The 72,089-nt window shown below is 32.4% G+C and overlaps 3 protein-coding genes across 9 annotated transcripts; 1 reads left to right on the forward strand and 2 right to left on the reverse strand.

Moving 5' to 3' along the window:
* Positions 1 to 2,575: 2,575 nt before the first annotated feature.
* On the reverse strand, positions 2,576 to 7,533 carry LOC109153336 (inositol-tetrakisphosphate 1-kinase 3-like). 2 transcript variants are annotated; one of them, XM_019301239.1, is made up of 10 exons: positions 6,935 to 7,533; positions 5,835 to 5,916; positions 5,371 to 5,403; positions 4,689 to 4,809; positions 4,467 to 4,559; positions 4,236 to 4,343; positions 3,691 to 3,867; positions 3,461 to 3,516; positions 3,272 to 3,356; positions 2,576 to 3,143 (listed from the first exon to the last, which is right to left on the reverse strand). In XM_019301239.1, the coding sequence occupies exons 1-10, from the start codon at positions 7,165 to 7,167 to the stop codon at positions 3,091 to 3,093; spliced, it is 1,041 nt and encodes a 346-aa protein (XP_019156784.1). In that variant the 5' UTR covers positions 7,168 to 7,533; the 3' UTR covers positions 2,576 to 3,090. The 2 variants fall into 2 exon arrangements, with proteins under 2 accessions (XP_019156784.1, XP_019156783.1); XM_019301238.1 differs by having other exon boundaries at positions 2,576 to 3,161.
* A 16,734-nt stretch (positions 7,534 to 24,267) lies between these two features.
* On the forward strand, positions 24,268 to 30,313 carry LOC109153174 (KH domain-containing protein HEN4-like). Of its 6 annotated transcripts, none has more exons than XR_002049467.1 (10): positions 24,268 to 24,383; positions 24,706 to 25,412; positions 26,048 to 26,470; positions 26,804 to 27,058; positions 27,277 to 27,630; positions 27,896 to 27,975; positions 28,098 to 28,206; positions 28,431 to 28,588; positions 29,495 to 29,567; positions 30,226 to 30,313. XR_002049467.1 is itself a non-coding variant. In XM_019300994.1 (9 exons), exons 2-8 carry the CDS (start codon positions 24,708 to 24,710, stop codon positions 28,572 to 28,574), a joined length of 2,070 nt encoding a protein of 689 aa, XP_019156539.1. In that variant the 5' UTR covers positions 24,268 to 24,383; positions 24,706 to 24,707; the 3' UTR covers positions 28,575 to 28,588; positions 28,720 to 29,161. The 6 variants fall into 6 exon arrangements, 2 of the variants coding, with proteins under 2 accessions (XP_019156539.1, XP_019156540.1); XR_002049466.1 differs by having other exon boundaries at positions 30,205 to 30,289; XR_002049464.1 differs by lacking the exons at positions 29,495 to 29,567; positions 30,226 to 30,313 and adding exons at positions 28,720 to 29,084; positions 30,045 to 30,099.
* On the reverse strand, positions 30,051 to 36,221 carry LOC109153175 (amino acid permease 6-like). The gene is made up of 7 exons (XM_019300996.1): positions 35,883 to 36,221; positions 35,550 to 35,783; positions 34,513 to 34,606; positions 33,368 to 33,582; positions 32,785 to 32,930; positions 30,694 to 30,921; positions 30,051 to 30,610 (listed from the first exon to the last, which is right to left on the reverse strand). The coding sequence occupies exons 1-7, from the start codon at positions 35,977 to 35,979 to the stop codon at positions 30,188 to 30,190; spliced, it is 1,437 nt and encodes a 478-aa protein (XP_019156541.1). The 5' UTR covers positions 35,980 to 36,221; the 3' UTR covers positions 30,051 to 30,187.
* Positions 36,222 to 72,089: the final 35,868 nt, after the last annotated feature.

The following is a 72,089-nucleotide window of genomic DNA, read 5'->3' on the forward strand; positions in this document are numbered from 1 at the left end:
GAGTTTAGTTTTAATTAGTAATATCGTTCAAAAAAATTATTCTTTAATTTACTTTTGATGTCAATAATATGTATCATCATATATTTCTAGCCGGAGGGCGAAAGGTATTAAAAAAAATTAAATAAATAAAAAACTAAATATTTTTTGAGTACTATTGACTCTGACCTACTGAAGATATCAACGAGTCAATATTGACTTTACTAAGACTCAAACTTATGACCTCGCTTAAGAGAATCACTCCATATCGCTTGATTATAAGGTCTTTAGCTAGATTTTATGATTACAACTAAAATATACTCTATTCTTTATTTCTAAAATCCCACAAACCGACACTTATGCTCCGATTAATGCGCAGGAATTTAATTCTTTTTAATGTTTATTGAATTACAAACTACATCATAGTTGGTTTATTTAGGGTTTTTTTTTTCAAAAAATAAAAATAAAAAATTAAATAAATCAACTATGATGTAGTGTGATAGGTTGATGGTATCCTATTTACCATTTCAAATGAGTGACTATATGTTGGAATTCCGGTTAAAAATATTTGAAAAAACATCTTATAAAGAATCATAAGTATTTTAAAAAATAATTAATTAATTTTCCAATTAATTATCATTCAATATCAAATAAGAAACAAATATTAGCCCAATCCAAAAAAATAGGCCCTATTTTGGGCTTTTCTTGAAACTATCTTAGCCCAATCCAAAAAAATAAAAAATAAAAAACACTTTTAGAAATTTAATCCCTCTTTTGGGTCAATCGTTATACCCTACACCGCGGCGCACATAGCACTGTGCGCCGTGCGCCTCCCAAAACGACGTCGTTTTGGGAGGCGCGGTAGGAAGTTGCTGGGATTATGTGTATTTGTTCACACAGTTATATGTATTTGTTCATACAGTTATGTGTATTGGTTCATACAGTTATGTACATTTTTTATACAATTATGTACATTCTTTTTATACAATTATGTACATCCGAATCAGAAAATTTGTGTGTATTATGTTAATAGTTGATGTGTATTATGTTAAAAGTTTATGTTTATTATGTATTATGTTAGATTATGTGTATTATCTTTTAAAAAGAGTACGTATATTTTGTTATATAATTATGTACATTCATGTATACAATTATGTGTATTCTAGTATAACATTATGTACATTCTTGAACAGCGGTTTTTTTTTTAAGAAAAAACTACTGCCATTCACTGGGACGGGAAATTTCAAAAAAAAAATAAATTAAAACGACGTCGTTTTGCATCTAGGCGCATATTGCAACGCGCGCAGTGGTGTAGGATATAAATTGCCCTTTTGGGTCCAAAACAAAAACCGACATCATGATCAATCGTTATACTCTGGACCCTCATCATATATGATGTCATTTTAAACTTTAATTTTAACGGAGATTATTTATATTTCAGTCTGCATTACATAGTATGTTTTTACAGTAAAGCATATTTCTATACATCGTGTTATATGTTTCTATGCATTATGTTACGAAATTTTGTACCATTAAGCGTAAAGGCTCTGTTCCTGAAATTGATTAGTAGTTATATAACATAAAACATATTATGTGTCTTATTTTACAAATTTATGTCTTGTATTATAAAATTATGTACTTATAGGATATAAATTATTTACATAAATTAGATCTGAAAATAAGTAAAATAAAAAACATGTGTATGTATCTCGTGTTAAGAGTTTCTGTACATCATGTTATGTAATTCTGTACATTAAGCGTAAAGATTCTGTATATAGAATAAATTAAATTTGTGTTGAAACATGAAAAGTGGAAGCTACGAGATTCTGTTAAAACTTAAATATCAAACGATGTCATTTGGATCTACCATCCACAATGCTATTTAGATCCTGGTCCACTTATTGCAAACTATTGTGTGAAGACTGTGAACTGTGATCCACATAGTGCTATGTGGACCAAAACAAAAATTACATTTTGAATACACTAAAAATACCTTATTCATGTACTAAATAACGTATTTCGGTACTCAAATAATGTTTTTTCACATTTTTTTTTAATGCTACTGGCTCTATTACAATGTAATATCTGTTCATATACTTTCTCAACCTACTGAAACACAAAGAACCAATAACACCTCCACTGAGGCTCAAACTCATAATCTTCCAAATGGAAATCCAATCAGAGTACCATTAGACCATATAGTCTTGGTGTTTTTTCACATAATACAATGTACATTTTTTATATACTAAAAACACATTATAAGTATACTGAATGTACATTATTTGATAATATGATCCACATAGCTATGTGAACCATAGCCTACACAATAAATATAGAAGTAAATTATATTATAAATCATGATTCACATTACATAATAAATTACTAATAAAAGATCATTTTTTTGGGCAATACGGAGTATATTAAAGGGAAAATTACACTTGTCCCTAAGTCAAATTTGAACTTATATGAAAGTTGTAATTTTTGAACCTAAAAATAAAACTTAGAACCTATTCATAGTTCAAAATTAAAATAAACTATAAACTCACTAGAATGAAATTTAAATAAACTTAAACTAATTTGCAGATTTAACTAGAGAATGTGACATGAAATAAAGAATGTATACTCATTTATTCCACCATGAAAAGGGAATTTGCAGGGTGCTTTAAACCACTTGTACTTTCAGTACAGATGTAAAAGTGAACTTTACATGGCCATCCACCTTCATGAATCCATCTACCAAAACAGCATCCATGAAGACAATAAAAACACCCAACACCCACCCTTCCCAAACCCTGGGAAAAGAATGAATATACTCCAAAACATAAAAAACAAAACCAAAAAAAAAAAAAAAAAAAAAAAAAAAAAAAAGATTTATTGTTCTTTAGAATCGAATTCGAGCGAGGGACCTGCTTCTGTAGGCGCATCCCCTTGGCCAGCAGTACAAGAACGCGATTGCTTGGCAAATTTTCCCAGACCAACTTCTGGAATTTGCGGCAATGTGGATGGTCACTTGTGAAGGCCGTTTAGTGAGATGTGGCGTGGCGTGGCGTTGTTCCATGTTTTTCAAAACTTGAGCTGCCCCCGACTACATGTCGTGGCAGGAATCTCTCGTTTCTACTTGTGCTTCACCAAGCTGAGGAGAAAATCGGTGAATATGTGCTCGTATTCTGGGATTTTCCCATACCCTGCAATTTGCAGGACATGCTTCAAGAACACGGTAAATGTAAAAGAAAGCACTTAAAACGAGAGGTAAGAAGTTATTTGTTTAAACTAAGGTTAAAGAAGCTCTGATTACCTGGAAAATAATTGATATCTATGACATAGTACCGGTCCTTTGTTCCATTTTCTCGAATCATATCCAGGTTGAAGAGCCGAAGACCCTAGAACAAAACGTAAAGAATTCCAGCAAATAAGAGCCCAAAGAAAAGTTTTCCCCATTTATCGAATACTTTGAAAAAAACAACGAAATATGCAGAGCAAATACCAGTCGTCGACGCAGCTCCCTTGCAAGTCTCTCGAGCAAGGGCCGTGGGGGAAGTTCTGTGAAGACAAAATTAACAAACGACTAAAACATGTTATTGCCAGTGATAGATTATAAATTAAAGAGCTCAACTGTAGATTTTAGTTCATTACATTCTCCCGAGAAATTCTAGAACTAAACCAAAAACGTAGATGAAGTGGGACCATCTTCACAGGAAAAGAAGATAAACGCACCAGCAACACACGGGTCTAGATCTGCTTCATCTGCAGAAGCAGCTGCACAAGAAACCCTTGGAAAACGAAAAACACCGTCGTTTTTTGACAGCTCACGTCTACCTACATCGGGTAGCGAGAATCTCCTGACCACCGTAATTGCTTCTCCGACAATATAAACCTTAAACATGACACCACCTACAGATAACAAATTGAAAAACGATAAAATAAAAACTGGGATTCAGTTCGATACTCTACAAGGAAAGCACAAGTTTGAGCAGGTAATAAACTATAACTGCAAACCAGCTTGGTTGGCGTGAGTGGCCGTGCACCCTTGTCCCTTAAGAGAGCTTGGGAGTTCGAACCCTCTCTTGTATGGAAAAACGAATCTGGCCAGCACTTTGCCCCTTAATTGGGCCGGCCCGGTGCAAACGGGGATTAGTCTGAGTATGGTACGGGCTTAAAGGTGCCTCCTACAGTTAGGGTCTACTCAGGACACCTCGTGGTCTAACCCAAAAAAAAAAAAAAAAAAAAAAAAAAAAAAAAAAAAAACTATAACTGCATACCATGGTTGATAAACTCTTGCAGAACAAGCGGTGGTTCAAGTTTCTGAAGGGATAGCTTATCATAGGCTAGCGATAACTCATGTGATTTTGCAACTAACGGCTTCGCGACTGAAAGGCGGAAATCATAGAAAGACAATATGGAATTACAATTTTGCTGCAGAACAACAAAGATAACGCAATGAACAGAAACATAATCAGATTTCGCAAAAAATAACTGACAAATACACTCACCGAGAGGTAATCTCAGCCCCGCTTTGGTCACTGCATCTGGAATGGAGGAAGGATCATACTCAATAACCAACTGCCTAGGAACATCAACTTTACCTGCACAGATGGAAGAACAGATTCAAAAAGTCAACTATACATTCACAATCTTCCAAACTAACGTCTCTAATGGAAAGAGAAGTTGCACATAAGCAATAAACAGAAAAATAGAGAATTTAAAAGGATTACCATATCCATCTGAGAAATTCAAGTCTACAACATCTTGAAGCATGTATTGGCGATCATATACATTCTGTATCGCATCTGGAGGATCTAGGACTGTAACATCTGGATGGGTCTGCCTATATTCCTTCAAAAAAGAAAATAAAAGTTTAGAAGTAAGAACTATTAAAAGTAATCAATAAGCAACAATGACAAGTAATAAAAGGTCCTCGACCACAAAACAAGATTTAAAAAAGGACAGGGTGTTAGGAACCAAAGTTAGCTCTCTCCTCTTAAGCAGATATGTGGGTAGTGATCATAGAAAACATCAGTTAAAGAATCCCAATAAAAAGAGCAAAACAGGAATCCTTTGAAAAATACATTTAAGAAAACCTGTAAATGAGCTAACACATCCATGATGAAGAAAGATCCTCACTTGTGGGAATCATGAGGCTTTGACCTCAATTATCAAGTTATGATTCATGACCAGGAGAGAGCAAGCAGTCCGCAAGTTATGTCAGATGGATAAGTTTCTAAGCAACAACGCATCTACTTGCCCACCAGTCACATCCAATGCAAGTCTAATTCGCATCATACTGTATCCTACATAACTTGTATTCTTTAACCTAACGACCCATAAACTGTCAATTACTATAGACAGGGTACTGCAACAAATATATACAAAAATAAAATTATTTCTGGAACCAACCTCTAGTATACGCTGCCACTTGTTTCCTGTTAACTGCATCAACACATAGATAAATCATTAGGTACATTCACAACTCTTTTCACTTAACATAGCATACAAGAATACCAGAGCAGCCCGCATGGGCAACTCAGTTGGTCACAGGGGTGAAGTTTGGGAACAATGACCCGGGATCGAGTCTCACAGATGCTTATGCAGATCCTTGTGCGCAGTAAGCAAAGGTCTAGCCTCTGTGTTCAGCTGAATTACCATGATTTACATCCTCCCAGATGCTCTATCGGGCCGGAGCGTGTGGGGCCCTTGGGGTTGGGGATTCAACCTTTTGGAAACAACAACGAATACCAGAGCAATATTTCAAGGAATGTACAATAACCGGCTTTTAAATCAGATCCTAAAGAGATGCAACCCAAATAGGCAAATATTCACTAGTAAAGACTAAAAGAGTATAAAATCTTAAATCAACTCACCTTGTGGAGTACAATATCAAAAGGACCCTGATCTGAAAGGGGTCTGCTTTCATCAATAGCAACAAAAAGTATTCCCTTGTTCCTGCATTGTGTTTTAGCACAGTTATTCACTTGATTGTGGAAGAAACACACAAACTTTAGTGTATCAAATCATAATCTCATACAGGCACACGCATTACATTGATAGTGATCTACTACTTGAAAAATGAGTTTCAAAAAATTTAGCCAAAATAACGAAAGTGACAGGTAACGTTCTATATCTTCATATACCAACTATAAATAAATATCTTCATGATTATTGTAATTCCAGCTAACAAATGTCCCTCACATATGCCAGCTGCAGATGTAGTGTCAAATTTGTAAAACATTCAATCTCTCATCCGAAATCTTTTAAAAGTAATCTTCTTAACTCACTTTCAAAAAAAAAAAAAAAAATCTTCTTAACTCTATCAAGAAAACCACTCTCATATTAGAAAGATTTATTACTCGCAACATTAGAAAGATTTATCAGCACAATGATCTATTATTTTCTGTGCCAATCACAAAATAGATTATAACCCCCTAGAATATTCAAAAAAAAAAAAAAATGAAAAGTTGAAGATATATGATGACTCAGCAAAAGCCATACATTAATTTACTATTCATTTTACCTCTTGGTAAAAAACCAATCTCAACTCAAAATGTATTTTGTGCAAAAAACAAGCATCCCTTTCCTCTACAAATAGTAATCAGTAGACTATTGACATAGTAGTAGCAGCAAAAGTTTCAAGAAAATCAAGTACCCTCCAGAATCTGTAAGCCCCACTTATGGTATTTAAGCATTAAAATATAGCCCCCCAAAAAAAGTACAGAAAATTAGTTCTGAAAGAAAGAAAAGCAATTTCTTGGCATTCAAACAAATTCCAGAGTAAAGGAAACATATACTCTAGAGCCTTCACGAAGAAAATTTAAAATCCATAAATTTAAATTTCCACATTAACAAGAAAAAATCCATGCTTAGGCACTTAATACTGGCAATGTTCATACATCATAGACAACTTCAAACTTTAACCAAAAAAAAAAAAAAAAAAAAAAAAAAAAAACAGGAAAAAGAAAAATACCTAGCTAAACTTTCAAGCTTGGGCTGCAAAAAGCTCTTAACTTTCTTAGAAGTAAGAGCATACCCCACCACCACCACCTTCCCCGGCTGCGCCTGCGGAAACCCTCCGCCCACCACCGCATACTTCTTCTGCGCCGCCGCAATCTCCCCCATTTCTTCCCTTCTCTCCCGCTCCTCTTCCACCACCGCCATGGCCACCTCCTCAAACCCAACAATCCCACCTCCCATCTTCATTTCCAAGAAAAAAAAACACCTCACTAGGCAGCCCTTTATATATACACACACGCTACCAAAAATAAAATCCCTAATTCAAATTTTTATTTTAAAAAAGAAGAAAAATCAAATCAATAACTAATTATTTTCGCTCGTATTGTATTCCTCCCGTTCGGAAAAATTTATTTAACCGATTTGAATTCGGATTATCCGGAGATTATTTCCGTCCGCAGAATCTAAGAGAACCCCAAAGTGATCACATACAAATGCGTACCTATATAAACACACATATATATAGAGAGAGAAAGAGAAAGAGTTGTTAATATGAAAGAGAAGAAGAAGAAAGACGAAGAAGAAGAGTGCGAACAAAATGCGTACAGTAAAATTGTTGCTGAAATACAGCGGCTCAATATGGACGGTTACATTGGTTTTATAGTACCCGCGGGTGCATGAATTCATCCTCCAAACCCGACCCGACACCATGTGACGTGGAATATTATCGGATTTCATCACTACAATGCTTCTCAATTTATTTATTAGTCAAAAAAGAAAGAATTTCTTCAAAAGATAAGTAACTTTACATTACTTTTCAATAATAATTAAATCTAAATCATCAATGTGAAAATAAATAATTTAATCTATATTAACACTAGTACTAGTATATGTTTCCAACAAAAAAATAAAACACTAAGTATATAATATATAACATAAGCATTGTCAATTGTTACATTACGTTTCTTATTTTACGGTATGTTGTGAGATATGTACACATACTTTGATATGTATAGGAAAGTTAAAGTATGGTGTCAATAGAAGGAAAGATGATAATCAGAAAAGTAGAGAAAATTTAAAAATAAAAAATAAAAAAAAGTCTAAATATCTTTAAAATTGTCATATCTGCATAATTATAAATGGTAAATTTATGTTTTTATTCGGTTAAAAATATACATGATGGGAAGTCAAAGATTCTTTTCCCCAACATTTCACTTGTATAAAAATTATATGGAAAATTTTCCATCCCTAAGTTATAAAGTAACAGGGCGTTTGGTTGGAGGGGGGAATTATGTGGGAAAGGAATTGTAATTCCATGGGAGTTGAATTACTGGGAATAAAGTGGGAATTTAAATTTCAGTGTTTGGTTGATAGGAATAGAATTACTGGAAATTTCAATTCCAATGTTTGGTATACATGGAAATTGAAAGGGAATAAGTAGTATAAAGTCAAAAATATCCATTATTGTTGTTAAACATTAATTTTAGGTTAAAAAGGGAATAGGTAATTTTGACTCATCACTATCTTTTTTTCCCAGGAATTAAAATACCAGGGGGACATGGGATTTTAATTCCATGAAAATGGAGGAATTGCAATTCCAAATTCCCTCCAACTAAACTACGGAATTTAATGGCCTTTGGAATTAGGTGGGAATTAAGTGGGAAGGGAATTTAAAATCCCTCCAACCAAACGCCCTGTAATTGTTAGATTTGTTCTTACTTATTAGTCGTGCTTACTTTTCATTCTTAAATTATAATTAGTGTTGTAAATTTCGTCATTTTTTCTAATAAAACATTAGGGACGAAATTTACAACGTCAACTATAGCTTATGGACAAGAAGTGAGCATGACCTGTTAGAAAAAATGATAACATTTGAACGATTAATAAGAATCTTATGAATAAGAAGTAAGCACAACTAATAAGTAATAAGAGTCTATTTGGCATAACTTATTTTAAGCTACTAATAAGTTATAAGTTCTGTTTGCTTATGTTCTCAAAATAAGCTCGTAGTTTAAAATAAGAGCTTATTTTGGAACGCTACTTTGGCTATGTTTGACAAACCTAGCTGGAAAGGTAGCTGGAACCTGAAAAACTATAAGCTATGAGCTAAAAACTGGAGAGTTGTTATGCTTGAAAGTGTTTGGTAAATTTAACTTTTTGATAAGCTGATAAATGTAAAAAGAAAAAAAAAGGACATCTTCACTCAAACCCAACATTCACTTGAAATTATCAATGTGAAAAGCTTATTTTGTTATACTTGAAATTTTTTTACAAAATGGCCAATTTGTCCTCTAATAATTTGAAAAATCAAATAAATTTTTAATTGTAACAAAATTTATAAGTAATGGATTGAATCAACCACTTTCAACATAATTAAAGGAAAAAATTGTATAGAGCAACAATTTATGGACTGGGTCTATAATTTATGCATAATTAATGGATTAAAATCGTCATTTTCCCTCAAATTTAAAATCAAAATAATACCCCTCCTAGAGGGGGCTAGAGCTAGGGATATCAATCGGACTAGCTCGCTCGGTTTCAGGCTAGCCTTGTCGGGCTGTTTGACTTATCACTTCAAGTTAGTTATTTTATTATTTTATTTTCGGGTTCAGGTTGGCCCTAATCTTAAACCTCGGGTTGTTGGGCTTATCATGCGAGCAAAATCATATGAACTAAAATTAAAAACTGAGAGTGAGTACTCACATTTAGAGCTGTAAAAACGAACCCAATTCACCGAGTTGAGCCAGTTTAGCTCCTTGATGAGTTATATATTTCTTCGACCCGGTCCAACTAGGCCGTCTCGTTTAACCTCTAAAAGATACCAATTTTAAATATTGTAATTGAAATAGTTCATTTTCTATATATCTTTTCTATATTTAAAATGACTTTATATACTTATAGATTTAGTTTAAAAAATAAATTAATATAGGTATCATTTAAAAGATATAAATTAGATCCTTTTTATGTATAAAATTAATGAATAGTGCCTGTTTAATTTCCTTATTCTTTCTTTCAAAAGGTTGAACCCAACCCTAAAGGCCATTAATTTCCTTATTCTTCTTCCAAAAGGTTGAACCCCAACCCTAAGGGCCCCCCACACCCCAGCCCGACAGAGCATTTGGGAGGATGTAAATCATGGTGACTCAACTGAACATGAACCATAGAGGCTAGACCGGTGCTCACTGCGCACAAGGAGCCCCACTCACTTTGAGAGGTTACTCCCACACTGTCGCTGGTGAGACTCGATCCCTGGTCATTCTTCCAAAGTTTCACCTCTATTCTTATTTGAGCAACATATGCCTACAATACTTGTTTGGAATAGATACAATGGAGTCACATGGAAGATATTAGTTTCCCAAGGAAAGATTTTGTAGGATTCTTATAACCTAGTTGTCCAAGTATGTTACGGCATATAAATTAGAGAATTCCTTTCTGGTTAAGGGTAAGACATGGATGGTTATTGGTTTAGAAATGGGGAGCCATTTTCATTATAATTGATTACAATAATCTTGTGATTATTCCTAATAATCAAAGATGCCATGGTACTCAATTCCCCTGCTTAAGCACACGTTTTCGTGGTACTCACTTCATAGATTTAATCGACTAGATTTATTTACCCAAATAATTTTATTAATGTAGGGAAAATAAATTAGGGAACGTCATAGGATCGAACTCAGTGATTGGGTGTTGACTTTTTAGATTGCAATAGTTAAAGAAAGTATAGAACATATATTGTTTTGTAATAGACTCAATATCATTCGAAAAAAAAAAAAATTATGGGTGTATAGCATTATTCTTTTCAAAATATTAAAAACTATTTTTATATAGGTGTTTAATACTTTCTTTTTTATTTTGGGTGAAAAGAAAAATTCGTAACCACTCTTTGAGGGTTTGCATTGGTCAAACTCCACTCTTATGTAATACGATGAAAATCACATATAAGAGATAAATTGCATTAGAAAAATCTTGTGACATGAGTTTGACCGAAAAGGGGTTAGAAAAAATAGTCTATTTGAAAAAATAGCATAAAATGACATTGTAATTGTCTGTTTTGTTCACTGTTTCAAAAATCCCGACTAGTTCGCCTAATCAACCGATTAGCTATTTTTCTTTCTTTTTTTAAATGGGTTATTTCACTCAAAACGACGTCATTTTGAGCGATATAACCCTAAATTGTTCAAAATCTAGATGTTTTTAGGTTAATATTTAATATTTTAATATAACTATTAAAGTATTAAATAGTTTATAATTATCAAGTTTTAATAAAAAATAAAATACACAAGCCCCTAGGCGCTAGGCGCCCCTGAGCGCCCGAGGAGCGCCTAGCAATTTTTTCAACCATGATTTTGTGGTACAAATATATGTGGTGTCCACCTCTGATTTGCGTCGGGTTAAAGTGGATGCGAGTTCTTCATATTGAGACGAAGAGATCAATGTATTGTACGCTCAAAACGGATAGGGTGAGTGAGAAATTGATTTTCAAAGTAGACTCATTTGAGTTGGAAAATGAAGGTGGAAAGACTTGAAAAAAGCATTTAATTTGTCCCACATTGGAAAAAGATGTGGATTTGCACCACTAAACATACAAGTCCCTTTTAGAGGGAAGTTAAATTATATAGCATAGATGCTCTCTCTCACGTTAGGAGGAGGGTGTGCAAATCAAATCTCAAAATGAGCTCGTAAAGGTTTAACGAAGTAATTTTAATTTTTAAAATTAATTTCTAGAATAAATATTTGTCTGTTGTGAAGGTTACAGGTTTTTTAAACCAATGTTAATGTCATGATTAAATGTTATTGAATTTTAATTTTTAAAATTAATTTTCAGAACAAACATTTGTCTGTTACGAAGGTTACAAGTTTTTAAATCAATGTTAATGTCATGATTAAATGCTATTGAATTCGACCTCTATATACCTTGGATGTGTCAAGAGATTTTACAACACTTCAAATCTATAGCGTTCTTTCTCGAAACCTGCCCATCTTCCTCCTCAAATATATGTATTTATACCAGTGTTCTAGTTCACCAAGCTCATTTGTTTGAGTGCTCAAACATTGAGTCATAGTTCGTTTTATCATGGAGAACATATGCTACAACACTCCTAGCACTAAAGGGAAGTAGCAAATAAAGTTATAAGGAAAGTGTGTTTCACACAACTCGAACTAACCCTTTTCCCTTTCGTTCTTGTGCTTGTTATTTTCCAGGAATAATATTTTCATAGTATTATATCTCAACAGTCTAGTAGATGAGAAGGCTCACATAAGATTTGCTTCCAATTACATTAAGGGTTCAATCCATGCCACGAACATTGGAGTTTGAGTTTGGGATGGACTCCTTGTGTGCAGAAGTAGATAGTTTAGTGTTGAGTTTTAAACCTAAATTTGCTCAATTTACCTGTTCATGAGCTTGAAATCCAATGTATAATGTGAAACTGTGAAATCTAAGTTTTTCCAAAAAAAATAAATAAATAAATGAATAATAAAACTCGTGAGCATTGAGCACTAAGACTTTAATACTTTATTGTCTTTATGTTGCAATGATTTTCAATTTGATGTAATTGAAAACCATCTTGATAATTACTTTGTACTTAATTTCTAATCATCGTGTTAACCTTTTTATATTACTTTTTCCTTAATTACTTAATGAGCTTTCCCTTTAGTTTGATATTTTTATTAGACCAACAAAAAAAAAATAAAATGTTAATGTTTCAATTGTATAAGCACAACTTGAGGGATAAATATTCAATGAGAGTGATATAATTGAAGTCAAATCTTATAGCCTCCTAACAACTACAATACAATTTCAGCATGTATATTAAACATTGAAATTAAAATTTATAGTAATTCTACTCCTACAAACTAAATACTAAAATTTAAATTACCCCTTAGAGCTTTCAAAACTGGCTCAACCTGTCGGGTTGGGCCCCTTTAACCCCTTTTTTGAACGGGTTGACCAGTGTAATTTTCGGCCTGACACGTAACGGATTAACCCATATGAACCTAGCTGGCCCATTTTGACAATTCTATTATCACTTTTTTCTCACATTATTCATATCAAATAGAATTGCAATTCCTTTTTCACTTAATTTTCTCCTCCAACCAAATGCACTATAAAAGGACATGTGAAATTCTTATTGGTTCTCTTATCCCCATTGAAATTCTTATCCCCAACAAAGTCAATGCCATTGCATAAATCTCACCTAAGATGAGCCACTCAATTACTCTTTAATAAAAGTTCTAACGCATCATGCAAATTAAGGGAATTGACTAATACACTTATACCCACTAAATAAAGATCCTATGCATCATGGAATATTGAAATTTTGTCAAAATTTCTACTTAATCTTGATTCACATTTTAATGTTTACCAAAAATAAATCATTATCTCTACATTATTCTTACAAAAATAAATAATCTTTAAAATTATTTATTTTTGTAAGAATAAATAATCTTTAAAAGTATTCGCCAAGCACATTGTGCTTAGATGACATGTAGTGGCTCTCTCATATAGGAGGTCATGAGATCGAGCCTCAGTGGAGGTGGTGTTGACTCTTTGTGCTTAACAGATTGAGAAAAGTATAGATGAACAGATACTACAATGTAATAGAGTTAGTAGTCAAAGAAAACCCATAACACCATTATTTAAAGGTGTGCACCGAGTAAAGTTCGTTTTTCTGTAATAATAGCCCACAAACTACACATCAACACCATAATTTCTTAATTTGTATAGTGGTTGTCATTGTAATCACCGAAGTGTGCAAAGTTTGACTTCATACTAAATAAATATGTACAATACAATTATAGAATCATAAAAGCAACATACTTTTTTGTGTAAAGTAGAATAATGGCTACAATTGATATTCAACCCCCCAAAATCACCGAAAGCTAATAACGCCATGACAATAATGTGATTTTCACGTACGTATCATAAGAACACATTGATGGGTTATTACTTAAAGTTCATTAAGTCTAACCCAATAAAATTAGTGCACAAGTCTAAGAAATCGATCAGCAGTGAAGAATAAAGATTAGTTAAGACCAATATATTATATATGCTGTAGAATAACCCTTACAGTGGTTTTTTTTTTTTTTTTAATTCTTTTTTTAATTTTTTGGGTTTTTGGGTGGTTTTTGTGAAGTGGAAGAGAGATAGCGGAGAAAAAATGTGTGGGTATGTCCTGCAAGTGAAGGTTTTTTGTAAGGTTCGGAAATGAGGAAAAAAGGAGAAACTATGTTAGTCGTGCCCGCTAGGTACCTAAATAGTAACTTTCAAAGTTTTTTTTTTCTCTCCCGGCTCTCCCCTACTTGGCAACAAAATTGAGATTGCTCTTAGGACTTGATTATCTAATTGGGTCATTGCCTTAAATCCCTTAATAGTATTTATCTCATTCTTAGTGTTTGATGGAATTAATTAATGCGGGTGGTCCGAATTAACAAAAACCGATTATTAAGGAATGGATAAATAAAGACAAAATATTGAGCTAGGAAGACCAGATTTGTGTTAATTAATGACTTACGTAATGCGATTACAAGATAGGTTGTGATGTCTTGACAAGACAAATAGGAGAATTTTATATTAATTGGACCCCGTAACCGCTACCGAGAAAAGTGTGGGCGGTTACGCCACTTCTAACCACGTCTATGCGCCCCACCTGGCCTCATGGCCGGGTCTTGACTAGTCCGATCGAGGCCAAGCGCGCTGGGCTCAATCCCGGGGCCTTAGGACCGGTCATGTTCACCTTTTTATGCCTCATCAGGTTGGTTTGCTCTGGACCTGTGTATATGTGTGTGTGTGTGTGAAATTCATATAGTTTGAGGTTTCTTTTTTTTTTTTTTTTTATGAATTGAAAAATCTAGTTCCATCAATATAATATCATGGTCAACCTTCAAACGCATGCAGTGAAACAAATAATTTTTTTTAGCATAAGATGATAGAGACCATAGTTTACTTGTGTTTCGTAGTGGATATATGCTAGCTTAGCTCCAATTCCTTAGCCTATTTGGGCATTCGTCACTTTATTCGGAGCTTGTGGTTTCTGCAAATGATAAAGAATCCCTTTGTTTATTATCCTCAAGAATGTTGTTCCCTCCAGGATTGAATTGAATATTGCTTTTCCTTTTTATTTTATTCAATTCATGTTTTCAATAAGAAAATTATATTGTTCGTTATGTGGGCTTCAAAAAGTCCAAAGAATATTATTTAAGTGTTATTTTTATCGCATTTAGTGGATTATATTATCAACAAAGAGGGAATAAAACAATTCAATTGGACAAAATCCAAGAACAAATACATGAGTTTGATTCCTGCTATCTATCCTTGGATGTTGGATGCATGCAGGCCCTAGATTTCTTCAATGATATGATGCATCAACATCCCACTTTCTAGTATGATGCAATGTGTCTTTAGCAATGGGAAATGGATGTGTAACACTAATGTGCAAATGGGTTGATTTTGGTTATTGCATGTGGTACCAAATACCATTATGATCCTATGGTGACAACTCATCATAATGCACCCTTTGATTGATAGTTGCTTCTTTGAGCTTATGGTAGCTTTCACATTTTTTTTTTTTTTTTATAAATGCTCTTAATTTCTCTTTTAATTATTTGTTGGAGATTGATAAGTATTTTTTAATATATATACCACTACAAGAAAATTCGCGAATCGCAACTGTTGCTTTTAGGGTTTTTGGACCCAGGGAGGTCCAACACAACCGTGGTTACGTTGGTTGATTTACCTTTCAAACAAAAGCTGCTAACAAGGACTATGAACTCGAAGAATGTAGCTATGACTTTCTCTATATTTTGGTGTACTCTTGGAGCGATTTCCACTTGGTCCCCCCTTTTACATCCTCAAAGGGCCCCTTTTAAGTGGGTTACCTTTTGCTAATCCTAAATGCCTACATTGAAGTGTCATAATGTGGCCTTATTACACTTAAAGGCTGTTGGACGGTCGTTACTGAGCCTTCCAACGGCTCGTTTGACCGAGCCTTATTGAGGCTCTTTAAATGCTAACGGCTATTTCGCTGAGCCGACTCCCTGCTCGCGCCGGCCTCCTAGACTCGTCTATAGCTATCTCTGGGCTTCTCTGTTGGGGCCACTCTCTCGTGGGCCCAATCTTCATCCCTTCCTATCTTCTTTTTTCTTCAGGCCCCAGACCCATTGGGTCCGTACCCCATCAGCGACGAAAAGTAAATCTGTCGTCTTTTTCGTCGCTAAATGGACAATAAATTAAATTCGTCGCAAATTTCATCGTGAATAGTTTTGCTACCAAGATTTCGCGAGTTTTATTTTCTCTTTGCTCCAAGAATCACGACGAGAATTCTATCATGAATTTGCAACGAAAACTATTTCGTTGTAATATCCTTCGGTAGATTGCTACAATGGTTATATATAGGGTGGGGGTACGGTGGAGTGAGTGGAGGTAGCTGTCTCCATGCTAGGTGCGTCCCTGACTACATGCCATCTGAGCACAAGGTGCTTGGCAAGTAAAATAATAATTTTATTTTACTATACATAAAAATGTCATTGATAATTATTTATTTATTTATTTATTACTTTAATATTTTTGTAGTATTTTTTTTAAAGCCCTTAGAAAATTAGCACCCATCTTCCCTAGTCCCTACCATCCAACTTCCTCTGTGGTTTCTTCCTTGGGGATTTACACACTGAAATGGACACTCCTTATTTCCTTAAAGCCAAAGGAAAGTTATTTATTTTGTCCTCCACCCCTCACGTACTCCCTAATTCAGGGAATCCTTTTCTCACATGTTTCATTACATTATTTGGATGTTTACTTCTTTTTTTTTTTTTTTTTTAAACGTTCTATTGTTATACTTTTATTTTAAAGATGAAGAACATAAAGTAAATTTTTCATAGGTGTATTAAAATGGTGTCGCTCCTTCCTTATTTGGAACAATATTTAATTCAATACAACAATACATTCGAAACCACAGCAAATATACAAAAATGATTAGGTCATCAAATTAGATAAATTAAGAGTGACGATGCTGAGCTCAAACCATCTTTAATCTTATTGAGTAATGACTTATTGAATAATGCAGGGCAGCGACACTTAACAAGTCAAATCAAACATATATAGTTAATTGGTTAATCTAATGGCACTATACAAGAAGTCAAGTCATATGTCACATGTCTTATGGGTTGCTTGTAAATCTGTACTTCTAGATTGGATTCATAATCCTCCCTAAGATTCTCCTACCCCTCGTTGGGAAGAAAACAACAATAAATTATTCTTAAAAATATTGTGATTTAGACTTTACAATAACAAACCAACTAATAATATTATTTTAACATGTTCGTTTATATATCTTTACAAGTTTGTCTAAATAAAGGCGTGTAGTTCTTGATTAATATGCAACCAAAATAAGCATTTCTTGAATTACAATGGGCTTGTTTGGTTATTGATGGATCCATCAATTTTGACGTTTTGACCTTTGACATTGTTTAGTTAACAGCGGATTGCTCCAAACCGTTGATTTTTGAGACGCTGCAAAATAACAGCGTTTCACTTTGACGTTTTGGGCATATTTGTCCAAAACGCCCTTACTACAATTAATTAATTAATTAATTAATTTTAATTAATTAATTAATTTTTTAAAAAAAATCGATGTTCATTCAAAAGAGAAGCCTCAGGCTTCATTAGCCCATCCGATGTGGGAACCGAATGGGCTAGGAAGTAGAAGGGTGCATTGAGCTCCCTTTTTAATGAGGGAGTTCAACACCCTCTTCATTATTTATTTTCGATGTGGGATCAGTTTTGATCCCACATCACTTTTTTTTTTTTTTTTTTTGATTTTTTTGATTATTATTATTATTATTATTATTATTATTATTACTATTATTATTATTATTATTATTATTATACTTTTTTGGTCATTTTACATGTTAACTGCTAATTTTACCAAATATGTTTTTACAAATCGCTAATACAATCTGCTGGTCAAATTCGCTAACACAACCCGCTATTTGTTATCCGCTACCGTTGATTGTCAAACAAGGCCGATGTCAACGATAGCTATATATTGAAGATGTGGGTGGAGCGATAGTGGTAACAACTTCGACTATTTTTAAAAGTTTGGGTATAACTGAAACACACAAATTTTGATAAAAATGATATATTGTTTTATTAAAATATTTGAATATATTTTGGATAATATTAATATTATCTAATTTAATTTGTTTAATTAGATAATATCAAAAGAGTTTGAACCTATCAAAACTCTTCTTATCCTTCTTCGTCTTTTAAATATTGCCTACCGAACCATTGAACTAAGTCGTGCGGGCAAAAAAAATAGGAGCTCTCATTCATCCTAGAAATCGTCATGGGAACATCTTGGAAACATATTGGAAAGCTTTGAAACTTATTTAGAGATCACCATGATCTAAAAATAAAATACTTCTAAAATCTCATCGTCCATGAAGATCATGCCTAGCATATTGATCCATCCCTTGAAGATCAAGTCAATTTGAGTTTGGGGGCCCTTCAACGAAGATCAAGCTCAACATATAAGTCTTTCTTTGAAGATCAAGTCATTTGAGTTCCGGAGGCGGCCCTTTAGTGGAGTGTTCAAGACATCAATTGAAGAATCGGAGGACCCTTCAAAGATATTGTACTCGCATCACATCGCATTGATATTCATTGTATCCAGTTTAGAGTTTAATATATAAAAACTTTGAATTTTTTGTGTCACAAATTTACACGCTCAGTAGAATAGCTCTGCATCTCATCTCTTCATGGGCACATATATTTCAACCAATGATGAGGGCAACCCCTTTATGAAATTTGAAACGAAAGGAAGCTAAAAGGTACTCCTCGACACGAGTCGAAATGACCTCATATCTCTCAAGACTCCTTGGCACGAGTTGAAATTGCCCCATATCTTTCAAGGCTTCTTGGCACACGTTGAAACGACCTCATATCTCTCAAGGCTCCTTGGCACACGTTGAAACGACCTCATATTTCTCAAGGCTCCTTGGCACGAGTTAAAAGGCCTCATATTCTTCAAAATACTCTTTGGCGCAAGTTGAAACGACTTTATATCTTTACCTATAGTGTCGGGACTTCATTGCACTACATACTTTCAAGTAAGTCTCGAGGGGGCAGTAATTGAAATTTTGATAAAAATAATAATAATTATTTTTTAAATAATTGAATATATTTTGGGTAGGTGACTTGGAGTAACGTGCTATTATAATAAGTTAAATATGGTGAGTGCACCATTTTTTCAAGTGTAAAGATTTAATTAGACTTTTTTTAGTTCAATGGTCTAATTACACTTTGATATAGAGTTGGATTGTTTATTTGGTCTGTATCCTTTTTTTTTTGAAGAAGAAGAAGAATTAAAAGAGTTAAAAACCTCTGCCCCCTTGCCACTAGTCATTTTAGACCTATAAGTTCACAATTAATAGTCTAAACTCTTTATGAGATAATGGTGATAGTGAGATTGAAGCGGTGATGATAAAATCAAAGTGGTTAAGGATGAAGAATCTTGAAAGAGAAATTGGTGCCAACTTCTCCATCGCTGGAAAGTTTTTATTTAAAAAAAAAAATCTAAATAGGATTCCACGTAAGATGTCATGTAAATAAAATTGACTAATTACTCTTTAGTAACTTGTTAAATTAATAAATTGTAAAATCTTAACAAGTTTAAAGGTCTAATTGAAAATTGTTTAAGTACAAATGTCTAATTGTACATATAGTTAGATGCCCGATTCGACCGGAGCGTTATGCTATGCAACCGTGTGCACCATGCATGGTGCACACGTTTGCAAAAACAACGTCGTTTTGACGCCCAACTTAAAAAAAAATTAAAAAAAATCATAATTGCATAACTACACATCCATAACTTCATAACTATACATCCAGAATTACATAACTATACATCCATAACTTCATATCTATAAATCCAGAATTGCATAACTACATATCCATAACTTTATAACTATACATCCAGAATTGCATAACTACACATCCATAACTTCATTAACTATAAATCCAGAATGACATAACTACACATCCATAACTTCATAACTATACATTCAGAATTGCATAACTACACATCCATAACTTCATAACTATAAATCCAGAATTGCATAACCACACATCCATAACTTCATAACTATACATTCAGAATTGCATCCATAACTTCATAACTATACATTCAGAATCGCATGCATAACTACACATGCATCTATAACTTCATAACTATACATTCAGAATCGCATGCATGATTACACATCCATAACTTCATAACTATAATTCCAGAATTGCATAACTACACATCTATAATTTCATAACTATAAATCCAGAATGTGAAATTATAAAATTATGAACATATGTTTTACGTAACTAACGGCATCGAAAATGATTTTTTTTATTTAAGTAAAACGACGCTGTTTTTGCATCCGTGTACACCATGCATGGTGCACACGGATGCACAGCATAATTTGCCGATTCGACCCTTATTAGAAAAAATAAAATTAAAATTAAAATATTAGATTTTTTATAGCTTCATAGCAATCATTATTGCGTGGACCATGATCCACACAAGTTGTGTGAACCATATTTTATCTATTATAAAATAATGTACATTCAGTACAAAAATAATGTACATTCAGTACAAAGATAATATATATTGTATACAGGGGATATATATTATTTTTGTTCCGAGTGTACATTATATTGTATAATGTATATTCAGTACAAAAATAATGTATATTTAATATATTAAAAATGTACTTTTTGTTATGATCCACATAACATTGTGTGAACCATGGTCCATACAATAATTTGCCAGCTTCATAGTTCATAGTAAAGTGGGCAAGAAAAGTTAGGAGGGCCCAACTCTTTTAGGAGTCTCTATGTCTGGGCCTAGCCTTAGCCCCTTTCAACGGCAAATTATGTTGTAGAACCGCAAATTATGCCCTGGAAACGTGTTCATCATGAATGGTGAACACGGATCTAAACGGTGCCGTTTTTACATTAAAAAAAAAAATTACGAATGCGATGTTAACGGCGTGCGTTTAGTCAGATTATGAATTTTCTGTTATGAGATTATGAATGTACTGTAAATACATAATCTCATAACAGAAAATTCATAATCGCATAAAAGAAAAATATTTATTAAATTATGAATTTTCTGTTATGAGATTATGAATTTAATGTAAATTCATAATCTCATAACAGAAAATTCATAATCCCATAACAGAAAGTTCATAATCTCATAACAGAAAATTCATAATTTATGAATGTAGAAAAAGCATGCGCTACAGAGGAGCAGTCATGGTTTCGGACGGGAATGTGTAGGCACGGGTCCAAAGTGAATGTGCAGGCATGGATTCATAATTTATGAATGTCCGAAATCATTGTTCACCTCAAATTAAAGTGAAACCGCGAAATGTGAAAATGAAGAAAAAAAGTCACACGATTAATCAAGAAAAAAAAAATAAATAACGGTGCACTAACACTGTTGAAACTGTGTTCACCATGGATGATGAACACGGTTCCATCGCATAACGATTGAAAACACTCTATGGTAAATAGACTAAAGAGACAGAACGTCCCTTCTAAAAGGAGAAAGGTGAAAAACACATAAAACCAAAAGAAAATTGAGGATATTTACCCGTAAAGATCGTTTAGGGTAATTATGACCGGGAATAATCAATAACCACATATTACGTGATGCGAATATCAGTGTGATATATAAAAATGTTAAATATCATTCATTTTTAAGAGTGTTTTTTTTTTTTTTTTAACGAAATTTAAGAATATTTTGCTTGAATTTCATAAGTTTGTATAGGAATTTTTCAATTAAATTCAATATAAAAATTCTTCAAATTAAAAACACGGTTGATTTAAGGCGTGTAATATTTTTACACTTTTCTTAAAATCGATTCGTTTCCTTCTAAGGGTCCTATGAGCATTTCAATTTTCCAAGATACAATGAATTATAATAATATGTTCAAGCACTCAAATATACTACTTAGTGAACTAGAACAAACGTTACTTACAAAAGCGCTTCAAAGCTCAAATTTTCCCAACGACTCAATGGGTATACTTTTATGGTGTGTTTGGAAACTCGGAAAATGCTTTATGGAAATCAAATGATTTTTGGAAATCATTTTCGGGGTTTCCTGTGTTTGAAAGAGTCTGGAAAATTGAAGTCAACGGAAATCATTTTCCGGTCAAAGGGAAAATAATGTTGTTTTTAGGGGAAATGATTTGGCGGAAGTCATTTTCCACAAACCACAGCTACATCAACGAGCACAACCTTGCTCTGGTTTTCGGCAGAGACCAATACTCTGATTTTCGCAGGAAACCGGATTTTTTTTTAAATTTGTTAATAAATAACATAATTTTTAATATTAAATAAAACAATTAAAATGTTTAATTATACAATTCTACTCATTTTCCAGAAAATGAACCAAACACATCAAGACAGTTTTCTAGAATGCATGCAACCAAACACTTAAAATGAAAATATTTTATGAAAAATAACTCATTTTTCAGAAGTCATTTTCTTGATTTCCAAACACACCCTTAGAATCAAGTTCTCATTTTCTGATTTGAATGTATAATAATATATCAAATTAAATCTCTTACTTAGCAGAATCCGAATTCATTTTGACTCGACACAAAATTAAAAATTTACCCAACTCAAAACATTGTCTCAATTTAACACATAACATGCCATTTTAAACTAATTTGTCCTATAGTTTGGTCGTCCAAACATTGGGATGTTAGCCAATTCACAATGACATACCATTCTTGTGATTGTCTTTAAATATAGGGAAGTTAGCGTAATTGTCAATGAATCTCAAGGACTGACGTGAAAGAAAGAAAAGGAACCAAATACTAAACCGTTTCATTACTAACTAACCAATTTGATTAATCACCGTTACTTAAACTCTTAATTTTAGTTCAAGGGTTTCGTTTTGCTAATTGCATTCCCTTCATCAAGAAGCTCAAAGCAACATTTCCCTAAAGATTGAAATTCAAGAAGTTATACAGCTGAAACAGTAAGCCAATTTCAATTTTATTTTTAATCAAATTTCTGAATTCAATATGCTTTCCCCCCCCCCCCCCCCCCCCTTCTTTTGTGCACACATGATTATTGCAGTTAGAGTGTGATTTACAACTTTTCATTTTATCGCATTGTGGGGTGTAGTTGAGTCGCTAAAGAAAATTTGTGCAATTCAAAATAGGTTGATTGGTGACATTTTGACGCACATCACTGGGATAATTTATCTATGAATGAAATTTCAAGATTTTTACTTTATATCATTGAGAGATGCAATTGAGTATCCGAAGAAAAGTTGAGTAGTCTAAAGTAAATTGTTTGGTGGTATTCTGATGCACATTACCAGGACAATTTATCCATTAACGACATTTTGTGTTTTTTAGTACTTCATTTCATTGAGGGGTGTAATTAATTCTGAAAGAAAACTTGTCTACTCCAAAGTAAGTTTCTTGATGGATTTTGATGTGTATTACTAGGGTAAATTGTCAATTACTAAATTCATGTGCTCTAAATAGATGTTAAACCTTTTGCTAATTTCAATTAGTCTTATAGTCTATTCAAATATGAACTCGAATGCTTGGTATTGAAATTTATGAAATGAAATAAAGAAATTTTACTCAATGGAGAAATGTTGTTAGGGGTGGGAATAAGCCACAATCCTATCAAGGGCATAATCATGTTTACTGTATACTAATTTAATATTTTATATATATATATATATATATATATATATATATATATATTATAACATATCATGTACATATATTTCTAGTTAATTTTATTGGCATTAATCTATTGTGTGTAATTATTTCACAAATTTAACAAAAGTCATGTATCATGATCTTTTTTTTTTTCTTTTTTTTTTTTTTAATTTCAATTATATAGTTGTAAAAATAACCATTACTTGTCCTACAACATTAGGAATTTAGGATACCCGTTGAGATGAAATAAAATTAAAAATAAAAAGTGTGATTATTTTTTATTTTTGATCAAAAATTAACTAAATAAAAATTTACCGTCCAAAAGATAAATTTTAAACAAATAGTAACAATGAATTGATCTAGTGAACGAGAATACTACTTAATACTTACTTTCAATGGTAGGATAGAAATTCGATTCCAGTAATAAACATTAAGGAGTTTGAATTGGATTCGTTATGCACAAAAATGCCTTAACACGGGCCAAGAACAGAACGTTAAGACTTGACTTATCTTATCATGGGCCGAGACGAGGTCGTGGGTCCAAATATAATCCCCAAAAGTGAGAAACCTATGTTATCAATTTTATTAAAAAAAAAAAAAACAAATAAAACATAAAATAACCCTAGATTTCATTTCCTTCACTCTCAGGAACTCTTCCTCAATTCTGCATTTCAATCTCTCTCAAGGTCTGAAGTATCAAGTTGGTACGCGAGGCAGCACAAAGGCAAGTAGCTCCTTTAATCTCACATCCTGTCGTCGTCTTTAGACTCCAATTTTTGCTTGTGGCTTTGATTTGAGTTATATCTGTTTCGTTCTGCTAAATTTACTACGATTGTGCATGTCTACCAAACCCTAAATTAGCAATTTTCAAGGGGCTTGGCATAATGGCATACAAATTTGAGCGTATTGATATGCAATTTTTTGGATAGGTAGTTGTTTGTTTATAGATTATGGTTGTGCTCTGTCTTTGGTTTCAAGTATCTGATCTTATTTTATCTTTGTTTACCTATCTAATGGTTTGCTTCTTACTTTTGTGGATTATCTAGATATGTCAGTAAAGTTAACACCTTCTAAGAGACCATATGATCGAAGCATTACAGAAACTAATGACAGAGGGAAGTTGCAAAAATCAGCTGGTTTAGGTTCAGAGAAATCACCATTGGAGACATCTACTCCAAGCAAGTTTCTTCGTGTCCTCTGTCCTATTTCAAGAATTGGCTTTATCATTGGAGAAGATGGCAACATCCTTCCTGAAATAGGTCAGGCAACTGGTGCAGAGTTTCGGGTTGAGGAAGCTATCCCTGGATGTGATGAGAGAGTGGTTGTTGTTTTAGGTTCGGGGAATAAAGATGGAGCAGGATCTGAGCAGCATAAGGCCAAGGTTGAGGAAACTGATGCAAAAGATACGGGCAATGAGTTGGCTGAAAATGATGGCAATGGCGAAAGTAAACAGTCTGCCGAGGCTGAAGATTCCAAATTGAGAAGAGAAATTTCAGCTGTTCAGGAAGCTCTGCTGTGCTTATGTGAAAGAATGGCTAAAGAAGATTTGGAGAAGGACAGGGGAGATGACGAGGGTAATAATTCTTCCTTTTTAACTTTAAGGTTGCTCATATTCAGCAGCCAAGTGAACTGCTTGATGGGGAAAGGTGGTAGTGTCTTAAAGCAAATGTCGTCTGAGAGCGGGGCTGAGATACACATTCTTGCAAGGGAGAAACTTCCTCTTTGTGCTTCTTCATCTGATGATCTTGTTCAGGTGATTTTTTTTCACTGTAGTTATAGGGCTAGATTCACATAGAAGCTATCCCAAAGGCAGCATTTTATAACAGTAGTAATAAACAGAACTTTGGTAACATTTTCTAATCATCATGTCAGAAATTTATGACAATGTCGCTGTTGTATAAATTTTAGGGGATTTATAACTTATTTGTGATAATATTCTAATGTTTGGTTTAGTTGAACAACAGTTAACATGATAATAAAGAACCTTTGCATTGTGCTAAGAATATCAGTCTTGGTCATGAATTATTGGACAAATCTTTGGAAGCTTCAATGATCTGAAGTGCATACTCAATACTTTCTCTTCTGAATTTTACTTGGTCTTTAAATATATTTTTGAGAAATGAAATAGCTTGATTTAATTGAAATCATTGGTGTTTCCTGATATGCATTACGCAGTCCTGACTGCTGAGCTGAAAATTACCTGCATTTCTTTTTCTTTAATTTTGATTTTGCTTTAAATTTGTGGTCATCATGTTGGCTACCTCCTAAATGTGGTATATTCATCTAAGAGAAGACTCAGGTTAAGTTTCTGTGCCTTGACACTCATTTCCAGGCAGCAATAAGTTGTCTGGAATAAATGCACTTATATGGTTCTGTGTTTTATTACAGATTTCTGGGCAACATGGTGCTGTTAAGAAAGCTATTGAGTCTGTTTCTCAACAACTTCTCGGAAGCTCCCCTCTGGATCAAGATCCTTTGTCGGCCAATGCAAGTGGGCCCTCTTCTCATCCGTCTGGCCACCGCTTTTCTAGCCAGGATTCACACCCTCGACCAAATAATCCTTTCAATGGACCAAGACCACCTTATTCTACTGGATATCATGATGGTGAAACTGGATTTCGTGGCCAAATGAATCCTCCTCAGGATGCCTTAACTTTCCGATTACTTTGTCCTGATGAAAAAGTGGGAGGTGTAATTGGAAAAGGAGGGAGTATAATAAAGACAATTCAACACGAGACTGGCTGTGAGATCCAAGTTCTAGAAGGTGTAGCTGATTCTGAAGATCGGATTATTGCCATATCTGGTTCGGTGGTATGACTTAAAACTGCTGCTCTATTTTTCTTTTCCCAGTAAAATCTTTAGCTATAATGATGGGTTTGGCCCATTCCTACCTGAATAATACTAAATTAGCTAAGTCTAGGAGACAATACATAAGGCTATCAATGAATTATATAAGAGCTTATGAGTAGCTGCAGTGTTGATTTTGACCTATGATGCTTGTGGTTCTTTGATTTTCTTTTCTTCTCTTTCTAGTGAAGTTGGTCTGAAGATAAAATTTACTTGGGCTCTCCATAATTGTATTCCTAAAATTTATTAGTTGATGATACAAGGAAACAAATATTTACATTTGTTCTATTCATGCAGCATCCACATGATAGGCTATCTCCTCCACAAGATGCTGTCCTTCGTGTACAGTCCAGAATTTTTAGGGCTCTACCTGAAAGCAAGGACAACACAATGCTAGCAAAACTTCTTGTCTCCTCTAATCAAATTGGATGCCTTCTGGGCAAAGGTGGTTCTATTATTGCTGAAATGAGGAAATCAACTGGTGCTTATATTCGTATTCTTGGGAAGGATCAAACACCAAATTGTGCTTCAGAGAATGAAGAAGTAGTTCAGGTGATTAGGCATAGGAGATGAGTTTATGTTTTGGTTTATTTTATTTTTCCTGCTTAAGACTTGAGAGGCTTGCTAGTTTTATTAAAATTAATAAGTCCTAATTCACACATTTCCCATTTAATTTGGTCTTGTCCTTACTTGGTCTCAAATGGGAACATGAGGGTGAAATAGGCTTTCACTGGTGCTGGGCCTTAATTTTTTGCGCTTCTCTGTTGCAGGTAAGTGGTGAATTCGATACAGTTCAAGAGGCTCTTTTTCAGATAACCTCAAGATTGCAGGAGCATTTCTTTCGTGATGCATTTCCTTCTATGAATCGACCAACAAATCCTCGCTTTCTGGACCATATTCCTCCTTTTCCTTCATACAGGGGACGGCGGGAACTTTCTCCTGCTGGAATGTATCCTAGTATGGGTCCACCATTTCACCAGTTTGATGCCATTGGAGGGCTGCCTCCACGTGGTGGTTTCCATCCACATGATGATCGTCCTCCATATATGCCTAATTTTCACAGGTCAGGCGTCCGACCTCCTGTTTCCGAACGGATGCCATCTTCTGGACCTTGGGTTCCCCAGGTATCAACTTTCAATACCATTTTAAGTGATCCTCCTTTTATTAATTATTCTTATTAATTAGTGAACATCTTTACTTTCTAGCTGAATTGTGTTTCTAGTGGTGCATACCCCGTTGCTTTTATAAGGTTGATGACTTGTGGAAAATACATTTGAATTGTTCTTATTATATATTTATATTGTTGAATAACAAAAGGCACAATATACTAAAATGGTAAATAGTTATTAACTTATTATTATCCTTCTAAATCTCTGAACTGGCATGCAGGGACTGATTGATGGTGGTGGTCCAATGGGCATGCCTGACTATGCAGCAGGTCCCCAGAGAAGAATTGGTGGATTTGGAGGGTTTGTGCTTCTACACATACAACACTTTTTGCTCCTTTTTTGCCTTTAGCAGTATTTAGTTTTCCATCATTACTTCTAATTCTTTTATTATGTGGGAGTAACATTAAATCTTATCATTTCAGGGCAAGTCCAGCTATTATAACTAGCACCAAGGTGGAAGTAGTTGTTCCTCGTTCTGTTGTTCCTGAAATCTATGGGGATGGTGGGGGATGTCTCAGACAAATATGTGAGGTGCAATTCTTAGTTCTGGATCTTCTTCTTTTGTTTTTCTTTCATTATTATTTATTTTATTATTTTTTGGGGGTGGGGGGTGGGGGCATCTCCTTGAATTTGATTTTAATTTTACATTATGAAGCTGGCATTTGATTTCCAAATAACTATCTTAGTCACTTCTTTTATTTTATAAGTCTCCTTTAGCGAGAAGGGTTAATAGCCTTAAGTTTGTACTTTGCTAGATTTCTGATGCAAAAGTTATCATTAATGATCCCAAGCCTGGAGCAACAGAGGCTATGATAATTATATCTGGAACACCTGAGCAAACAAATGCTGCACAGTCTCTTATTCAGGCATTTGTGATGCTTGAGACAGAAGCAGCATGATTATTGATACTAAGGTAATATCCTGGTCTTGCAGATAGTAAGCTATAAATAGTCTGTGTGTTTGAGGCAATTTGTAGCAGTCATTTTGTATTAGAACACTCGTTATTGTATAAGACTGAATTTGTTCTAATAATACTTCCAACAGAGCTGAAGGATCTATGGGGACTGGCAAATGTAAAACCCATAATTTCTGGTTTAAATCAAATCATTCTCCACCTACTGCTGGGAACTAACACAAACTGTCATGAATCTCCCGGCACCTCATGGACTGGATGACATTTCAGTATTGCTTGAAGGGCTTGTTTGAGCAGTGAAACATGGATTTTGTTGTCACAGAACCTTAAAACAGAAAACTAGGATGCTTTTGATAGTTGTTCAAATTTAATGAATTTTTGGGTAGGAGATGGAAGGGTCTGGAATTCGTTACTAGGTTGGTCCCATAACTCTTCCTGGATTAGCTAGCATGTAATATAGAACTCCAAATTTACAATGAGCCCGTGATTTGTGGCCGTTTTGTTAAAGTTTCCATCTCATTGACTTTTATTTCCTTCTTGAAGACTAAATGCAAATTTCCTTATGGTTTTATATTCCTCCATTATGCAATACTTTCATGAACAGGTACCCATATTTTACTCCTTATGAATATATGATATGTTGCATGGAATGTTTAATGTGAATAAGTTATTTACTAAGTTGAAAAAGTTACTTTTCAACCTAAGAAATGCTTCCAGCTTCTGATGGATTTCTGGTTGTGGCTTTGTTTAAGGCTCTGGCTACAACATATTGCTGAAGTTCACACGAATGTAAAATAGAAAATATTGTTTTCATCTTATACCAAATGGCAGTGGATAGGTGATACAGAAGAAGAAATCTCTATCTGGTTACTTTTGCATTTAACAAATTTGCTTTGTGGCTTTCAGTTGTTTGGCAGCCATGATTCGAATGTTCTGCTGTGGTTTACACATTTACATCTAGGTTCCTTTTGAGATGAAGGTACATTCATTTCCTTCCTTGACTTCAGAATTTGTTATCATTTATGTGTAAAGCTTCTACTTTTCCTTTTAGAGACCATTGAAATCATTTAGGTGTCAAATGGACGGGCTAGCCCAAGTCCAGTTCAGGCACGACTCTGCCCGGTCCATTTGTTACAATGGGCGGACTAGAGCTAGTCCATTTGGGCCAGCCCAGCCTGGTCCATTTATACTCGGTCCGAAATCTAATTGCTTGGTCCAAAAAATAAATGGGCCAATGGTGGGCCAGATCGGGCTGGCCCAAACCCGCCCGCTGACACCTCTACCACCCACTGATGCTGGTTGTTACACAAATATAGAAAAATATAGTTTCGCCTCCACTATTAGCTTTAGCGTAGTAGTAAGTGCTTAATCCTGTAAGTTTTGTGGTGTATGAAACAAATAGCTTAGATGATCTGTCCTTTGTATCGAATCATTCTTAATGGGCACTTATGGCAAGTTCTGCTTAACCCTTCCATAAATTTAACATTGCATAATAAATTTTTTGAACATCACTACATTGCAGTTCACTACCATGAACTAGTTCTTAACTTATTTCATAACATTACATTTTTCACAAGTTCATTACTTTGTTCCGGCTACTCATTGAGCTTTGAAAGGTTTGTACGTCTTGACATCAGACGCGAGCCCTTGAATGGATCCAGCAGCAGCGACGAGCGATACAACCAGGCAAGTCCAGCTCAGGATCTTCAGCCATATCCATCTGAACGAGTACTTGGGGATCTTGGTCTGGGCGATGTGCATCTCAATCGGGAAGTAGACGGTGAGTGGATAGAACGAGGCGGCCCCAATCAGCCCCAAGAAGTCGTTGAAGAACGGGAATATCATGGCAACCACGGCTGTGACTATGACATAACCTGTTCTCCACACCAGCCTGAAGAAGTTGATGGAGCAAGTGCCAAAGCATGGGACATTCACTTCATATTCCGCGGTTATGAATTTGCTGTCTGGCCATCTCTGGCTGCAGCGAGACTCGACAAAGCTGAATAGTGGTTGGCAAAAAACCTGGAAACCGAGAAGTTAGATTCATGAATTCATTCATCAGATCATTGTTGCGGCATATGATGAATGAAGTGTGTGTTAGTTACCTGGTAAGCGCCGATGAGATGGATGGCGATGCAGACGTTGGCGAAGTCGATCAGCCAGAAGGGCTCGTAGAAGCCGAAACCGGTGAGGAAGTTTCCGGGAGCATTGTTTCCGAACGCCGCATAGCCAAGGCAACCACATAGGACATAGAACAATGTGGTTGTGGTCACTCCAACCCCAGATGCTTTCTTCATTACCTTGTTTTCTGGTGGGTGTGATCTCAATGTGTCCTGCATTCACATTTTGACCCATTATTTCATCTTTTACTACAGCTCATGAAACCCGATCAAAACTCAGTTGGATTAGTCAGTTTCAAGCAGAATCCAATTACTGGCGGTCTAACTGGACCTGATCAAAACTCAGTTGGATTAGTCAGTTTCAAGCAGAATCCGATTACTGGCGGTCTAACTCGATTCTCAACTCATAAATTTTCGCGACTCGATTTCAAACACTCTACTAATCTGGTTGGTCCCCTATTTTTACATTTTTTTTTGTCTCTTTTGCCACTATACTATGGACAAGAACTCTAATTGACATAACTGTTTCCAACCTTAGCCTCCACATGCAAGCCACTATAGCCCAGGTTGTAACAATGACTCGATAAGTACTAATCGTTTGGCATATCGGTTTCCAACCATGGCCTCGCATACAAGCCCAGGCTGTAACAACGACTCGTTAAGTATTAATCGTTATCCTGTCGTCTAGTCTAAGATCAAAATTTTCATAAAACCTTAGCCACAAAAGTTTGATCTATTCATTGCCAAACACTCATGTGTTGTGTATGTTGTTAAATAAGTAGGGGCCCACGTAGATCACCAGAAGATATGGTGGAGGGAGGGAGTAGTTATGCTGTGCATCCGTATGCACCATGCATGGTGTATACGGATGCAAAAACGACTTCGTTTTATTAAAAACGCGCGTTTCCTCTTTAAAAAAAAAATTCCAGGTTCGATTCCCAGCAACAACATTATATTGTTCATTCATTCTGGAATTTTAGTTCATAGATTATGGAATTTTAGTTCATTGATTCTGGAATTATAGTTCATCGATTATGGAATTGTAGTTCATCGATTCTGAAATTTTAGTTCATAGATTCTGGAATTTTAGTTCATTCATTCTGAAATTTTAGTTCATCAATTATGGAATTATAGTTCATCGATTATGGAATTATAGTTCATCGATTCTGAAATTTTAATTCATATGTTGTTGCTAGGAATCGAACCTGAATTTATTTTTTTAAAGAGAGACGCGCGTTTTTAATAAAACGACGTCGTTTTTGCATCCGTATGCACCATGTATGGTGCATACGGATGCACAGCATAATTTGCCGGAGGGAGGAGACGAGCTTTGTAGTGAAAAAGGCCTTACCATTTGGTGGCCCAACAACTCAAAACTAGTGGTCCATCTATGGTGAAAACGTCGCTAATGATCATATATTAATGGTGATCAGCATTAGTAACTTATATTACTTTATCACCATTAGTTTAACATTAATATTTAAACGTGATCTTTGTCCCTTCCGATAAACTAATCAGACTCATTGCATCAACAGCATCTTCGTCTCATTCTCACGATGTGTCACTGTTACTTATGATTTTTCTTTTTTAAAAATATATTTAATTTTTTAATGTTTAATTTACGTGGACCTAAGTAAAAATGCACCCCACGTTACAAAAGGTGTTCAAGATCTATATATAGCAAAGTTTCATGCATGCACCACCTCATATATAAATTCTAATTATTACCCCCACAAGACTATATATGTGGCTACATTCTATTCTATATATATATATAAAGACACATTTTTTTTTTTTTTTTTTAACATTTGGTACTTTCACCATTATATGACTAATCCTGATTTCGTCTTAATTGTGCTTGTAGAATGTGACCCAACTTGATTAAGAGTTCTTTATTATTATTTTTTTTTTTTGAGGATAATAGTTCTTCATTATTATTATTATTATTATTATTATTATTATTATTATTATTATTATTATTATTATTATTATTATTATTATTATTATTATTATAAAAACATTGAAATGGTAAAAGTTTACCAAAGGATAAGTAGTAAGGTGAAAGGTAAGGCTTGCCTGTATCTCGATGAGGACAGTTGAGTAAGCATAGGCGAAAGCAATATCACCAATGGCTTGGAAGCTTCTCCACACTTTCTCACCCCCTGATACATCAACACCTATTGTCACTCCTGTCAAGCTTGTCCTTACATGATGCCCACCACCTTCACAACACCAAAATTATATATATTCTCATTAATATAATATAATATAATATAATTAATCACCACATACAAAACATCAAAACACTATAAAAACTATTAGCTTCTTGTTGGAGGCTGGTGAAAGGCCAAATCCAGCCAACATCGGCCACCATGCGGGGATTAGCTAGAATCGATGAGTGTTGGACAGAGATCTGAAGAGTCAAGTCTACTGACCTCTCGAAAATGTGACAGTATAAGAAAATAAAATTGCTTCTTCATTACTATAGCCAACACCACCAGGCCTAGGTTAGTTAGTATCGAGGATTGTTGGGCAGAGGTTTGAAGAGTCAAGTCTACAGTACCTCTCGAAATTGTGACAATTTAAGAAAATGAAGTTGCGTCTTCATTATTAGCTATAGTTTTTGGCGTAGTGATAAACGCTTGAGTGATATGTATACCTGCAACTTTGGCAATGGAGAGGGCAAGGCCAATAGATGAGTAAGCGAAAGACATGACAGCTGCGAGAATAGAGAGCCATGAGAGTTCATGGAAATTAGGAATCTGGCTGAGAATAATCTGGATTCCCGCAAATATTATCATGAACGGGTAATTTGATATGGCACACGCCGCCTCATGACCGTATCTGTGGTAGCAGTTTGACTTTCTCACCGCCCTGCACATCAGATCAATACCACCTCAAAAATCAATAAAAAATTAATAATAATAATAATATAATTATTATTATTGTTGTTGTTGTTGTTGTTGTTTAATGGATCTAAGTTTTTATCTATCACCTATTATGTATCATTTAAAAGTGGTAACTTTTAGTTAGTTGTTTTTTAGTATGCATGTATAGATAAAACAAAATAATAAAAAAATCGAGGTGATGAAACAATATCACGTGCTTGGCAGTATAGTTGCTTACAACAAAGTTAATATATCTTTTCAAATGTTAGTAATTATATTGTCAGTGTTATAGAAGTAGTGTTTCTTTTTTTTGAGCCCTACCTTGTAAACTACATAAAGAATAGAAATTGATGCTATATTCTTCCTTAGCTTTATCGGTCTAAATTTATCTTATAGTATTTAATTTTTTACTGTCGATCAATTTACAAGCAACTAATAAATATAAATAATTATGTAAGATATTTACGGCAAAGGTTTTTTTTTTTTTTTTTTAAATAATTCAAAACATTGAGGGGGTGTTTAGTAAATAATTGTTAATGAGTTTGACTAGTTGATAGCATTAACTGATTGTAGAAAGATGTTTGGTAAATTAGCTGTTAGTTGATAACTGATTACATACAAAATGATTTTTTAAAAAAGCTGTTTTGAGCAGTTTTTTGAATAGTGTTTTGGAACAATAAACTGTTACAAAAAGCTAATTAATCAAATACTCATTTTGGTTATTTAATCAAGTCAAACAATCAATAGTGGTTAAACAAACTAAAATTGACTGATAGACTAACTATTTTACTAAACTGGGCCTAAGTTAAATTGAGGGAGTGGAAATATAAAGAAAAAAAAAGTGAAAAGTGGAGGGAATAAATCTTAACTTTAGGGAAGAAAGGTAAAAAGTGGAGGGGTAATTTGGGGAACTTACACCATGCTGATAGATGCAGTTATAGTGTAACCAATAGTAATCCCAACGAGATTTGCATACTGAGCCAGCCCACAGAGTTGCACCTTCACACCTCCTTCAAATTAAATGCCAAAAACACCCCATTAATTAATTCAAATTAAATGTCAAATTAATATCCCATTTCTGTCCCTCTGATCGAAATGCAGTTGGGAATTGAATTTAAGGAATTTAATTCAATCCTTTTTTATTTATTAAAAATTAATCACACCTGGGGAATGGGTTTCACTGATAGCCACGTAGTAACTCTTTGACTCATAAACTCCAAAATTAGAAAAATAAAATAATTTTATAAAACATGACACTAAAACCGCTTTTGTCCTACTTTTAAAAATGAATACTCTTAGGGGATGTTTGGTTCATGAAAGTGGAGGAAATGTTGTTTACGGGTGTTTGGTTCATGGAATTGGAAAATGAATTTCTCAAATTTGACGAAAATAAAATCTTTAGTTGAACTAAGGATTTTGTTTTTCATGGAAGATGGGAAGAAAAAATGATATGAATTACCTATTTTACCCTTATTTTTTTTTTTTAATTATATCACTCTTATTAATTTGCAGGGGCATATAGGTCTTTATACTCGTTATTCCTTACAATTCCAAATCTAACCAAACAATAGAATTAATATTCCTAGTAAATATTTTTCCACCAACCAAACAATGAAATTCATCTTCCTAGTAATTATTTTTCCATGGAATTTCAATTCTACTTCCCTTAAAATATTTTCCGCGAACCAAACGAGTCCTTAGAGTCTAGATATAAGGTTATAGAAACATATAGTAAAATCAAGTTATACACTTTATAAGACTTAGCTCAATAATTCAGTATGTAATATTTGTAAGATGAAACAAGGTTTGAACTTTTTCGGTAGTAGTGTGAGGATTATACTCAAAGTAGACAAATCTTTATGTGCATTTGTATTTAGCTTCTTTACCGGGCTGAGTTATAAAACGGAATTTACTCAGTACACACTCTTGAAAAAGAGAAGGGATTTGACATACCTAGGTGAGAGCGGACGACGTCCATGTAAGTGTAGTTTCTCTTGCCGCCGGTAGGGCCGGGGGAGCGGTAGCAGTCGGCGAGCAAGGTGGAGGTGAAGTAAGTGATGAAAGAAAAGGCCATGAGAACGGCGGGGCCGGCGACCCAACCCAGCTGAGCTATAGCCCATGCTAAAGACAGCACGCCGGAGCCTATCACGGCGGTGATTATGTGGGCACTCGCCGTCAGCAACGTCCCTTCAAATCCAAACCCACAAACCATCCAATAATAATTTTGCATTGAACAAAAAAACAACCTCGTACACATAAAAAAATATACTATGTATAATGTTTTACCGGTTCTTTTATGTCGCCCGTCGTCGTCGAAATTCTTTTGGGTTTCCCCATTCTCTAGGGACTGCTCCACATACATGGGATTCTTGTCTCCTGCCATTGCGAATGATGTTTTTTTTTTTTTTTTTTTTTTCTCCTGCCTTGTTTATTGATCTCTTCACCACTCTAGCAATGCGGGGAATATGGGTATATATGGAGATTGGGAGCAAAGTGTTTGACTTATAAAAATAATATTTGGAGAGAGAAAGAGAGAGAGAGAGTGATAGAGGGGAGTTGGAAGTCAAAGGTAGAGTAATGAGGAAATTACAAGTATAATTTTGTAAAACTTGAAGAACTAATTAAACACCAAACAATTAAAATTAAAGTGTGTTTTAGGAGTAGTGTAATGATTGTGAGGATTTTGCACCCTAGAATGTGCTTGTTATATGGTCGTGTGTATGGTGTTCAACAACGCCCCACATCCATCAACTAACAACGTTACACATTTTTTTTTTTACCACTTCTAAAAAATTCATCACAATTTTTATTTCACTTTTCAAGATTTTTTTCATAATTTTAAAGAGGTTATACAATGCATTTTGTAAACGGAAATGCATTATATTCAATGTTGTAAAAATCGCGCTTAATAGGTGCTAACTAGGCGGTCGGTTAGGTGGCCTAGGTGAGTGTTTAGGCTGCCAATTAACTATTTTTTCGTGTTTTTTTAAATAGCTTATTTCGCTCAAACTGACGTCGTTCTTAGTGAAATAACTCTAAATTGTTCAAATCGGTCACAAAACCCAAAAAGTGTAATAAAAAAATATACTTTGTGAGTTGTGACTTTGTGTTGTGTTTTGATTCTTTAAATCTTTATACAATTTAGGAAAAAGTGTCAAATAGGCCATTGAACTTTTACACATTGTGCAATTGAACCATCGAACAAAAAAATGTGCAATTGGACTATACTATTAAAAACTCAAAAATTGTGCAAATAGCATTTTTTACAGGTTACTTCCAAAGTTTCCCTTAAATATGATATCATGATATAATTTTTTTTTTTTTTTAATTTCAGAAGAAGGTGGAGGTAGCAATTTAAAAAAAAATTGTTTTTTTTTCTTTTAATTTTTAAAAATAATAGTTAAAATAATTTTAATATATAATTTGACATGACATCGTATTTAAGAAAAACTTGGAAGTAATAACCTATATAAAATGCTATTTGCACAATTTTTAAATTTTTAATGGTCCAATTGCACTACACACTTCTTTTTTTTTTCGATGATTCAGTTGCACAATGTGTAAAATTCAATAGCTTATTTAACATTTTTTCTTATTAATTAAAATAAAATAAAAATTACTGCTAAATACGAACATGAAGGGAAAAATATTACTTTTATACTAAAATCACTAAACAATATATAATGACATATCAACTTTCTTGTTCAAACTCATCACATGTAGTCTTTTTAATGAAATTTACTTCTACTATTTTATTTGCAAACTATTATCGGATAATGATTACACATTTCTTCCATTACCTAAAAAATAGCATATATATCATATTCCCAAAAAAAATAAAAAATAAAAATAGCATAACATAATTGAATATTAAAAATTGATTTTTGTAGAGAATGTAACATCATATACTCATGTGAAAGTACATTCTTGATTTGGAAGCTTATAATGGGATTTATTTATATTAACCATAACTAAACTAGTCCCAACTGATTCAAAAAGTTACTCCAAACAATTTTTTCAATTAATTTTTTTTAAAAAAAAAATTATACCAAATACTTATCTACAACAGCTAATGTTATCAACTAGTTATACCCTCTAATTAACACAATCAGTTAACAACCATTTATCAAATAGGGCCTAAAAGATTTAAGATTCTTTCCCTTTAAAATAAAATGAAGATTAAAAATAAACCTAAACTTTTAGACTACAATAATATTATGGAGGGTTGTTTTTTTTTTTTTTTTTTTTTTTTTTTTTTATAACAAAAAAAAATGACTAAAATCACTTATGAATATACTAAAATAATTACAATATTTTATAGACTACACATGAAATTTTTTTATTTTTTATTTTTTTATTTTTGGAATTCGAATACTTAAACTTTTAGAAGTCTCATTCTAACTATGATTAGGTCTAGTGGTGATTGAATAATACGGAGTATGTACTAATAATTTACTACTATTTGTGAGAATAGTGGTGTTGACAACGACTTATTGTGGCCTTGTGGCTGTGATCTAATAGCAAGATTTGGATTATATATATATTCACACATTATTGATATTTATATAAAAAAAGTTTAATTAGTTATGTCTCAGTCAATCAATTTCATTCACGAATAACCCTTTTAAAATAATATTATATTGTTGCATACATTGATACATATGGTAACAAACTTTTGTCCTTATTATACTTCAGCAATTTAGGGCTCTCCCACTTGAGTTACTGAAGAATAACATCAAAATAGGTCACAAATTTAGTAAGTGTTGAGAGGTATTGTTGGTCGGAGCTGAAGCCGCTTGAAATATAGTCTAAGTGCTATGCATGTGAGTTGTGCTTTCAGTATTTATTATAACTTTTGATTATTAATGATAATAAGTGCTTATATAATTAATCCTTACTGTCATTTTCTTTTGGTAATTCAAAATTTCTTCAATAATAATTAAGATTTTATGTTTGTGTGTTATGAAATAGAGTTACATAAAAATTTGTATATTTTATATAAGATGGTGAGATACTGAGAATCTCTAATTAGAAAATAAAAAAATGGCAAAACTAGTGATATAATTGGTTTTGCAGGCAAATTAAAGAATTGAAGGATCCCATTTATCTTTGGTCCACACCACTAAGAACACAAAACGAAGCTTAGCCATCCATTGAAGTTGGAAAACAAGTGTAGAGAATAATTAGCTAGCTAGAGGTTCTTCACACTTTCTCTTTCTCTCTCTTGCTTTTTAAATCATCTGTTTTTTTTTTTTTTTTTTTTTTTTTTTTTTTTTTTTGAGAAAATTGAGATCAATTTTTTTTTTTTTTTAATATAAAAAGTGAAGAAGAATTTACATGGTTCGTCTTATTAAAACCTACCACGAAAGTAAAAGAAATCTTTTATTAATTGTGATGACAAAAAAATTATGTTACAAATATTATATTTATAGAACACCCTAATAATTGAAGCATGTGCTCCATCTCAACTAAAAGCCTAAGCTGAAAGTTGGATTGCACGTTAATGACTATATACTCGCACTAATGATACATTTACAAAATTATTCACATACCAACCGTGAACTCATCTTTGCATCTGACTTAGCAAACTCACTTCAAGTTCAAACATGGAGACATGTTTTATCACTCTATTTCACTTTACTTTGTTTTATTTCATTCTAATACTTAACACTTAACACTTAACATCTTCCAATAACATATGAAATATATCTAACATTGTATATGTTACTGTCAGCTGTGGCGTTTTCAAATTTTGTTGGTTTGGACCATGGTTGCAGTAGGTGCTAGTCAGGCGATAGAGTAGCACCTAGCGCCTAGACAGTCTAGGCGGACGTTAATTAAAAAAAAAAAAAGAGTGCACGTGTGTGGGTGTCTATATATATATATATATATAATGAAAAAAGAATAGCAAAGTCGAGCCGACTGGATTAGCTCGATCGGAATGGACGAGTTAACTCGACCGAGTTAGGTGCTAGGCTGCCGAGTCGATCGAGTTAGACGCTAGGGGGGTGTCTAGAGGAAAAATTGCCAAAGTCTAAGGCGCGCCTAACGCTTAAGCGGGCCTAGGCGGACATCTAGACGGATTTTTGCAAAGTGGTTTGGACAAACAATAATGGGCATGCGTCCATCTCTGTTCGTACGTTAGTCGCCTAAGACAATCATAAAGCTGCAACTGTACGTAGATATCACACAGTATCAGATTCGATCCCATGTTCGTTAATCATAGATTAACAATTTTTAGTAATGTTCATTTCCCACTCTTTGATTTGTATTCTTTGACCGTCTAAGATTCTTTGAAAATGATGTGACAGAGTGATTCACAATTGAGAAGATAAAAAATGGGGTTAGAACATGAAACCCTTTCTTACATATCGTACATATGTTGTACGTGAGTTGATTTAGAAGGATGGGAGGTGTTGTGTGTTGAATATATATTCATTGGGAGGTAAACTTTTTATTTTATTTATTTATTTATTTATTTTTTTTTGCAAAACAAAACAACCACATCTATTAATTTAGATCATCCCGGAAAACATTTCAAAGGAAAGGAGGAGGTCTAGGACTTACAAGCCACTCATTGCAACTTGACATAGAAACGGACTTCCTAGTCAAAGTATGACCCCCTAGTTCGCAGATCGCTTAACAAAAAAGATAGACACATTAGTGAACATACCCAATCTTATCTTTAATGTCTAATAAAAGTAAATCAAAAGATGACTCTCCTATTCCAGAATTGAGGCCCTGGCCTGTATCACAACCAAAGCATCCGACTCCATAATAACATTATCATGATTCAATATTTTGAGTCAATTGAGAGCTTCCCGAATGGCGATTGTACACCTCTCAAGGTAGGGTTATGATAATATATAAATAATAAATATGCAATCTTATTATTAGTTTAGATTTTTTAATTAAAACACAATACAATATATTAGTATCAAGATTAGATGTAGATAAATGATTATGGTCTGGAGAGTTCTCGCTTACAATAAAACAATTCCTTGCTTTAGCTTGTGCCCGAGCTCACATCGGGGACTTGTCTCGCCCCAGGTAGCCAAGTTCATGAGCTACCAAGCTCACACCAAATAGCCCATATCGCTTTAGAAATCTTAGTTCATCATCAACTTGAAATAAATTATTTGAGACATGTAACATCTTTCTTATTATGCTTTAATTGAAAATTAATTAACGTAACTTGAAAATGATTATGGATACTCATAATCCATATAATGATAAATCGAAATAATAATGTAAACACAAGTTTTGTAAATCCCGACAATAATTCTCGATTTAACCATAGGTTCGGCGTTCGAATCCTAAGAAATGTAATTATATTAAAATTTATGAGAAAAGTGTTTTATCATTTTTGAGTCTTAACGGACACTACAAGATTAATTTTGTCATGTGATCTTAGTTGATTAGACAAAAAAAAAAAAAAAAGAAATCTGGGCACTTTCATCTGTAATTCTTTCTTAATAATTAAGATTCTATATTTACGCATCATTATTTATTATATCAGTTTAATCAGGGCAGTAATGTGATGTTACGTGGATATTGCAATAAAGTATAGAAAATGTTCGAATAATGTGGAATATAATGTCTGTCTGCAAGCCAGGCGTAATAATATATTCTCGCAAAATAAAATAAAATAAAAAACCTTTTGAGGATGTTTGTCCATGGCCATCAAAGATGGACCTCTACTTTCAATGCTAAAACAATTAATAAATATTATTGCATTATATTCACCCCAAGAGGCCAAGATACTATTCAAATTTGTAAGAATCTTGATGTTAGGATCTTTAATTATAAATTGGAGTCTAATAATAAGGTTATGTAGGTAACACGGAAATGTGCAAATAAAAAAAAAGAATATTTATTTGTAAATATTTTTTATTGAATATACTTAAATATTAATTATCTACTAGTCATTTTAGAAATCAAATTTTTATTTTTAAATTACAAAAACAACTCTACAAAATGCGAGTTCTAGGAAGGAAACACGTCCAAAACACAAAAACTCAAACCTGCAATTTTTTTTTTTATTTTTTTTTTTGAGTACCTCAAATCTGTGACTTATTTTGATACCAATTATTGTCAGGATCGATCACGACTTACTACTATGCTACTACTCGGTCTCTCTTTGTTAGAGTGAACTTACTCATCAATTATAACAAATACAATAGTTGTTTGATTATATAATATTGTTAGGATCAAGTAGTTACTACTATGCTAAAAATTATTAGTATGGTAATTGTATAATAGTTTCAATTGTAATTAAAATGCTAGACTCGGTCCGACCTCACCTGCACGGCTGCACAACATATTTTCAGGACCAAATTAAATAACGGTTAGTAGTTATCACTACACAAAAAGGTATATCTATTAGTGGAAATGCAACTTTATTTAATTACATAATCGTCAGCGTTATATTTCAATGACAAAATGCCGGTCTTTACACTATCCTACAAGCCTCCATCCAACAAATACCTTTTAAAAAAAATTGTTGTGTTCATAAAATAACAAATCCACCAGAGAAATCAGTCTTCTTAGCTGTTGATTAAATTACTACAAAAATGCATGGTTTTTAAGAGAGATTCTATGATAATGTGAGGCGTTGGGAATCAAGAATAAGAATCACTTTGACTCAGTGCATGAACAATGCATGACCACTTCTATATATATACACAGGCTCTGCCAATATACTTTCTTTCTGTTCACAACTTTTGGTAACATGGAACAATACTTTAATCTTATTAATTTAGCTTCCATTATTATTATTATTTTATTGACTAATCCCAGACGCAAACAAAGTTCAAAAAGCATGATCACAATGTCTTATTCATTAATTCCAAACGTTAATTAGGCTCGGAAAGTATGATCACAGTGTCTAAATTATTTCTATAGGTAAACTAGGTTTGAAAATAATTAGTTAAATCATGACCACAAGTTGTTTGATATATATAGGGGAGAAAATAAAAGAAAGATTAATTATAACCACATTTAAGCTATGGGGACGTTTGAATTATTTAAATTGAAAATTAAAATCCAAACTGGGTATGGAACTTGTGAGAGGATGGTAAACCCTTAAGATTTAAATGAGTCTTTAGACAAGAGATGAAATCGGATGATTCCGTTCAGAAGTATAAGATCAGACTTGTAATTAAATATTACAAATAACGGAGAGTCATGATTACTCAAATACATATTCTCTTGTGACAAGAATAAGTTCCATTTCGATGATACTTGCCACAACTGTGTTGCTAAACTTGAAAATTTATCAAATGGATGTGAAAACAACTTTCTTGAATGGCGAGTTAAGTTAGATGAAAAGATTTATATGAAACAACCGTAACCTGATGAGGGTTTGTGGTTCCAGGTCAAAAGAAGAAAGTTTGTAAATTGGTTAAATCATTGTACAATTTGAGACAAACGTCTAAACAGTGTGGCACGGAAAGTTTGACCATGCAATGATAACCAATGATTTTAGAATAAACGAGAGTGACAATTGTGACTACGTAAATGGTATGGTAGACGATTATGTCATTCTATGTTTATATGTGGATTATATACTCATCGTTGGTAGTAACAGTCAAATGATCAAATATACAAAAAATATGTTAAATTCGAGATTTGACATGAATGATATGGATTTGGCGGATTTCATCCTTGGAAATTGGGATTAAAATCATTAGAAGACCAAATGGTCTTGTGTTGAGTCAATCTCATTATATGATAAAATTCTTGGGAAATTTAACAATGATGATAATCAATTGGTAGGAAACCATTAGATGCTAATGTACATCTATCAAAAAATGGAGGATGGTGTATTTCGATCTCAAGTAGAATACACAAGGATTATTAAAAATTTGATGTATTTAATGAGTTGTTTTATGCCAGATATTGCTTTTGCGGTTAGTAGACTCAGTAGATGTACTAGTAATCGCGGTGTTGAACATTGGAAGGCAATAGTGAGGGTTATGAAATACCTAAGGTACACTTGTGACATTGGATTGCACTATACGAGATATCCAACTGTACTAGAAGGGTACACCAACGCTAATTGGATATTAAGGACTCTAAGTCCACGAGGGCTATATGTTCACATTAGCTGGTGCAGCCTTTCATGAAAATCCTCGAAACAAACTATAATAGCTAAATCTACGATAGAATATGAGCTAATGACCTTGGATGACAAGTGTAGCGATGAGATTGTGATTAAATGGAATTACAGTTACAAGCAGATAACTATTACAATACTAATAAGAACTAACGTAAAGAGCTCCTAACTAATAGACTAGTCATAGGAGACTAAGCATCTACCACATAATAACACAATACAAATAAATGAAATAATAATAATAAATGTGACAATAATAACATGACTAACAGTAGCAAAGAGGCTTAATGCATGACTACACCATTTTCTTGAGCATATTCATATTTGGGAAAAATTTGTACCTCCAATCTGTATACAGTATGATAGTCAAGCTGCAATTGGGAGGGGGTACAAAATAACATGTATAATGGTAAGTCTAGACATATACGTCGTAGACTTAATACTATTAAACAACTTCTCACAATGAATGTTATCTATGTTGACTACATCAGTCAAAAGATAATATACCGAATCCGCTAATCAAACGGTTAAACAAATAGTTAATAGAGAAGTTGACACGAAGAATATGACTAAAATCATTGGAATAATGTTCTATAGTGGATATCCAATTTAGCTTCCACCTAGGTTCATAGGAATAACGTAACTGAATTATAAAATGAAGCGTGTCATGTGACAATCTTAAAATGGGTGTCTGTCTATTTTGTTTAGGCATGATTAGTGTTTATGAGATGGGCAACTATGTTCTTTAAATGGTTTTCAAAAAAAAAAAAAAAATGTTCTTTAAATGGGTGAGAATGGTTAACTCTATCTTCCTCTCTCTCTTTAATGTTCCATTTAAAGAAAATTTTTAAGTTGGCCTAAGACATTTATTACTAGCAATGGTTGACCTTTGACAAAGTTAATGCCCTTTATAGTCCGAAAACCCAATCTAAAATGGTTATCTCACAAAAAAATTACTAGTAAAAAAATAATTAATCACGCGTTCAAAACATACAAACTAAAATGACTATATCCCAAAACCACATTGAAAAAATTTAATTTTTTATTTTCTCAAATAATTATGTTAATTCTCTTTATTTTACTTTGCAATGTTTGAAATTTTAAACTAATTTAAAAATATCAATCATGTATGAAAAACTACATCTCAGTCTAATTAATTCCACAAAAAGATCTGCACATCCCTCATTAATGTTCCAACTTCCAACAACCTATCATAATGAACATTACAATTAGAGCAATAAAGCCTCCCAAAAAAATTAATTTTTTTTTTAGAAAAAAAAAAAAAAAAAAAAGCAGAGAAGATAAACATTACACAAAGATAATGGATATATACCCACAAGGCCACAAATGATGAAGACGTTACAATTTAAAATGACAGATATCTTAATATCTTATGTTGAAATAATGAGAGAGAAGACAATATTTGTCTAAAATTGGCATGTCTGTGCAAACCTTGATGTCGGCCAAATTAAGGAATTAATAGAATGTCTCTAAATACATATTTAATTACAGTATGCATGTATATATTAATTAGGATGACACAACATATATATTTGGACTAATATTTTCTCTCGTTACTCTTTTGTTTATTAAACATTCTTTTTTAATTCATCCATACCATAGTTTTTTTTTTTTTTTTTTTATAACATTTCCTTAAATTTTAGGTGGTTGAAGGATTTTTTATATTTAGATACAAAGGAAATAGTATAGATAAAACTAAACTACATGAATCTAGGCCAAATTATGATTCGGCAGAGGCCTGTGGCATAGTGATAAACGCCCATGTTGAGAATAGAACCGTTAAAATGGGCTTACTCTGTCCCACTCCACCAAAAAGATGGGGCGAGCTTTGAATTTTATGTAATTTATTTGTTTAATATATTTTATCCATGTAAAAAATATATATAAATTATTCTCTTTCGTTAATTAATATTTATTACTTCATAAAATAATTATAGCTCAACAATATAATAAAGATGAATTCTCTATAATATCTTTTCTTTTAATTTAGTACTATTCTAAAAATATATAGAATATGTGAGGGCTTTTATATTTCAAACCTTTTTCTTCTTTAAATCAACCCGCAAATGTTATTAAAATGGCCACGCCATTTACATTAAAAAAAAAAAAAAAAAAAGGAATCAAACTTGAAAACGTTATAATAAAAAAATCAAACTTAATTGATTATATTAATGAATACCAAACCTATTAAAAACATATCGAATCCTTTAACAGGGCGTTTGGTTGGAGGGATTTTAAATTCCCTTCCCACTTAATTCCTACCTAATTTCAAAGGCCATTAAATTCCGTAGTTTGGTTGGAGGGAATTGCAATTCCATGGAATTGCAATTCCCCCATTTTCATGGAATTAAAATCCCATGTCCCCCCCTGGTATTTTAATTCCTGGGAAAAAAAGATAGTGATGAGTCAAAATTACCCCTTCCTTTTTAACCTAAAATTAATGTCTAACAACAATAATGGACATTTTTGACTTTATACTACTTATTCCCTTTCAATTCCCATGTATACCAAACATTGGAATTGAAATTCCCAGTAATTCTATTCCTGTCAACCAAACACTGGAATTTAAATTCTCACTTTATTCCCAGTAATTCAACTCTCATGGAATTACAATTCCTTTCCCACATAATTCCCTCCCTCCAACCAAACGCCCTGTAAAGGTTGTCCATTTGTTTGCTTAAAATGGAAGTTATAAATCTTTGGAAAAAAGGTGAAAATTAGCCACATGTAAAATTGTGATTAGGCCAGGTCATCCAACATAAAAAAAAAATAAAAAAATAAAAAAAATTAAGTCCATCAACTGTCTAAAATTATGCATTTCGATAAAATTTGGCATATCCATTAAGTCATCACTGACGTGACGGTCATCCAATTAAAAATTATTTTTTAAAATTTATTTTAATAATTTTAAATAAAATAAAAACAAATAAATAAATAAATAAAATTCACCCCTCCTCGTCTTCGTCTTCGTCTCCTGGTTGAAGATGAAGATGGGGAGGGCAATTTTCCTTTTTCCTTTTTTGGTTTTTTTTTTTAAAAAAAAAATTATTTTAAAATTATTAAAATAAATTTTAAAATAATATTTTTTTTTAATTGAATGTCCGTCACGTCAACAATGACCTAAAGAACATGATAAATTTGGTCAAATTACATAATTTTATACAATTGAGAGGCTTAATTGTATTTTTTTTGAATTGGATAATCTAATTACACTTTTATGTATAGACGTATAATTAAGTGGCTAATTTGAACCTTTTTCCTAAATCCTTTCATAGGTTCAATGTCTGTTACCGGTAAATGTATATCTAATATGTTGTTGTCAGTTGTCCGTTTGTTAAAAATGGAATCCATTGTAATATTTTAATCTTGGGTTTTTTTTTTTTTTTTTTTTTTTTTTTTTAGGTGTTCGTGGTTTAATTTGGAGTTATTTGTCACTGATTTCGGTCTTAACATCAATATCAATAGATCGAGTTCTAGCTTGGTGTTAACCAATCATTATTGATGGACTATAGTCCAGACAACTGTGTGGATCACGGTTCAAATACACATAAAAACATTATTCTAACTCATTAAATGCATTATTCTAACACATAAAGTACATTTTGTTAATTCATAAAATACATTATCTTATTCTAAAAATTTTATTATTTTAACACATAAAGTACATTATACATTATTCTAGCTAACTCATAAAATACATTATTCTAACTCATAAAATACACTGATGTGGTAAATACACTGAGATATATAGGAAGGTATATGTATACGAGTTTGTTTTGTAGGGTTGTGCAAGTCTGCTTGTTAATTTAAGTGCTAGGGCCTGTGAACGTGTGACTATTGGTCGGAGAGTCCCGAGCCAGTGGTAGTTAAGTAGAAAAATCCAAAGTCCTCCCCTTTAGCAATAAATACGGTATTTATAGAGTCAAGGAAGGAACACATGCCGGGCAGTCGACATGTCTGCCACGTGTTGTACATGCACTCGCCCATCTCAGAGACCACGCAGAGGTGTCCACGTGCCATAAGATTACTGCCATGGCCTATGGATGCAGGAAGCATATGGGTCTTTCAGTATGGGGCAACAGAGCTCGGGACTCCTATCCCGATCCCTAAGCTCTTGACCGAGCTTAGGGTTCCTCGTACAGAACTCATACACGGAGTCACGGGTCAGATTGAACCCATATCAAATCGGATGTGGTCAGGAATTGATCCTGGTGCCCTACGAAGTGCATACCACGCACATATACGGCGAGCTGCCTAGCGTATATTTCCCATCATACATTATTTTATCTCAGAAATTTTATTATTCTAACACATATAAAGTACATTATTCTAACACATAAAGTACATTATTCAAACTCATAAAATACATTATCTTACCCCAGAATGTTCATTATTCTAAGACGCGTGCGGAGCAAATATTTTTTTTTAAAACATCAAAACAATGTGGTTTGAACTGCATGTAGTCTACACAGTTGTGTGGACCGCAATTTACCGGTGTTAACTGCCGCGGGTAAATACATGTCAAGTCCTTTAATTTACACAATTATAGCTGCCGGTTTGTTAAAAATGATGGTTGTTTCTGAATGACTTTAATTTTACATGTTTTTGCATTGGTGATATTGTGAAGTTTTGCATGTTTTGAGTTTGGTTAGGTTATTGAAGTTATTTTTAGTCCGTGAGGTTTATATGAGAAACTCCGGGTTATTTTTTTTAATGCTCACATGCACTTCTTGATACGCAAATTATGCTGTGCAACCGAATGCACCTTGCAAGGTGCATACGGTTGCAAAACGGCGCCGTTTTGGTTAAAAAAACGCGCGTCCCACTTAAAGAAAAAATTAGGTTCGATTCCCGGCAATAGCATTTTTATATATCCAGAAATTCATAACTATATAACCACAATTTCATAATTATATATCCATAATTTCATAACTATATATCCACAGTGAATGAATGAAGTAAAAATCCACAATGAATGAATGAATGAAGTAAAAATCCACAATGAATGAATGAATGAAGTAAAAATCCACAATGAATGAACTAAATATCCACAATATATGATTGAACTAAATATCCACAATGAATGAACTAAATATCCATAAATTCATAACTATATAATCACAATTTCATAACTATATATCTACAATTTCATAATTATATATCTACAATAATGCTATTGCTGAGAGTCGAACCTGATTTTTTTTTAAAAAAAGTGAGACGCGCGTTTTTAATCAAAACGACGTCGTTTTGAACCGTATGCACCATGCGCATGGTACATTCGGTTGCACAGCATAACTATTGCTTCTTGATATGTAAAGGCCGGATAGATTTGTTCCCATTCTTTTTTACAAAAAGGTGAAATGGTCCACTCCATAGGATTGTGGAAGACTCCTACACTCACTAATGAGATTTGATCCTTGATCTCTTGTTACAAATTTCATTCATGTGACCAGTTGAGCTATCCATTCACGCAGACAATTTATTGTTCTCATTCCTCTTGTTTACTTTGGAGGGTCTTGGCTTCGTTTTTAGTCCCTCCTCCTCTTGATGTACTACTCTTGATCTTGTTTTTGTTGTTTTTAAATAAAAACTAAACTCGTAACCAGCTTACAAATAATAGTAAGAGTATTCTGAAATAAATAAATCACTAAACGTAACACTATTCATTTAATTTAAAAAGTCGAAATTATACCGTTCATCACACTCAAAATTCATTCGAGATGACGAAATCGACTCCCAAGGGACAACCCTCTTGGCCACGAGAGATCATGTTATGCCTCACAGAGTGTAGTGCATTGACTTCTATTTCTGGTAAATGAAAAATCAAAATGAAATATCATTTTCTTGAATTGTTTCCTCCTCCTCTCTATACCATAAAACATGGGAATAGTATTACTGATGAACAACCATTAAACAACGTTATGATTGAGGATTGAGGAAGCATGCATGTGTAGTGTGATCGAGTGAATTAAGTCTACAATTTGGATCATAATAAAACGACCATTGGAGCAATGAAGGATCATCTTAGCCTTGATATAGATGTCAATTAAGACCATACAAATCCCAAGAATAACTTTAGCATTTGAAAAATTCTCATCTCCTCTCCATTTCGCCACGAATAATAACACTAATTATATATGCTGAACGTAACATCTTAAAAGAATATCTGTTATCAATACCGATAAGTGCATGCAGTCGAGATCAGATGACAGTCAAATTTATTGTATGAGTTAAGTTTTAATGTTGAGTTTTGCACTATTAGCAGCTGTATTTATGACAGCGTGTAAACTATTGTTGGGTATTTTTTGATGGTGATTTATATTTGGGAGCATTGTAGTATATATGCCAATTATAGGTTTTCATCATGTTGGTGAATGAATGGCTATGAATGGAGAGGACTTTACGTCGGTCGAATTAAAGAAGCCTAAGCCACAACTTAACCAAAGATCAGAGGAGAGTCTTTATGTAACGACCATTTGTGACTATGAAGAGGCACAAGAAGAACAATATGGAACTGTATATATACACAACTTGAGTTATGGTAATTTATAAAAATTAAATATATTTTTTTCAGCATAAATTATATCAATCAATTGTGTAAAATTATCACTTGACTTTTGAACTCTAAAACAAATCAAGAATGATTGCAATTTTTGGAAGAAAAGTGTTGGCGTGATTTTAAAAATAATTTCCAACATCTAAGTTTTTTTTTTTTTTTTTTTTTTTTCTTTTTGGATGGCGAGGGAAACCACTATAAAGATTGTGTCATAGATTCAACCGAGAAGACGTTGGCAAAAATCAAATTCATGATTTTCTAATACGGAAATCATGTTCCACTCTTTTCGGAGCAAAGAAATTATTAGATTTTCTGAAGCCAGACTACACTTTAGGGCACAAGGAGTAGTCTATCACAAACCCAGACCTCCAATGGTATGTTTAATTAAGTTTCAAATTGTTTAAAAACTCGGACACATTTATTTTAGGAAATTGTTCTTTACTTTTTGTTTTTAAAGTTTTTAGTTTTTATTCTTTGTTTTCGATTTTCTATTTTCTATTTTAAAAAACTTGTTTACTAACAATTTTTTTTTTCAAATTTATATTTTTAAACTAATGTTATAAAATTAAGACAAGTTTAATTTTGAGTGATTTTTAGGCTTTATATTTATTTATTATTATTATTTTTGGATATGTTTGGTTTAAATGGAACAACAATTTGTTTTTTTTTTATATTATTATTTTACTTTTAAATCTAATATATGTAAGATTTTTACATTTTATATCAGAACCAAATTTATATCCGTATATAATTAAAAATATATCTAAACCAATAACCTATTAAATTCACCAAAAATTTAGTTTAGATAATATTAATATTTTCTAAAGCTAATGTTTAATATATTTTTGGATATATTCATTTGAGTGAAATGTGTGTGTGTGTGCATTCCTTTAGTGGATATGATGCAAACACTAGTACAAAACTAAACTTCTGTTAGTGTGTGCAGATGTAGTGCATAAAAAAATGCACATACCTTCCTCATCAACATCTCTACCAGCAACACCATATCGCACCACAAAGACCCTAATTTGTCCATTCGTTGATGTACATGATGCAGACACTAGTACAAAATCGTAATATGGTTGGTGTGTGCAGCCATTTGGTGGTCACGCTGCACACACTATTACATAACCATCTTATGATCAGCATGTGCACTCGTAGTAGCATGAAAATGCACATTCCTTATTCCGCCACCAATGTCCCGGCTCCACCGTATGTGCATTCCTTAGTTGAACATGTGCACACACTGTTTCTGAACCATACAATGGTTAGTGTGTGCCGACGTAGTCCAGTCTAATCAGTAAAAAAATCATCCAGTCACACAACCCCCCCAAAAAAAAAAAATACAAAAATAACCAAAGACTAACCTCCATTCTCCATCTCCATTGATGCGCTCTCCCCTGCTGTAACGTACCCGTAGGTTTTGGGGTTGTGAATATAAGATTCTTGTGTGCATTCACCTACCATAATTAGAACTCCTACATACATGAAAAAGATATTTAATCAAAATTAATACAATAATAAATCATACCTTTATTTACTATATCACCCCTGAAAACTAATTTCATTTAATTTTAATTAGAAAAATTGGTAAATCATGACCATTAATATGGGAAGATGATCTCACAAGAACTCACGACAAATTATATTGTAGATCATGGTTCACATTACAATGTGGACCCCTAGTAAATGCTCATTTCATTATGTAATATACTAAAAGTGAATGTCAATTTTTGGATGCATTTTGGGGTTTGATTTGCAGCATTCTCAGTTCCCTTGCCCGTGAGAAAACCTAATTCCCTTTTTCAATGTGGAAAAAAGCTTCTTCCAAGCCTTTTTCATCTTCATTTTCTGCTTGAAATGACTCTGCTTTGAGCACAGCTGAAAATTATGGAATTTCCGACCACCTGAAAGTGATCTTAAATTAAGTCGAAAGTCTTGTTCTGATCACTTTTGGATCCGAAAAAACTCTTGTTGCTATTTCCGATCACTTTTTACTTTCGATTTGATTTAAGATCACTTTCAGGTGATCGAAAATTCCATAATTTCCAGCCGTGGAGATTCAATTTCTCATTCATCGATTATTCGTTTTGAGCATACAATATATTAATTTTTCGTCTCATTTTGAAGAACTTGAATCCACTTTGACCCGACCCAAATCAGAAATGGACCTCACATATATTTTTTACCACAAAATAACTACTTAAAATGCCATTTTATAATATTTTTTCAACACAATATACTAAAAATGAACCTTAAAAAAACATTTATTACAATGAACATTAACAGTTAATTAATATACTAGAAATAAACTTGTATGTTAATAGTTTATTTTGTAGTATGGACTGTAGTTAACATTATAATGATTGTTTTCTTAATAAATAGGCTAACAAAAACATCACATGATACGGGATGAGTTAGGTGATGAATAATTGAATATATAGTCTTCTAATCGAAGTCTGAAATGTATGTAAATTAATAGCTCCAGATTGAGCTTCTGGAAGAAGTCCCCACCTTTTTGGATTTGAAATTAGAGTTTAATATTCATATATTTTTGTTTGAAACTCGTCAAAAGTAGTCAGCTTGAACATATATATAATATATAAAACATAAATTTATAAGTAATTCAACTTTTATTCCAATATAAATCGTACCATTATATATACACAAATTCTTATGTAACAGTTCACACATTCATTTTCAATATGGGACAAATCATTTAAGAATCAATCCCCATGCGCGCTCAAACTTTACTCACTGATTCAGTATGCATTATTTGAGAAAAGAGATCAATATTCAAAATTTAGCAGTGGCAGTTAAGGATTATACCCAAAGTGAACATATCATTTGTGCACATCAACATTTGACCATGTCTGCTAAGCCAATGCCTTACTGAGTTACCGTGATTTACATCTTCTCACACCTCTTGTTAGATCGGGGCATGAGAAGCCCTTGAAGTGGGAGATCAACCTTTTAAAAGAAGAAAAATCATTCCCGGTTACACTTATTAATCCTTTTGAGCGTATATATACATGACATTAATATCGTTACTTTAAAAAATTCGAGTCCACTAAACTTGATTAAAATCGTTAATAAGTCCTGCTCAAAATTTTGTATCCATCGAAACTCGACAAATTATTTATCGTTCACTTATCTGTGTGCGCATTTTGAATAAATCCATTAAAATAATTAAGCATTTGGCAATGGCGATTTGTCATCGTAAACTAAGTTCAATAATAGAACACGTACCAGATGCCGCATAAAGAGGCGGGACAGACAACATAGTCAAGGATAGAATCATAGAATCTTGTCTGACGGAACCATTCGACGTCGGAATTACATTTTCTTTTATATATATACTCTGGACATCACCAAATAATAATACACCACGTCCAGAAGGGAATAATTATATTCCTGTCCTTCAATTCTAGATCCAACCACGCACGATGACACAATATAAAGTCCCATTATAACTAGAAGCAATGTAACGCTGAAAGGAACTCATTCATCCTTAAACAAAAATTAAGGGTTCGTTCTTTAACTTTGGGTATGGAGTAATCTTAAATCTTCAGGCCAACTGTTTCACCAAAAGAGGTGCCTACAATTTAATTAACGAGGAGATTAGTCACGGTGTTCGGACAAATTATTATGTGGACCATAAGAAAAAGTATATTATTTTGTATAATGTACTTTCTTTGAATATAATATATATTTATAATATACTAAAAGTACATTACTTGTGTATTGAATGTACATTATTTAATAATATGGTCCACACAACTATGACCTGTGTGAATTATGATCCACACAATGATGATTGTTGTGTTTGAGGGTGGAAATCCTGGATTAAATTAAAAAAAAAATGGTAACGTTGTTTGTTCAGAGCATTTGAACATTTCCTTTTCTGGTTTAGTGGAGGTCTTGGCCCATTCACTCAGAGCATTTGAACATTTCCTTTTCTGGTTTAGTGGAGATCTTGGCCCATTCACTCATTACTCTCAAATTATATCATGGAGTAAAGAACATAAATGATGTATATGTAAAGATACTTAGTATTAATTGTATATACATAATATGTTAATTGTATGTACATAAATTTATTATAATGTGTTAACTGTATATATATAATCTATACTATGGATGTTTGACAACTTAGTTGAAAAAGGTAACTCAAAGTTGAAAAGTAGTTTAAAGCTGAAAAGTTATAGGCCCTATTTGGTAAATGGTTGTTAGCTGAATAGCCGTTAGCTGTTAGCTGATTGGGTTAATTAGAAGGTATAACTAGTTGATAACATTATCTGATTGTAGAAAGGTGTTTGGTAAATTAGCTGTTAGCCAATAGCTGTTTTGTATAATTTCCTTTCTCAAAAAACTAATTGAAAAAGTTGCTTTTAGCGGCTTTTTAAATTTTAGCATTTTGGAGTTACAAAAAGTTAATTAACCAAATCAAAAAACTAATAGTGGTCAAATAAGCCAAAATTGGCGTATAGGCTAACTATTTTACCAAACATGGTCATAAGCTATAAGCTGAAAACTGAAGAATTGTTAAGCTAGCTGATTATGCTCAAAAGTGTTTGGTAAAATAAGCTTTTTGATAAGCTGATAAATGTAAAAAGACTAAAAATGACATCTTCATAAAATTTAAATAGGTTTGTTTACATATTAAAATTTAACATTTTGAAATGAAACTATTAGCATAATCATGATCTAGCATCTTATAATGAAGTAGCAAAATTGTTGCAAATTTAAAATTCAGACTAAAAAATGAAAAGAAAAAGAAAAACCATACCAGAGATATGAAGACTTGTTCGAATAAAGATGAAGAAGTTATGTTGCTGGGCGATGAAGAGTTGTGGAAGAGAATTAATAAAAATATAGGAGAAGAGAAAATGCTAAAAGGGGGTTTATTGGGAGAAGTAAATGATGTCATTTATTTAAAATAATAAGGACAAAGATGGAAAAAAATTAAGAAGCTACTAGCTTATTTTTGAAATGCTATCTAAAGTAGCGTTTCAAAATAAGTTCTTATTTTAAGCTAATAGCTTATTTTGAGAACATTACCAAACAAAACTATAAGCTTATTAGTAGTTTAAAATAGCCATAAGCTCCTAAAAATAAACTCTGCCAAACAGAACCTATGTACATAAATTTATTATAATGTGTTAACTGCATATACATATGTACAAGTAACTTTCCTGTGAGACCATCTAATGGATCTTTATTCGTGAGACGGATATGATCAAAATGAAAATGTAATACTTATACTGAAAAATATAATATTAATCATCATTAAAGTGTTTATTACTTATACAAACATTTTATTCATAGTTAGTATTATACTCCCTCCGTCCCGAATTGGTTGTCTCATTTGCTTTTTGCACGCTTTTTAATGAATTAAAGTAAATGCTATGTATTTTCCAATTATGCCCTTCATTTTTTCACTTTTAGAAATAAAAGCAAAAGTCATAAGGGTAATTTGGGAAAAAAGTAGAATGATGGTGATGTTCAATTTTGGAAAGAGGACAACATTTTGGGACAAACTAAAAAGGAAAGTAAGACATGCAAAATGGGACAGAGGGAATATTTTTTTATATAAATATTACATTTTTATCTTGACGCAACACAAATCACAAATAAAAATTCATAATATAGTCTCACACAAACTTTTATCTTTCTTACACAGTACTGGATCGCGAAGGTTCAGTTTGACGTTGTCCCCGACACTGAGTTATGGCCATTTCCTTGCTCTCCTGCTGGCACACGCTATATGTTTGTTTCTCTTTTTGGCTAGTTAGGTACTTAGGGACCATGGGAATGGGCGACAGAAATTTATAAATATTTAAATGTGTATTTATAATTCTATGCATAAATATTAATTATATTGTTTACTTGGCTTTTTTTAAGAAATAGATTTTTAAAATTTTTTGAATTATGAAAATGCCCATAATGTTCATGCATGCATGTATTGATTACATAGTATATATCATTATGAAAGATGATATTTTCTCTTCATTTTATCTCATAATGTTCATTTCCTAACACGATAATGAAATTATTTTTATTCATTGGCTATTGTGATTCTGTGAATTAGTCGTTCATCCCACTTGGCGTTAAAATACCTCGTAGTTTACACCCAAAAAAACAAATCTAGAAGTAATCAAATTCTTTTTTTATTATTCACAAAAATTGGACGATTAACAAACCAAGAACTATATGTGATACGTAGAATTAAAATCATGATCTAAACAAAAAGTGTATGAAAAAACCTGGGCCTAATACAATAAATCATTGTAGGACTGGATTAATAATCAATCGTTATGCCTTGGACCCGTGTCCAGCATGCTTGCTGGACACGGGTAACGGCACTGTTATCTCCTTTTTTTTTTTTTTTTTTTTTTTTTTTCAGATCACTTTGTTATAGAAGTATATGTTCATAATTTTATTACTATATGTTAATAACTATACATTCATAACTCCATAAGTGTACGTTCATAACTCTATAACTGTACATTCATAACTCTATAACTGTACATTCATAACGTCATAACTGTACATTCATAACTCCATAATTGTACATTCATAATTTTCGAAGCTCTATGTTCACAATTTTAGAGCTCTATGTTCATAATTTTATCACTATATGTTCATAATTGTAAGTTCATAATGTTAGAGCTCTTTGTTCATAATTCGATCAATAACTGTACATTCATAATTCCATAACTGTAGATTCATAATCTCATAACTGTAGATTCATAACTCCATAACTGTAGATTCATAACTCTATAACTGTACATTCATAATCTTCGAAACTCTATATTCACAATTTTAAAGCTCCATGGTCATAATTTTATCACTATATATGTTCATAATTGTAAGTTCATAATGTTAGAGCTCTGTGTTCATAATTTCATAATTGCATAACTGTACATTCATAACGGCATAACTGTACATTCATAACAGCATAACTGTACATTCATAATCAAAAAAAAAATAACGCCGTTAACGGCAAAACACGCGCGAATTTTTTTTTTTTTAACTAAATGACGCGTTTTTTTAAAAAAACGACGTCGTTTTGGGCCCGTGTCCACAATTCAATGTGGACACGGGTCCAGAGCATAATTTGCCATTAATAATAGTTTAGGCTAAACTATTATTAAGTGGTGGATGTAGTATCCTAGTTCTCCCTTATCCAACATAAAACATTGAATAGATTGTAGAACTGGATTCATAACTGGACTTGTATTTTGTGTTGGATTTGAATTCCAAATCAGCCTACAAGAGAGAGGGCCACAGGCCACTGGACCTTCTTAAAAGAATTTAATGGGTTCAAATCCCAAACCTTTTTTGCATGTTCAGTTTGATTAAATCATTTCCAATATTTTTGAAATGGTAAAGAGGTTTAACAATAGTTATATCATGGACGGACCATGGTACACTAAGCGCATTATTGTAAATTTTGTCCAAATTATACATCTGCAAATAATATATTAACAACTCTTCAGTTTTCAGCTCCTAACTTATAACTTTTCAGCTTTTCAGCTTTTAACTTTCAGCTCATTTTAAGCTTTCAGCTACCTTTTCAACTAGATATGCCAAACATAGCCTATGTATTCTCAATTTAAAAAATATATACCTATTGCAGTTAACATATTATGTATTTCTAGTTTATTTATAATATCAACAAAAAAGTAAACTAAATTAAATAAATTAAATGCTAAGAGGGTTAGTTATTCGTTGTAGGATGAAACAATTAACATAATCAAGATGGGTAGCTAAACTTCTCACTAATTTTTAGAGTTTCTTTTGAGAATTCAACAATATATATACTAGTTGTCTTACCCTTCTAACAGTCTTTACACTAATATTTAGAAAGAGTTTTTTTTTTTTTTTTTTTTTTTTGAATATAATAAGATATTAGGTGTCTAGTTATTTTACATTATCTATACTAAATTTTAGAAAGAGTTACGTTTTAGTGTAGAATATGATATTAATTAAGTAGTAATTCTTGCCTAATTTGCACTACTTTTTAGAAAAAAGTTCATTTTTCATAATATAATAAGATATTAGTTGTTTGTTGTCTCTTGTATACTCTACCCTAATTTTAAAAAAGAGTTTATGTTTTAAAATACAATATTATATTATTTGTCTAGTACCACTTATATCATCAGCACTAATTTTTATGAAGTAACTTTTTTTAGAATACAACAAGATATTCATTAAGGAAAATACTAGATGGACTCTCATTTCTTAATTAGAACATCAATATCAAAGGATAATTGGTAGTTTATTCACGATTTTTAAGATTTACTTGTCTACATGGCGGAGAGAGAGCCAAGAGAGGGAGATAGAGAAGAGAAGTTCTCCCTGCAAGGAGTGAGTTATTTTTGTTCCAAAGGAAAGAAAAATATTAGCACCAAGGGCTGTTGTGCTCGTTTCGTGCAGAGCAGAAGCCACTGCACGTGCTTGACACCTCCCCTTTTTTTTTTTTTTTTTAATATTTTTATTTTAAAATAAGTTTTGCTTTATTTTTTTCTTCCTTTTTTCTCTCCCCTTCCTTATTCTCTTTCCTAATCACACTTACAAAAACTCTTCAAAAAAACACAAAATAACTCTACTATTATGTATACTTTTAGTTTCAACTTCTACTCCTTACAAATCTTGGCCGTATAGTAAGACACATTTCCTGGGACCCACATGATGAAAATGTCATATACTTAGTTGTCACATCATAGAGTAAAGAAAAAAGTGTCAAATTGGCCCCCTAAGTCGAGCGGATAGTGCAATTAGGTCTCCTAAGTGAAAAAAACTCCATGCAGGTTCCCTAAACCTGTAAAATTGTTCAATTAAGTCCAAGTTGACTTGTTTATCAGGTTAAATGCATACGGTGTTGACACATGTCCTTATTTTATTTTTTATTAAAAATATTATTTATTATAAATTAATTAAAATAATAATATTAATAATAATAATTAAAAAAAGTTAAAAATTTAAAAAAAAAAAAAAAAAAAAACACCGGATAGCCGGTGGCTGTCTTCCTTCTTCAAGGACGTCCGGCCACGGCTTTTTTTTTTTTTTTTGAAAAAAGAATTCTTTTTAATAATAATAATTATTATTTTAATTAATTTATAATAAATAATATTTTTAATAAAAAAATAAAATAAGGACATGTGTCAACACCGTATGCATTTAACCTGATAAACAAGTCAACTTGGACTTAATTGAACAATTTTACAGGTTTAGGAGACCTGAATGGAGCTTTTTTCACTTAGGGGACCCAATTGCACTATCCACTCTACTTAGGGGGCCAATTTGATACTTTTTCCTAGAGTAAAATTGATGGAGTAGAATTTAGAAGTATATGTGATGAGAGTGGGAACGAAAATTCAATTCACTAACAGAATTCAGGTTACAATAATACACTGAAGAGAGAGAGAGCGAATTAATAGGCTTAAGACTAGATCAATAATCTAAGCTACATAATGTACATAATAAAATACACAATAATAACATATACTAATATAGCACGGTATTAGCTATTTAGTGTCTCTCATATACTCTACACTAAATTTTAGAAAGGATTGTTTTAAAATACAGTATTATATTAGTTGTCTAGTGCCACTTGTATCATATGCTCTAATTTTCATATAGTAACTTTGTTTTAGAATACAACAAGATATTAGCTATTTAGTACCATTGACATTCTTTGCTCTAATTTTTAGACAATAGTTCCTTATCAGATCAAAATATAACAAGATATTAGTTGTCTAGTGTCTCTTACATCCTCTACGCTAATCTTTTGAACGAGTTAATTTTTTAGAGTACAATATGATATTAGTTATCTAGTAACTTTTGCATCATTTGCATGAATTTTTAGAATGAGTACATTTTTATAATATAACAAGATATTAGCTTGTTAATTAGTGTCTCTTTCATTCTCTACACAATTAGAAAGAGTTCCTTTCTTAAAATACAATATTATATTATTTGTTTTTTTCTTTTTCAGAACATAACAAGATATTAGTTTTCTAGTGTCTTTACGGATGTCACCCTCTACACTAATTTTAGAGAAGAGTTTCCTTAGCTTTATTATAATACAATATGATATTAATTAGTCAATTGGTATATCATGGATTAGGTTCATCTTGCATATATTGTTAACCCCTGTTCAAAAATTATATATATGTCGTTAACATATTATGTATCTTCATTTAATAAATCAAATGTCTGTAAATAAATTGAAAGCACATAATTTGTTAACTACAAGCACATAATGAGGATGTTTGGTAAATAGTTGTTAGCTGATTGGGTAGTGGGTTTGACTAGTTAATAATATTAGCTGATGGTAGAAACATGTTTGGTAAATTAACTGTTAACTGATAGCTGATTACATACAAAACGACTTTGGGAGTGTTTGGTAAATAGTTGTTAGCTGATTGGGTTAGTTGGTTGACTAGTTGATAGCATTAACTGATTGTAGAAAAACGTTTGGTAAATTAGTTATTAGCTGATAGTTGATTACATGCAAACTGACTTTTTCAAAAAGCCGATAAAAAAAACTACTTTGAGCAAATTGTTACAAAAAGCTAATTAATCAAACACTCATATTGATGATTTAATCAAGTCAATCGGCTAATAGTGGTCAAATAAACCAAAATTGGCTGACGGATGAGCTAACTATATTACCAAACATGGCCTTTCTCAAAAAGCTGACCAGAAAGCTACTTTGAACATCTTTTTGAATTTTAGCGTTTTGGAGCAATAAGTTGTGACAAAAAACTAATTAATCAAACACTTATTTTGATTATTTAACCAAGTCAAACAGCTAATAGTAGTCAAATAAGTTAAAATTGACTGATAAGCTAACTACGTTACCAAACAGGGTCAATATGTTAACGCTATATTATGTGCCTGCAAGTAACATATTATGTGCATGTAGTCAACATATTGTGTGCATGTAGTTAATATATTATGTGTCTTTAATTTATTTACAGACATATAATGAGTTAACTACAGACACATCATCTGAATGTCATTATGGACCAGAATCCACAATGCAAGATTGACCCTACTACATATTATAATTTAATGATGGATATTAGTTATCTAGTGTCTCTTGCATCATTGGCACTAATTTTTATTTTTTAGAAAGCGTTACACTTTTTTTTTTTTTAAGTGTAATATGATATTAGTTGTCTAGTGGCTCTTACATCATTTGCACTTAGTTCTAGAGAGTTTTTTTTTTTTTTTTTAATATAACATGATATTAGTTATTTAGTGTCTCTTTCATCCTCTACACTAATTTTTAGAAAGGGTTTCTTTCTTAAAATACAATATTATATTAGTTATCTAGTGTCTCTTGTATCATTATCACTAATTTTTATAAATTAACTTTTTTTTTTAGAATAGAACAAGATATAAATTGTATCCTTTGTACTAATTTTTCAAAAAGAGCTCCCTTTTAGAATATAACAAAATATTAGTTGTTCAGCGTCTCTTACATCATCTACACTAATTTTAAAAAAGAGTTCAGCTTCTTTTTTAGAATATAATATGATATTAATTATCTAAAAGAGTTCAGTTTCCTTTTTAGAATACAATATGATATTAATTATCTAGTGTCTCATGCATCATATGGACTTATTTTTATGAATAGTTTTTTTTTTTTAAAAAAAGAATAATACATGATAATAGTTGTCTAGTGCTACTTAATTGCATCCTATGCACAAACTTTTATAAAGTTTTTTTTTTTAAATAAAACTTTTACAAAGTTACTTTTTTTTTTTTTTTTTGGTTTTAGAATACAATGTGATCAATATTAACAAAGTGATTTTTATGATGTTACCAATCAAGTGACTTTCAATTATTGTTCTCCTCAATTTAAGAAAAAGTAATTCTTTTAAAAACATGATACTCTGTGTTAGTTTTGTAGTGCCGCTTGTATCCTATGCACTAATTTTTATAAAATTATATATTTTTTAGAATACAATAAGATATTAGCTATCTTGTACTATTGGCATCCTTTGCACTAGCTTTTAGAAAAGAGTTTTTTTTTTTTTTTTAATATAACAAGATATTAGTTGTTTAATGTCTCTTGTATACTCTACACTAATTTTCAGAAGAAAAGAAACATTTTCTTTTTAAAATATAATATTATTAGTCGTCTAGTGCCACTTATATCATCTACACTAATTTATATATAAAGTAACTTTTAGAATACAACAAGATATTAGCTATATATTGTATCTTGTTTCATCTGCATATATTTTTAGAAAGAATTCCTTTTTAGAATAAAACATGATATTAACTCTCTAGTGTCACTTACATCTTATGCACAAACTTTTATAAAAATACTTTTTTTATAATACATCATGACCAATATTACCAAAATTATTATTATTTTTAATGATATTACGAATCTAGCGCCTATCAATTATCATTTTCCCCTATTTTAGAAAGAGTTTATTTTTTAAAACATGATATTAGTTATTTAGTACCTTTGGCATCCTATGCACTCATTTTTATGAAGTTTTTTTTTTTTTTTTTTTAAGAATATAACATCACATTACTAACTTATGTTCTAATTTTTAGAACAAATTTCAATTCATTTTAGAATACAACATGATATTAGTTGTCTAGTCCTCTTCCCCTTTGGGACTAAGTTGTAATATCCTAGTTTGTGTTGGTTCCTAGTTTGTGTTGGTTTGATCCCTTTGAGGCAATGTTGTGTTGGTTTTTGCAATATATTTAGTACTATTTAAAATTATTGTCGATAATATTTTATACAATCATTTATAGTTTTATATAATATTATACCAAGTATGATCAACACCAATACTAATTGACATTGTATGCGTATGCATAAACATTAGCTTCCACCAATGAATTGATCAATTGCGCATCTGATCACACATTTTCCCCTTTGAGAAGAAGAGTAAGCTGTCCCGAAAGGGATAACCAAGTGAGTTGAACATGATTCTTGTAATGGTTGCGGCCTTGTAAAAAAAAAAAGAAAAAAAAAGTAAGCTATGTATTTCTAGGACGATTATGTATGAACAATCCTTTTAGAAGTTAATTACACTATAGTATTCAAATGCTATTTATTTGAAGTTCAATTGTTGTTGGCCAATCCACCTCAATTTGAGCTGACAACTTCACCCACCCTTCAAAGATTTTCCACTTGTTGTTTTCGCCCTTTTTTGGCCTCCATCATCCTTTCTTGTTCAAAGGCACAATGGGATGATGGACTTGATGGGTAGCCATAAACATTGTACTTTTTATCTGTTACTTTAAACTTGTCACTCTTGATAAGAAATTTGAAAAATGCTACGTGTATTTTATTTTTTTACTTCCATACACAAAATTTTGATGTAGACACGTGTATTGAGATCACATAAAAAAAATAATTTATCAGAATCTGCCACCTCAGGGAGTAAAATTTGGAAGTACATAAAATTCTAGAAATTTTAGATTAAAAATTTTTAGTTGAGAGAAAACATATCTTTCAATTTGGTATCAGACACAGAGTACTCGTACAAAAGATTAATAAAAATGAACTATGGTCCACACATGAGGGACGTGTGGAATATATAGGGGTGTTTCACAAATAACTGTTAGCGGATTGGGTTAGCGAGTTTGGCAAGGTAATAGCATTAGCTGGTTGTAGAAAAATTGTTAACTGATAACAAATTACATGCAAAATTACCTTTAAAGGTATAATTTAATTTCTAAAAAAAAAACTAATCGAAAAAATTGTTTTGAGCAACTTTTTGAATTTTAGCATTTTGGAACAATAATTTGTTACAAAAAGCTAATTAACCAAACACTCATATTGACTGTTTAACCATGTCAAATAGCTAACAGTGGTCAAACAAACTAAAATTAACTGATAAGTTAATTACATTACCCAACAGGTTCATAATATACAAACATAAACATGTAGCATAACATTCAGTTTAACTTTTTAGTTGAGACAAAATACATCATTCAATTAATACAAGACTAACAACTAAACATGAGAACAATGAATGATTTTTTTTTTTTTTTTAGTCCAACCATGATAGACAACAGAAAAGGAGAGATTATAGTTCAATCAAGCCAAATCAAATGAACTAAACTGTATACATAACAGAGCAACTAACAGGTCAAGTTTTAAGCTAAGTACATAGTTTTCTTCTCAACTACAAGCATTCAATAATGGAAGCCATGGCATTATATTCAGCAGAGCCAAAACTACCTGTACACTCACAAGACAATAAAAATTTGGTGAAAAAATGGCTCAAAGACAAAATGCCTGATTGATACCAGATGTAAATAATACAAGTCCATCCATACTGTTAGATAAATCTGGATACAAATTTTGTAAAGTACATCAAGTGCATCCAACACAAAATTTTCACCTTGTATAGAAGCTCATATTTCATCTGGTGGTAAAATGACTAAGTACTTCAAGTGCATCCAAAACCAAATTTTCACTTATATAGTAGGATACATATCCATCACAAATGTTACAGCACTGAGAACAATTAAATTACAATGGGATCAAATTAAATCATGATTAGATGCATAATACAATGCAACAGACTGAAGAACCAAACATCATCATACATTAAGAAAGAAAATGTATAAAATAACAGAAAATAAAAAAGAAAAGCACAAATTAGCTTTAGTGGCTTGAATTTTCCAAAATAAGCAAAAGAATGCATAGCCCCATCAAGAATCTTTACTGGGTAGTTTTCCACTAAAATATGCATGGCCATGAATAATCATGATCATATATATCTTTTGTTTCTTTGCCTCCTATGAAAATTGTTAAATTTTCAATTAAACAACAAGTAACAGGGAAAAAATAAGATTCTTGGTATAAAAATTTCTCCTTTTTCCATTAATCAAAGAGAAAAAAAAAAAAACAAAAAAAAAGGAAAAATTAGTCTACAGTTAATCACTAATGCCTGGCTTCAACCTGTCTGCCTTTTGACTATGGAAAGATCAGAGGAGATGAATAAGGTAGGGGGCATCACTTAGCGAGCTGCATTGCACACACACCCCCCCCCCCTCCCCCCCCCCCCCCCCTCCAGGACAAGTCACGTGCGCTGCACGGCGGACGGCCATAACCAGAACGGCCAGGAGAACGGCGGCGCAGTAAAGAAGAGAAAAGGAGGGGTCTTTTCTATACATTCTTCAGTTTTTTTTCTGGGTTTGACTGATTTATCAGAGATGACTGATCCGATACACTGATCTGTGTCTGGGTTTTATCGCGGCCGGAGAGAGAATGATTCCGACTTCCGGGCACGTGTATGAGTGGGATTGATCGGTTTGGAGGGCGGCGTGGTGTCGTGCGGAGGAGGAGGTTACGTCGGGAGTGGTGAGGGTTGACCGTTGGGGATTGTTGGGCGTTCCTTTTGGGTGTGTTGTCGGCATTCGGAGTTTAAACCTTAGCTCGGCCGGTGAACGCCCATTTTCAACTTTCTCTTTGTTCCTTCTTGTGTCACCACTAAGTCTATATGTTTGACGATTGAGATTAAAAAAGCAAGACTTCTATTATTTATTTATTTATTTATTTATGTCATCAGTTTCTAATATGAAAAAGACAATATTACTTATATTAAAAGAGAAAAGAGTCAAATAGGCCCTCTAACTTTAACTTAAAAGTCAATTAGGCCCCTAAATTTTTTAAAGGTGCAATTACAACTATCAACAATTCATTTAAGTGCAATGAAGCCCAGAAACAAATTAATGACCTGCTATCACAGGTCATTAGGGTTCAGACCACCTTCCGCCGAATTTTCCGGTAAAAAAAAAAAAAAAGTGACCAGCAAAATTTTCGACAAAAGAAGTGACCGGCGAAATTTTCGGCAAATCTTGGTCAGTTGCTGGTCACCTCTTTTTTGTTGAAAAATTCGTCGGAAGGTGGCCTGAACCCTAATGACCTGTGATAGCAGGTCATTAACTTGTTTTTGGGCTTCATTGCACCTAAATGAATTGTTGATGTGTGTAATTGAACCTTTAAAAAGTTTAGGGGCCTAATTGACTTTTAAGTTAAAGTTCGAGGGCCTATTTGACCCTTTTCCCATATTAAAATGAAGAGTAAAATTTTTCGGCAAAAATTAAACAAAAAATGCACCGGCTGGACCAAATTTGCTAAGAAAGTCATAGTTGTGCACCAATCCTACAAGTTTTAAAAATCGTGGATCAAAGTTGTTAGTGACACCATAGTCGTGGGATCAAAAATACAAAAAACTCTTTGAATTTGTAAGAGAGAGTAAAAGTGGGAGTAAGAAATGGAAGTTCATGTAATATTTTCTAAAAAACAAAGGATCCAGCCTGGCAACCGCAACGTGGAAATTACACCAAATATAAGTTCTCCTACTTAATAGACTGAGTGCCTGAGTTACCATGATATATTACTTTCACAGATTATATCAAGCCATAATATGGGCCTTCGGGGCAAGGGATTTCTGATTTTGTCTTTAGACAAAATTAAGAAAACAAAAGAAGAACTCACATGGGTTTAACTTAGTGGTTTAGTATTTTAGTAGGTAATATTTGAAAAAAAAAAAAAAAAAAAAGATCAATATTCGAAATTTGGTAATAACATTGTGAGAAGCGGAGCTAGCAGGACCCTTAGAGTTGATGATTCAACCTTTTGGGCCGGAGAAGAAGAAAACAAAATAAGAAAAAGAAAAAAAATTGGGAGAAGAAGAAAAATAAAATTTTAATGGGAGATTTTATCAGGTATTGTGATGTACTGGTGTGCAATTCACGTGCAGAAGTAATATCATAATTAATTATACATTTAATAAGCATTTTAATTAATTAATTGATTGGGTTAATACTCAAAATATTTTTCATAATTCTCAAATTAGTCATTAACGATTCATTTAAAATGATCTTTCAACTATGTAAGATTTTATTTATTGTAGTCCTTTGTTATTTGTATTGAGAACTTAATTGAGCAAACTTTTACATAATCAAGGAACCATTTTGAATAAATTGATAGTCAGGACTAATTAATCAGAGCAGCTTTTTGAATTTTAGTATTTTTGAACAATAAGTTATTACAAAATACTAATTAATCAAACGCTCGTATTGATTATTTAACCAAGTAAAACCGTTAATAGTGGTCAAATAAGTCAAAATTAATTGATAAGCTAACTATTTTAGCAAGCAAGGCCATTGTATATTCAAATCATTTTATCTCATACCCCATTAGTATTATTTCATTTTTTATCATGAATATTTTATCGAATTTTGAGTAACTTTAATTTTTCATGCTCACTAAATAATTAGTTCAAATTCATTAAATAAAAAGAAATAAATCAAATAATTAAAGTCACCATTTTTCTTTATTATCTTATTTCTTTTATCAAATTTTAATAATAGAAGACATCAAGTATCCATTTTAATTTCAAAAATCTCTAAATTTGAGATATATGCTTTAGTTTTATTGGTCACATTGATTAATTAATTAACTAATGATTTATTGTGTGTTTTAATTATTTATTTACACTTTTAAGATGCACATTTAATTTGCTAGTTTAAATGATTAATTTTGAAGTGCACAAAAATTAAATTTGATTCTTTAATTCGTGATCTTGATTTTTATCTTTATCTCTCAAATTTTGAAATATATTCAGTTAATCAGTAAAATGAAAATAAGTTAATTATAGAAAAATTAGTGGCAAAATAATTGATTAAACTTTTTATTTGACAAAAAGTGAGAATCTATATTTAAATAAATGTAATTATTATTATTATTATTATTATTATTATTATTATTATTATTATTATTATTATTATATATTTTGTGTTATGTGAACAATTCTAAAGTAATGATCGACACCCGTGTCAATTGCACTCATATAATTATGTATTTCATACTTTATTACACAGAGTATAATTAAAAATTATTATCAATAATAATCACAATAATGTATGGTATATATAATGATATGGTACGATTATTTATAATATCGACTAACATTGTAAATTTTGTCTATTACATCAACCCCCGAATTCGAATTTTCTCGCTCCGCTCATGGCTCCGATTTATTTAAGGTAAACCAATCAAGTAAGATCCGTTAAAACATACTTCTATTAACATACTTCAATAGAATCATGATAACCACTTCTGCCCGCATGGGTAGCTCAACTGGTCAGGAGCTCCTTGTGCGCAGTGAGCACCGATCTAGCCTCTATGGTTCATGTGCAGTTGAGTTACCATAATTTACATCCTCCCAAATGCTCTGTTGGGCCGGGGTTAGGGTTCAACCTTTTGGGTTAATGATAACCACTTCTAATTGATATGACACTTATCTATTGAAGTCATTGTTGAACATCATACCATATATCATATTGTGATATAGACTTTAAAATTTACAAACTACAAAAGAACTTATTTGTCAAAAATTATACCAATACGTACAATTAGTATAATAACAAGTTTGTCAAAGATAGTATAATTACAACGATGTCTAATATAAATATTTGATTATATTAGATAGGGCGTTGTGATTAAGGAAGCAGGTGTGTCATAAATGTCTGAACGTTACATAAACAAGAATAATTGCTGACTTTTTCTTTTCAGAATTAAACTCCCATAATTAATTACTTTCACATTATAATCTATAAGGAAAATACTACTTAAACTATCAAATTCTATTCCCTTTCACAAATCTTGGATGTAGACAATTTTTTCTGGACTCATAAAATGAAAATGTCATATCCATATTTGTCATATCAAGGAGTATAATATGAAAGTCTATATAGTAGAACTCAATTTATAATTATTGTCGCATTATCTTGTGTGTACTTCGATAGTATCGTCGTCCAGTTCCAGACTATAGTTTGACCAAAATTTGAAATTTCATTTTTTGTATGAATATAATTACGAGTAGCATATTTAGGGGTTGTTTACCAAAGTATTTTTTAGAAGAATAAAAAATTGGAGAAGTGATAAAAAAAAAAAAAAAAAAAAAAAAAAAAAAAAAAAAAAACGAAAAACTTGTTTACTGAAATCAATTTTTCATATTTTGAGTTATCTCTATTCTTCTATTCTTTTCAGAATTTTGGAGAATCCAAAATCCCAATTAGAAATGGAAAAAGATGGGTGTCCGATCCAATGCTAGATTGGTGAAGGGTTTGAATCCTATGCTCTTTGCTCTAAAATTATTTTTAAGAAAATCATATTACTTAGATAATGTGAGATATATATGCACATAATTTGCCCATTAAATGTGTAATTTTTTTTTTTTTTTTTTTTTTTTTTGAATACCAATAACCCAACCTAAATTGACTAACATTTTGATAAAGAAAAAGAAACTATTGTCTCAAAAGGGATGACCGAATGAATGAAGCATGACCTTAATAGTAAAATGTTATGAGTTTGGTTATTGTCATATCAAACTGTGACTTATACTAATCTGCTAATAACTTATTTGTTTATTAATCCAAGATAAATGCAAAAGTGTTAAAATATTAATAACGTAAATGCAAAAATGAGAAACAAACGTTCTTTTTCTTATTATTTAATCTTAATCTCATTTTTTTGTCACGACTAGATTCTTGATTAACGTTAAGTTGATTAATTGGAAGGAAATTGGGAATTTGGGATGATAAAATTCCAAAAAAATAAAAATAAAAATAAATTTAAGTTGATCCAATTATATCGTACGTTTTAAAAAACTTGTGAAACGAATGACGGAAGCCGCGCGCAGTACTAACGTCATAGATTTTCTGCAATCTTTTACTCAAACATCTTTGCACCTTCACAGATTTTGTCCTGTGTTTTTCTTCAACAGTTTCCTATTCCTTGCAGTCTCAGTCTCCACTGGACTCATTACGCTCAGATACTCAGATTCCAAACAAATGTAACAATGAACAGTGAAATCTTGGAAGGGAGCAATCTCATCAAATTGATTAAATTGTTTGTTTGGTAATTATAAAATTTTAAATTTAACTCTTCATAAGAGCTACTTATTGAATTTCTTGGTTTAAGTTAGCTATATGCAACTAATGCTGGTTTATTATTTCTTTGGGAATAAGGTTCAAATTGGCTAACCTAAAAATGCAATTAGGCCATGAACGGAAAAAAAAAAAAAAAAAAAAAAAGTACAATTAGGTCACTGAACCAATCGTTATACCGTGCACCAGGGCGCACATAGCATTATGAGCCCCGCGCCTCCCAAAACGACATTGTTTTGTTAAGTTAAAAAAAAATCTCCTGTTTCAAATGCACATAAACTCATAACAGATACACATAATATAACATAATGCATAATACACATAAACTCATAACACAATACACACAAACTTTTAACTGAATACACATAATGGGTTTGGTTAACATAATACACAAACTCTTAACTGAATACACATAAACTCATAACACAATACACATAAAATTTTAACTGAATACACATAATGAGGTTTGGTCTGTTCGGATGGACGGATTGACATCAGCATGAAACGCGCGCGTTTTGTGCCTGGGCACACATTGCTATGTGCACCGTAGTGCACGATATAAATTGCCGTCACTGAACACTCCAAACACGTGCAATTAGGCCACTGAACACTCCAAATGTATGCAATTTCACCGGATAGCATGTTACCATCAATTTTAGCGGGTTACTTGCTTACGTGGCAATTGAGTTGACATTTTTAATTATTTTTAAATAATTTTTACGTGGTGAAGGCTGATGAAGGTGGTTGTCTTTACAGATTATCAAACGGTATGTAATGCGATCAATGGCTCGGCTTTGGACTATTCTAGTACGGTCTGTGTTATAAGTCAATGCCGTTGTTTTAAAACGATCCTTTGAAGTAGTGTCCATTAATTTTATTCCTAGATCAATGAATAGGTTGGCTCATGCTATGACTAGAGCTACGGATTCATCTACTGATCCAAGTATTTGCGATGATTCTGTTCCATCTTGTATTGAACCTTTGAGTTAATATTATTGATAAAACTAACATAAGTCATATAACAATTTATTAATTATTATTTTTAGTATGTCAAGAGTACAATGTCTTAAATAGGGGGAGAGATTTTTTTTTTTTTAAAATTAATAATTTAAATAATACCGAGTAATAATAATATTGACGATATATAATAATTTTTAAATGTGATGAAAAATGTGGACCCATTTTTAAAAATGTGTTGAAATTACAGGGATATAGAGAAAATAGTAAAAGTTCACCAGCCCCTGTAGCAGAGTTTTTTGCCGTAATGTAGACGGTAGCAGCATAAGTTTTTTGTGGACCCCACATATTTATTTATTTATTATTATTTTTTTGTGGGTGGACCCCATCCCGCTAGCCCATATGTGGACCCCACAATGTGGTAGAGCTGTCAATATGGGCTGATGGGGTGGGCCAAAGTCCGCCAGCCCGACGGCCAGAGTTTTACTAGCCCAGACCGCCTCGTCATGGGCCGCGGGTGAGGCGCACCCCGCCACAACACCCCCCCCCCCCCCACCCCTCTTTTTTTTTTTTTTTTTTTTTTTTTTTTTTTTTTTTTTTGGATCTTAAGGCATGTTTGGTTCATGGAAAATGTTCTCCTTGAATTTGAGGAAAATAGATTTTCCTTTGTTCGGTTCATGGAAAACATTTCCCTCGAAAATGAGGAAAACATTTTCCATGGTCCCCCCTTGGTATTTTGTTTTCAATAGAAAATGTTTTTCATGGAAAACAAGTAGGACAATTATGCACTCACCAACTTTTCTTAATTACCATTATTATCATTGTTGCTATTATTATGTAGGGGTATAATTGTCTTTATACTCATTGTTTTTTTACAATTCTA

This window comes from Ipomoea nil, unplaced genomic scaffold, assembly GCF_001879475.1.
Source record: "Ipomoea nil cultivar Tokyo-kokei standard unplaced genomic scaffold, Asagao_1.1 scaffold2480, whole genome shotgun sequence".
Classification (NCBI taxonomy): domain Eukaryota; kingdom Viridiplantae; phylum Streptophyta; class Magnoliopsida; order Solanales; family Convolvulaceae; genus Ipomoea; species Ipomoea nil.

Excerpts from the sequence above, each read along its gene's own strand:
- LOC109153336 (XM_019301238.1), bottom strand. The coding sequence starts at position 7,167 with ATGAAGATGGGAGGTGGGATTGTTGGGTTTGAGGAGGTGGCCATGGCG. Across the intron at positions 5,917-6,934 it reads AAGCTTGAAAGTTTAGCTAG|GAACAAGGGAATACTTTTTG; the intron begins GTATTTTTCTTT and ends AACACAATGCAG. Across the intron at positions 3,517-3,690 it reads TCTAGACCCGTGTGTTGCTG|AACTTCCCCCACGGCCCTTG; the intron begins GTGCGTTTATCT and ends TTGTCTTCACAG.
- LOC109153174 (XM_019300994.1), top strand. The coding sequence starts at position 24,708 with ATGTCAGTAAAGTTAACACCTTCTAAGAGACCATATGATCGAAGCATT. Across the intron at positions 27,059-27,276 it reads AGAATGAAGAAGTAGTTCAG|GTAAGTGGTGAATTCGATAC; the intron begins GTGATTAGGCAT and ends TCTCTGTTGCAG. Across the intron at positions 27,976-28,097 it reads AGAATTGGTGGATTTGGAGG|GGCAAGTCCAGCTATTATAA; the intron begins GTTTGTGCTTCT and ends TTATCATTTCAG.
- LOC109153175 (XM_019300996.1), bottom strand. The coding sequence starts at position 35,979 with ATGGCAGGAGACAAGAATCCCATGTATGTGGAGCAGTCCCTAGAGAAT. Across the intron at positions 33,583-34,512 it reads ACTGCATCTATCAGCATGGT|GGCGGTGAGAAAGTCAAACT; the intron begins GTAAGTTCCCCA and ends TCTGATGTGCAG. Across the intron at positions 30,611-30,693 it reads ATCTCATCGGCGCTTACCAG|GTTTTTTGCCAACCACTATT; the intron begins GTAACTAACACA and ends CTCGGTTTCCAG.